Source organism: Rhipicephalus microplus, unplaced genomic scaffold, assembly GCF_043290135.1.
Source record: "Rhipicephalus microplus isolate Deutch F79 unplaced genomic scaffold, USDA_Rmic scaffold_17, whole genome shotgun sequence".
NCBI classification, from domain to species: Eukaryota; Metazoa; Arthropoda; class Arachnida; order Ixodida; family Ixodidae; genus Rhipicephalus; species Rhipicephalus microplus.
Window position 1 is genome coordinate 12,470,108 of NW_027464590.1, and position 72,089 is coordinate 12,542,196.

The following is a 72,089-nucleotide window of genomic DNA, read 5'->3' on the forward strand; positions in this document are numbered from 1 at the left end:
TTATCTCTTTCTATCGTAACTGGTTCTTGCCAGGTGTGACCAAAAATATTATGAACACATGTGTTTAATAAACACCCATTCGTTCTAATTTCGTGTGGACATTTCTTCAATGGTTCTGTGTGTGTATGTGTGTGTGTGTGTGTGTGTGTGTGCGCTGGTTAATTTTGCCACTGAACACTCCATTGCTCATTTCAATTATTCATTATAATCGAATATCTGAAAGAAAGACGTGAGGAAACGTCAACTATTTTCCTACCCTGTTTCTTGTTCGCACTAATTTCTCAATTAACATCGTTTGACAAATCATGTTTGCAAAGCGCGTACGATTTGGTGCAATGTGAAGGGAACTTGTGTTGCAAAATCATGCGTTAATTTACCACCGTATAGGACGTACACGCGTGCATGTTGAACTTAATGCAAAACAGAAAGATGTACTGCACAGATTCACAAAAGCAACTCACGACTCGTACTCGCAGGTGACGCGCCCATGCCCAGTGGTGTTGTTTTTCCGGCGCGTACCCAGGTAGCTTCGTTTAAAGGTCCGCCACTTGTTTTCAACTTGGCTACCCGCGACGGCATGACCCGGAAAGTGCGTGTTCAGTACTGTGGCAATAATTTCAAACATTTGCCGATTCGATTTCAACCGGTTTTTGCGGTTACTTTTGAAGGTCTTGTATTCTTCAAGGAACCTCAGAACTTTTGGTCGAGGCCACAGGTCACACTCGCTCAACTTGCAGGGTTCAGCAAGTTGGGGCGTCACCTCGCTGGGCAGCACCTCGCTGCTAACGTCACCTACGAGTGGAAACAAATGCGGCATTGATATAGGGTGACGTTAGGCGACGAAGAATAACAGATACTACTGCCAATTTACGTGGACACTTTCTGTTAACGTACAGCACTCCCTCGTCGAGATGTTGGCTGGAAGCACGATGGTCTCGCCGTCCTCCCAAACAAATACTTGTTCGGCCACTTAGCACGCGCAGCTGCAAAAAAATTGCCCGCAGCTTCCCTCGGGGGAACACTGAGGAGGATGCGGACCATATAATTGGTTAACGGGGTGTTAAAGTGCGACTTACTTGGGTCGATGGCTAAATTGGTTAACGTGGTTGTGAAATGGGGTGTTAAATTGCGACTTACTTGAGTCGATGGCTAAATTGGTTAACGTGGTTGTAGGAGGGGGTGTTAAATGAGTGAACACGTACACACGTATGCGAAAGGGCGGCGCTGGTCGAAGGGACGTCGATCATTGTGTTTGTGGATTCGTTGGAATTCATTTCACCGCGACCTTGGACGTCGACGTGCCGTACAAACCAACCGACGAGCGGCAACTGAGCGAGCGAGCGCCGACCTTGAGTATATATACAGCACGACGGCGCATGCACTGTCAGCTGTTGAATGTTCTCGAAGCGCGACGCCACATGCGCGTCCACTGGAGAATCAGGAGAATTGTAGAGGTCGAACGCGGTGTGTAGAGGAGGAAGGGTGCACAGATGGTGGAGGAGTGAAGCGCGCGTGGTGTGTAGAGGAGGAAGGGATGCACAGATGGTGGAAGAGTGGGTGACGGCGCGACGGCGCATGCGCGCGCGTCAGCTGTCGAATGTTCGAGAAGTGGTGCGGACGGCGCGGACGGCGCACTACAAGGCGCGAGTATAAGATGCTTCCGCATCTAAAATTGGCACACTAAAACACTCAAACGCGCACAGCTGAGTTCACGCGGCCACTTGAAAATGGTGGTCGTGACGTAATAAACGTCGCCTGCTGCTGCCCGAAGAAATTTGCGCGGGTGGTCCCGAGCCGTCCGCGGGTCGCCAGGCAAGCGAAAAACTAACATGCGCCGAGTGATCCCGGACCAGTGGGTGGAGCTTCCGGTTGATCCCCGTAAAAAACGAATACGCCGGCCGACGTCCGGGGCCGTCCGGACCTGTAAATCGATGAAGCTCAGTGTGACGCCAGGCGCGACCAGCGTCCATTGGCGTGGCCCGAGGGCAACCGGCGCGAAGTACGACATGCTGCATTTCGCGCCAATGCCTTACCGAGACAACACTGGTTCTCCCTGTTTTCATGACGGAGGGACGCCGGATACGCTGAACCGCGCATGCGTCAGAGCAACGCAGTGCGGCGTGCGCCTGCGAGTATATGGCAGGACAGGCGCCTAGCGTGGCAACGACGGCGTGACGCGACGAAATGAACGCCGGCGAGCACGCGCATCGCGTCACGTCAAAATGTATCGGCGCCTTGATTCTGTCATGTAGTCATGTTCTCACATGACACGCATCTCATGAATGGCATGTTTGCACCAGTCACATACCTTCGTCCTACATTGGCGTCACATAAAACCAAATTTTGCTAATGCGAAGCTAGCAAAATAGCCGTGAGCGCATCATCAGTGTGGCATGTAGTCATGTTGGTACATGGCCCGCATATCGTGATTATCATGTTTGGATATGTCATGTACTTACGTCGTTTGTTCGCGTCGTGTAATACCGAGTTAGGTACATGTGAAACTAGCGAAACGGCCGCGAGCACATCATGAGGATATCATGTAGTCATCTTGTAACATAACACGCATCTCATGTTTATCATGTTTGCACCATTATCATACCTTCATCATCCATTAATGTCCCATGATACCACCTTTGTTATCAGTGAAGCTTGCGAAACGGCCGCCACTACATCATGAGCGTGGCATGTAGTCAAATTGTTACATGACACGTATCTTATAATTATCATGTTAGCACCAGTTACACACCTTCGTCATCTTTTCACTTACTGTAATACCAAATCGGGAATATGTGACGCTAGCGAAATGGCTGCCAGCGCATCATGAGCGTAACATGCAGTCATGTTGTAACATGACACTCATGTCATGATTTTCATGTTAGGGTCTGTTGCTTGTGTTTGCCATGCAATCATGTTATCCTATACCAATTTTGTGACATCTCATGTGAACGAAACCACTGCAAGAGCTGCAGGACCAAGAAATGTAAATCATCAGATTCATGACACGCATATCATAATTTTCATGTTATGACAAGTCAAATATGTTCTTCATACAGTCATGGTATTCCATACCAAGTGTGGTATTGATGTCATTATGAAAACGGCCAGAAGAGCTAAATGTCGTAAGCGGCTAGATAGATAGATAGATAGATAGATAGATAGATAGATAGATAGATAGATAGATAGATAGATAGATAGATAGATAGATAGATACGCTCAAAGTCACCGAAGCCCCGCCGCGGTGGTCTAGTGGCTAAGGTACTCGGTTGCTGACCCGCAGGGCGCGGGTTCGAATCCCGGCTGCGGCGGCTGCATTTCCGATGGAGGCGGAAATGTTGTAGGCCCGTGTGCTCAGATTTGGGCGCACGTTAAAGAACCCCAGGTGGTCTAAATTTCCGGAGCCCTCCACTACGGCGTCTCTCATAATCATAGAGTGGTTTTGGGACGTTAAACCCCACATATCAATCAATCAATCAAAGTCACCGAAGTTCGCTAGAAAATGCTTCGCATTTAAAAACGAGTGGCCACTGATGACACGCATCAGTACGTGCCTTCGGGCGTTTGTTAGGCTCTTACTGAGAACGCAGCTGCATTTCTTGTTGGGCTAGACACTTTTTTTAATTAAAACTTTTGCAGTGCTCCTGAAGTAATCAAGCGGCATTCATATCTCAAGCCACCAACTATTGCGTATTCTTAGTCTACTAATAATTTAATGATAGGCCTTTCATGCGTTACTTATTTCTACATGTGGACATTTTTTTAAGGCAGACTGTAAGCGTGATAGTGTGACTGGCTTCGTTTCAAGTCCCGAGTGATAGCTGCTTGCACTCGACAAGTTAATTTTGTCCACAGCTGCCTCAGTGTGCACTAACAGCGATACCATACTAAAACCAAGAGTGACACCGTAGCAGTGATTTTAACGTGAGAGCGTGAAAGAGCTCGTTTTGCAGAAATTCCAACACCGTCATCAGTGTCATTAGCTGTGAGCAAAAAGTCATTATCTTATGCGTGGCCGAAAATTCGAGGGCGGTGCAAAAAAATAAATAGGAAAAAAATCATCGGTCAATGCGGGAGACCAAACCAGAGTCGTTTGGATCTGTGTGAGGTCCCGAACCAGGTTGTTTGCGTGGGAAACTAATGTACCACGTGGCTCCTGTAGGTTTAACACACGCCCCCTGTATAAGCTTTAAAATTCCGCATGAAATATTGCAGTTAGAATGTGTGGTACAAACACACATTGCCAGCGGGCGTCAGAACATAGGTGGTATTATAAAGGCTTAGTGGTTTGCAGCCGGCCACTCACCACAAAAGGCACACATCCTACCGCGCCTATTCCCTTAGGTCACATAGTGTGTGCATAGCAAGTTCAAAAAGGCTTCATGAACAAAGTTTCAAACGACCCTGTTCGAAGTTCGTACTAGGAATAAGATATTGCTATCGTGTTCAAATCCTAAAAGAGAAGCTCAAAGGTCTCCCAATTTTTTTCATAACGAAGCAAGAAGCAGTGAAGGGCTCCTGAATTGCTCCAGCGAAAAAAATTGTGCCAATACTGTCAAGGACTTGAGTGGTCATCTAGTGAGCGTTTGGGATTGATGTCACCACATATTTATTATTGACGATGATGCCACCAGTTGTGTGCCTCCCCCTTTATATTCATCATCACCTTTCTGCGGCACATGATTAATGATTGACTGATTGATATATGGTGTTTAACGTCCCAAAACCACTAATGATTATGAGAGACGCCGTAGTGGAGGGCTCCAGAAATTTCGACCACCTGGGGTATTTTAACGCGCACCCAAATCTGAGCAAAACATTATAATGACTTAAAATGATTGTCCAGAGTTCTTATGTGTGGTTGACAACCATTGCGTCCAGTCATTATTGTATGACAAATGAAAATAAACGGTCTTTTTATGACGTGAGATGGGGCTGCAGCAGCTATTGCCTGAAAGAGAATAAAGATAAAGGCACACATATGCACTGTGAAAATATCCGAGCAGTAAAGCCCACCAGGAACATATAATTATTTCCCGCCAATGGACATGATCACGACATAGATAGTGACCAATTTATGAAGTCTTCGAGGTTTTGTTTTAAATGAAGAAGGCGGGTCACTCGCGGAATCTTCAACAGTGCCTTGGTCCCTTTCTTGCATCTTCCTCTAACTTCCAAGCATTGCAAAATTGATTGATCAGAAAGCGGCTGGTTGTCAAGGCGTCACTGTTGCGAGGGTTGGTCTCTGGGAACTGCACTAAGGGCAACGACATAGGATGTGTGCCATTGTTTTGTGTTACAGCAGTTGTTACATGCAGTTCTTGCAGCGACGGAATGAAGATTGCTTAGCCGTAAAGAAAATTCCTTATTGAAATGCTTGAGGTATTTGGATAGGCGGATTTCTTAACAGCGTAACAACTATCTCCCGTTGTACAACTGTAATAAATTGTGCCTTTGAAGCAGTGAACTATATTAATTTTGTAATGAAAGAACGTGCATACATATGGTTTTCTCTATATCAGTAGGACTTCCTGTAGCGATATACCGTAATGATTAGTGCAGGTCTGGCTGCAGAAATACCTGCACTGTGGACACCAAAGAAATCAAAACAAACTTAGCTATCTCAAGAATATTACAAACAAGTCATTTAACATAAGCGTCTGATTTATGAATGTAAGTGCCGTATAAAAGTCAATATCCATATTCTCGCCTACATAAGACATACCTCGAGGTTTTTCTTCAAACCTTTCCGTAACCAAGCGGAATGAAGGTGGTTTGTTTCCACAGAAAAGATGTCAAAAAATAGACCCAAAGAGGCCCAATGTGTACTAAATGAATTGCCGGTGAGCAAAGATCTTGGTAAAACCACGCACAAAAACACAATCACGCACACTTAACGATGCCGTAAGGGCAAGCACCAGTGTTTGTGTTTATATACGTGTGCGTGCGTCTGCGTGAATGTTTCAGTTGTGCGCTGCTTATTGGACAAAATAAGTGACGTAACATTGAACTGCTCCCTCAACTACTCATGTATATTGAACTAATGATTCCTGAAAAATCTTTACGCATTTCTAGCCCTAGAGCTAAGGTAAATGCAATACAAAACCAAGAACACTGTTTTCTGCAGTGCATACACAAACTCCAGTAGTGCAGAACTTTGAAGATTCTGCAACCTCCCACCTACCCTTTTCTCTTTTCTATTCTTTTTTTCTAGTCTCGGTTGTGAGCTACATCGAAAAAAAGGGGAGTAGTACGGAAAAGGGCACACACAAAAAATATTAGGAGAAACGATTGGTGGTTCCGTAGTTCGCTTCCGTTTTACCGGAACTTGGAAGGACGCACTTCCCAAGTAATGGGAGTTTCGTCTGTTGCTTCCCAAAGTTGAAATTTTGTGTAGCTTCGAAAGGAACAAAAATAGGAAGACGCTTCCGGAGAAGTTTCTTTGTAGGTTGTCACGCCAATATAAAGTGTTTTCCTGCTGTGCAACGTAGCTAGGCACTTGATAGCGAACTAGAAAGTTTATGTTTTCACACAAGAATCTGTAGTACCTCCCATTCATTGAAACAGCTAATAAACGTCAATATTACAAACAAAAACGAAAATTCTCCTGAGAGTTCATTCGTTGTCTTTCATTTTACGTATTCACACGTAAAGAATCTTCCGTAAAAAGTTAAGCATAGGATTATTTCTGACACATGTATCGGACAAGAGTACTGACTGAATGAGCGCATTGATTTATTGATATGTGGGGTTTAACGTCCTAAAACGACCATATGACTATGAGAGACGCCGTAGTGTAGGGCTCCGGAAATCTGAGCTCATGGGCCGACAAGATTTACGCCTCCATCGGAAATGCAGCCGCCGCAGCCGGGATTCGATGCCGCGGCCTGTGGATAAGCAGCCGAGATTGAATGAGCGCAGACGAGCATCATTTATAGTAGTATGTCGATTTCGCTGACCCGTGCATTTATAAGCTGTGCCATCAATAAATATCGTCATTACTCTTGCACTGACAACGACACTGCAAGCGTAATCCCTTTCAACTAGTCATAAAAAACTGATGGGGAACACCACCATCAAACTAAAAAGGTCAATCAATGCTCGTATTTTCAAAAAACATCAGTCTGATATTTTCATTGGGGATTATTTCCGCCATACAAGCTGTGACAAATATGCGACAAATATTCTTCCAAGGGATGGCAAAATGGCCGGAGAAGAGAGTAGTTTTGTGAACTAGGTTTCTGGATAACATCTGCTCTGAAATTCTGGGGCTAGTTTAAAGAATCAACAACAATTATTTTGCACGAAAACACCCATTGGGATGAACGGATAGAAACAAAGCAATAGTGGCAAATACAAATCCGCATATATCGTCTACGTCTATTCATGTTTCATTTGGTCATGGAATAGCTCTAAAAATGAAATTATTTTTTTTACCAAACAGTCACAACGAAAGCAATACGAAAGGCCTTTCTAGAGCCCGTTTTAGGCTCTCTTGAGGCAACTAATAAAAGGGCAATGGTGGAGTCTTGACTACGTCATAAATCACTCTCTTATTTGGAAGCGCACACCGTGATATTTCTTTATTTTTGGACGATGTCCTCATGAAGTGTTTAGAGACAACTAATCCTTTATATGTACATGTCATTTTCATCTTTGCACGGGGTTCCCGATACACTGTGCTCAGGTATGTCTTGAAATATTCAGTTACAACAACAGTTAAATTATAACCATAAGCGTCAGTCGCCACGATCAGGGGACGCCATTGGGCGTTAGCGTGAATGTATCAACATCACACGGTGCTACAGGTGTCAAATACAAATATGTATTGTGCAAGCTTTGATATATTACCACACAATTGCCTCAAATTTCCTGAAGACACCTTCCATTTTCATGTTATACCGATCCCTATTGCAGAGCGATCTGCATTGTTTATTTTTTATAATACTTCTTTTAATTTGTTGTTTGCGTAGTGCCCATATTTAATTGTAATTACAATATGCGTGTTGTGCAAATTGTATAAAGCAATTCTAAGGCCCACTTTTTGCTTAAGATTTCCCATATCTTATCGTGAGTTGCTAATGCTTTCTTTGATGGGTTGATGGTGTTCTGCTTCGGCTTCAGTTATGTTACTCTTTCGAGATGGTGGAGTGCTTTGACACTTTCGGTATACACTACTATACTCTGCCTGAAAAAGAGGTGACTATTAGGGAAAAATAAATTCAGCATGGAAACTGAAAATACTCTCACAAAAAAAAGAGTTCCCAGCACCCTCTTTGCTCTTGAAGTGCAGAGCTACCTTTATATCGGCCGCAACTCCGGTATTATCCGTCCTTCAACTTTTCTGTAGCGTTCATCAACGTGTGGAATGGCCCCACTGAAGGCGCTATTCTTGATGACCGAAACAATTACCTTTTCATAGAGAAGAACTTTTCTGATTCACACAATCCTCCACGTTGCCATTACCTCTTGCCCATAAGGACTACTGACTACAATGACAATAAGAAATAGATATTGGGTCTCTCGATTACGCTTGTGTGTGTCCTTGCACACTCTGAATAAGACTGGTAAAGATGTCTGAAATGTGACAAATTTAAAAATAAAATGTGCCGGTTATGATGGATTCAAAAAACTGTAGACATTGGCTTTGAAGCCGAATGTTTCAGCCACCTCGCTACACATCCGCCTTTTAGGAGCGAAGCTTGTTAGGATCGACGTTGTTCGTTGAAGCTGCCCTTGTTAAAGCTTCCAGTCGATCGAAACACAGGTGTTACATATACCGTACCTAGAGCATTCATGCCGAGCATACGGTTTAAAAATAGACTGTACCTTGTCCATCCTATCATGCGTCCGTCCATCTGTGCATTTATCCGTACGTACATCTCTGCGTCATTTGTTATATAGTCGGCGACTTCAACGTGAAAACTATGGACGTTACAACCACAGAGCATTATTTAGGACCTTGCTTCACTTCATTATCAACATTCACAAGGAGCATAAGTTGCCCATTTTGGTGTTTGCAGTCCTCTTTATTTATGTGTTCAGATAAAGTGTTCAACGATCTAGAGCAGTTGGTATTCGACTATAGCAGAACAAAAAGCCGTCCCAGCCCTTCTAAAACAGGAAAACCATATAAGGATCAGATATGTACAGCATAAATTTTGAACGCATTAGAGCACTATAAGCAATTTACTACGGGAGAGCCAAAAGAAGCCTTGATACACACATAAAACGAGATGTGTGCGTTTTCTCCTTTGAAATGCGAACTTCAGCGACTTTGAGCGTATCTATCTATCTATCTATCTATCTATCTATCTATCTATCTATCTATCTATCTATCTATCTATCTATCTATCTATCTATCTATCTATCTATCTATCTATCTATCTATCTATCTATCTATCTATTTATCTATCTATCTATCTATAAATCTATCTATCTATATATCTATCTATCTATCTATCTATCTATCTATCTATCTATCTATCTATCTATCTATCTATCTATTTATCTATCTATCTATCTATCTATCTATCTATCTATCTATCTATCTATCAAGCCGCTTACAACTTTTAGCTCTCCTGGCCGTTTCAATAATGGTATCCATACCAATCGTGGTATGACATAACTTGACTGTACGAAAAACATATCTGACTAGTCATAACATGAAAATCATGACATAAATGCCACAAATATTGCTATTTACATTTCATGGTCCTGCAGCTCTTGCGGGGATTTCGTTCACATGGCATGTTGCAGAACGGCTATGGTATGACATGATCGCATGGCGAACACAAGCGACAGACCGTAACAACAAAATTATCACATGCGTATCATGTAGCGACATGACCAGATGCCAAGCTCACGATGCGCTCCCGGCTGTTTCGCTACCGCCACATATACCAAACTTTGTATTAAGGTAGGTGAATGGATGACGAAGGTATGCGACTTATGCGAACATGATAATCATGACATGCGTGTCATGTAACAACATGATTACATCCCACACTGATGATGGGCTCGTGGCCGTTTCGCTAGATATACACATGCCAAATTGGGTATTACGTGACATCAATGGATGACGAAGGTATGGGACTGGTGCAAACACGATATTCATAAGATGTTTGACTGGTGCAAACACAATAATCATAAGATAATCATAAGACTACACGCCACAGTGAAGTCACCAATACATTTCGACGTGACGCGGTGCGCGTGCTCGCCAGAGTTCATTTCGGGGCGTCACACCGGCATTGCGACGCCAGGCTCCGGTCCTGCCGTATACTCGCAGGCGCGTGCCGCGTTGCTTTCTTTGACAAATGCGTGTTTCAGCGCGCCCAGCGTCCCTTCATCACGAAAACAGGGAGACGCAGTGTTGTCTGACTAACACATCGGCACGTTATGCAGCATGTCACATTTCACACCGGTTGCCATCGGCCTGCGCTGACGGACGCTGGTTGCGCCGGTCGCACTTGGTGTCGGTCTCTGGTGTGCTCACGTTTTGCTAACGTAGTGTCGCTGTGCCCAGCGAGCGCGCGTCAACGCTGCATTGGAGTTTATTGGTCCCTTCATGAGGCGCTCGAAGCCGTTTTGCTAGCCTTACATTTATCAAATTTGTTGTTAAGTCACTTCAATGAATGACGAAAGTATATGACTGGCGGAAACATGATAATCGTGACACACGTGTCATGTAAGCAAATGACAATATACCACGCTCCTAGTGTGCTCTCGGTCGTTTTGCTATGATCACATATGCTAAATTTGGTATCACGTGACGTGAATAGATGACGAAGGTAAACGACACATCTAAACATAATAATCGTGGCACGGAAGTCACGTACGGCATCATTTGCCTCTACCTTGTAACGTTGTGCTGATTTTAAAATGACATACGAACCTTTCTCATTCGTACTTCGCATTTCTTCGATTCCCACTGTACGTGGGATCTGCCAATTTGTTTTTACTTTTTACCTCTAATCGCAGTGATACGTGAAACTAATCTGCTTGTGATTCAAATACGTTCGTATTCTTGCACTTTGCACATGGTACAGACATCACGCGAGTTCCACCGCTCATAAAGCTCATTTATCCGCCCCTTTTCAGGAAGTACGCCACAGCTATGCAGTGTGGCTGCAGAACTTGAGCGCAAAACCTAGCGAAAAAAAAGCGCCCTCATCTCCCCGAAGAGACTCGAGAGGAAATGTGACTGCTTTGCGTAGTGTCCTTAATGGCATTGCGCAAGATAGAACCCAGCGGTAAAAAACAATTGGCAGCATATCCATGGAGTGAATGATGGAAAGTGAGCGAAGCATTCGTCCGTTCATTCGTTCTTGCTTCCATCCGTCCATGGTTCCGTCTGTGTGACCGTCCATGCGTCCATACAGCCGCCCGTCCGTGCGTGCGTCTGTTCGTGCGTCCGTCCCTGAGTTCGTCCATGCATCCACCCCTGCATCCGTTCATGTGTCCATTCGTGCACCTGTCTGTGTGTCCGTTCGTCCATCTATTCAACACTCCAAGTACCACCATCTCGCATCTTTTCATCATATATTCCCCCTATAGAAGCACCGCCATCGAGCGGATATTCCAAGGATTAAACGAGAGGTGGCACACGCACACTTTCTTACGGCTTGCGCTTCGGGTCTACTTCCCACCTTTAACCACCTCGAGTTCATGTTATATACTAGTTCATTGTCTTCACGGCACTGCGGCTCAACGCTCGCTATACCTTTCTAAAACTAATAAGGTTTCACCTAGCGAGGATAACGTAGCAAACCTTTCTTGTCAGGTAGTGTTTAATGTTAATGCCGATGGCTGCTAATGGCGATCACAGCATGCGCGTTAACTAAAAGCTGAATGCTCCTGTCTCTCATTCCCCTTTAGCAGCTGTTGGCATGTACATGAAGGACTATTATTGTTCAACAACGCACAGAAGAAATCTTTCACCGGCACCACCTTGCAGGTCAAAATGTTATACTCGTTACACGCTACAACGGCTACGAGGGACGAACGGGTGCCGCTATAAGCTTTGCCCTGTGCTCGTGTTCTCTTGTTGTCGTCGTTAGCGTCTCAGGACGTCCCTGGGATTGCAGACGCCCGTAATGGCAAGCCAGCCCCCGAAGAAGACGCTAGCCTTCGACGTAGTCGTCCCCGAGGGGACTAGTTCTGAAGACGTCGTTGACGTGACGTCTTCAATAGTAGGAATCGAAGAGGTCTACTGTGTACAGCACTTTGGAGGCCGGAATTACCAAGTCACCGTTAACAGTGAGGCCGCTCTGGCTCAAATCGTCGACGCGTCCCAGCTCATCATCAGAGGAGAGCGCGTTGCTGTCGTACCCTTGCGACCCCAAGTCACTCAAGTCACCGTTCTGTTCCTGCCATGCCGCGTCACCAGCGAGGTTCTCGCGCAAGCATTGTCTCCTGATGGGAAGGTGCTGCACATCAGCAGAGGACTCATGGGGTCGCGCCCAACCGTGACCACTGGGACGTGATTCGTCCGGATGGAAATGAAGACATCGTCGCCGGTGCCCAACTACCTCAAGGTCACTGGCCATCGAGTGACCTGTGGCTATACAGGGATCCAGCGAGTGTACCGCTGATGTGGAGACAGCGGGCACTTCCGCATGGATTGCACAGCTCCGTTTTGTGGAAGGTGCGGCGTTTACGGCTACGACGGGAAGGGCTGCTCGCTGCCGTGTCGCCGTTGTGGTGAGCCGCATGCCACCGTCACCTGCACCATCAGGCCGTCGTATTCCGAGGCGGCCTCCAAGAATCACTCGCCACTTCAATCAGGCAAGAATAAGGATGTCGTATCATTGACGCCAGGCCCGGATATTTGCCAGGACGAAGTTGGGTGCATCACAATGCCACACCAGACGCCACACCAAACGCCCACATTGTCTCCAGCCAGCCCCGACCAGGCAGCCCCCCAAAGCTGTGGATGACTCATCCAGTGGTCCGCCACCAGTGGCGGTTCCCACAGAACCACAGGTCGAGCCATTACCAGAGGAGGCGCCACTCTGCGAGCGCGTCGCAGATGCTGACGTGATATCTGTTGCTCACCCCAAGGCTGCCCAGTTCTCTGTTAGTCCTCCTATCATTGAAGAGACTTTGTCCAAAGGTGACGAGGTTTCCATCAACGAGGACACGAGCAGTACTAAGAGTGACACAGCCCTGCAGATAGACACCGACAGCACTCCAAGCGAGATCAGCCGGGACAGTTTTGACGAATTTTTGCCATCTTCACTCAAGAGCCTCGGCACCAAGTGCCACCGAATATCCAGCAGTGACTCGGAGGCCCCCAGCAGAGACAGAAGTCCCCTGCGGACTTCGATGCGGCCCCGGAAGCCCCGCGCTTCCGGTGGGTTGCCTGGTCGTAAGACGTGATTGAGCTGCTTGCGGGGCACCCGCTCCCGCGTCTGTCAGAACTGTGAGTCTAGTATCCAAGTTTGTCTTTATTGTTTACGATCGCTACCGCATTGAATATTATTTCCTTCAACGTAAAAGGTTTTCGCAGCCCGGTAAAGCAGGCGGAGGTGATTAGTGTAGCCCGTGCTGCAAATTGTGATGTTTTATGCCTGCAGGAAACTAATTTCTGTTCACTGTCCGACGTTAGGGCTTTTAAACAAAAGTTTAACTTAGATTGCTAATTTTCTTTCGCTACAACTTGTTTTACAAGAGTAGCCATCATTATATTTAATCGGGCTTTAGTGAGAGGTCACCACGTTGTTTATGACGGAGTCGGTAGAATTATTGCTCTAGATTGTACCTACTTTTCTTTTCGAATGAGGATACCATGTGTGAATGCGCCTGCACAAACCGGACAGTCTAATGATTTCTTTCGAAATTTGGATGTTTTTTTCCTAGACGGTCATCATGTAATTCTAATTGGAGACTTTAACTGTGTGCTAAATATGCAATGCGATGTACAAGGTCCTGGCTGGGGTCAGTCTGCTTGGAATTCACGTGAGCTGTGACGCCTTGTCCAGCATTTTTCATTGCTGGATGCGCATAATGTCATACGCGGGAATACTTTTGTTTGCATATGGCGCCGCGGACATTCCTCCAGTAGACTCCACCTGGCTTATATTCCACATGATTTAGAGACGTTTGTGTCCGACTTACGTGTTCCGCCCAACCCACCTTCGCCTGTGTACATCTCTGACCATCGTTCAATTCTCTTAGAACTAAAAATTCCATTTTCTTTTTCGGAGAAACCATGGCGTCTTGATGTTCGCATCCTCCAGGACACATGCTCTCGTTCAAATTTGTCGCGTGGAATACGCGTGTCACTCGCTCCGTCTGATTTATTTGATTGGGATGCGCTTAAAACGCAGTGGCGCCTGCACTGCTCAGTTGAAGGGAGTTCCCTTCGTCGTCGCGTTTATGAGGAGCTGGCCGATACTGCAGCGAAGTTACGCGTAGCATTGCGTGCTGAAACGCAGTCTCCCTTGATGCGAGCTTGGCAACATTAATTACGTGAACGCTTCCAGCGTTTGATTGCCGCCTCGTCTCTGGCGGCCGCTGCATGGCGTTGTAGGCACAACCCTTGTGCCACCCCGATGTACTACACTATGCGAGGCAATCGTGTTTTGGGCAGTCACAATCACCTGTTTTTACGACCACGCAGACACCACCTACACAGCCGCTTCCTAAGTGTGATCGATCTCTCTTTCTGGCGCATTTCGAAGAGATGTCGTGTTCAGCCATGCGGAAAAATTGTGATATAATACCACCTATGATTAGAGGTTTGCCTCGCGTTCCTCGACAAGCTGCTGATTCTCTGCACGTCCCTCCATCAGTTGAAGACGTGAAGGCAGCACTACAAACTATGAAATGGGGGACAGCCCCTGAGCCAGACAGTTTTCCAGTTGAATTCTACTTATCATTTTGGAATGAGCTTGGTACTGCATCAACCGCGGTTATCCGGCGATGTTTCGAGGATGGTGTCTTTCGATCAAGTTTTTGAGATGGACGCATTGTGCTTATTTCAAAAGGTGATGCATCTTCTGTTAATCCTGACGATTGGAGACCTATCACGCTTCTCAACGTTGACTATAAGATATTCACGACAGTGATCGTTCAACGTTTGAAGGCTCTGTCGAACACCCTGGTGGGTCATCACCAGCCTTCAGCTATGCTTGGACGGGAAATACACAGTTTACCCTTTACCACCCGGGATATCATAGCCTATAATCTGTCGCGATCTACGCGTGGTCTCCTTGTGTCTTTAGACCAAGAGAAAGCATTTGACCGACTAGAGCACACGTATATCTTTAAAGTGCTCACAGCCCTTGGCTTTCCTAGTACTTTTTTTGAATTAATTAGACATACATACTCCGGTGTAATGAAAATATATTCTTTATTGGGATTAAGGCTCGTCAACGCTTGTTTTGCGTGTCGTGCGAAGAGAAACGGACTTTGAGAAAAAGCGGTAACAACACACACGACGTTTATGACAGAACACGAAAGAAAAAACAAAGAACAGAGAACCAGGAAAACCGTGAAGCCGAATAATTAAGAAAACTGTATGATCGAATGATAAAAGAAATGAACGCGAGTGCAAGGCGCAGAGTTCCAAAACCTCACGATGAGATAGGGGGCCCGACGAACGCCGAGGTGCAGGGCAGGAGGCGGCGACAGGCGATCGGAAGCGGGGTGCATCTCGATGTGTGACGCCATGGTGACGATGACGCTTGGCGGAGTGGTGGCGTGGGTACAACTTCGGAGCAGTCAACCCGCATCGGAGACGCGATGCTCCATGCGTATGAATAGGCAGCACGTCCAGCGAACAGCTTGCGTCGAGACGCGATGCTCGGCGCAACCGTGACCATTAGCCAGGCCGCGTACGTTGTGGTGCCGAACGGCTGACCGTGGAGACGCCTCGCCGAGATCCGCGATGCCCTCGGCAAGGAAGAAAACAGCAGGCCAGGCCGCGCCCCGAGATGCAGTACTCGTGCCGGCAACGTCACCCCAGCTGGTAGTTCGATGGCAGCAGCGTGGATGGCCGCGTTCCCTGGCCGGAACCTGGATCGCCTGCGTCCGACGCTTCGGCCCACTGTCTCCCGTCTGCCGCTGCTTCGGCTCGTCCCCAGCCACAAAGCTTACCGCCACGTAATGGTCACACGTGGCCCAATAGTGGAAAGCCACCTTTATGGGCCACCACAGGTCATCAGCTGATTGGCTGACCTCACGCACACAGTTGGCTCAAAATCCCACGCGCCTTGCCCCACACTTCCGTCGTTGTCATCGTTTTCTTCACTCATCACATCTGGTATAAAAAGCACACTAGTTCTAGATGGTTAGGAGAGTGCTGCCTTTCTATTACACGTGGGGTCCGTCAAGGATGCCCCTTGTCTTCTGTTCAATTTGTTCTCAGCCTTGAGCCATTTTTGTGTGCTCTAGAAGTGGATTCGCATGTCCGGGGTCTTGCACTTCCCGACAGCAGTACCGTAAAAGTCACAGCTTTTGCTAACGACATAACCCTGTACCTTTCAGATGAAGGTAGGCTTTCTCATAGCCTGCGTTTATTCTTCCCGTATGGCGACATTTCAGTTCCATTCGTACTCGTCCCCGAAGGTCGACAGTACGGACCCCGGCACCAGTGCCATATTGTTCTCTCACATCCTCGGGTCTTCCTTTTTGCGTTCCAGCCCGTTGTCGTCTTCCTCTCCTCCGTCTTCGTGCTAGCTTCCATTGGTTTTTGTCTGATTTCCCTCGTCTGCTCACCACGTGTCGTGCCCCTCCAACATCGTCCTTCTTTTCGTTGTGCACGTGTCTCTTATGTGGTGCCGCCGTCGTGTTACACAACCGCTTTTGCATCACTCGCGACACCACATCATCACATGCACGAGACCGCACTGCTGCCCTACACTCATCACAACTACCTAATACTTCTTACTGGCGCTTCGATCACTTCCTGGAAATATTATAAATATGCACCACGTTTCTATAGCATACATTCACCTAATTTAATGTACTTGAAATATGGGCTGCTGCTCTTCAACTGAATTGGAATACCTCTGCATACCTCAATGATTTTCCTGTTTTGCAGCTTCTCAATAAGGCGCATTTGGAGCAGAATAAGTTTGATAAAGCACTTCTTTAAATAATTTTTTCATGTGCTTGAGCTTGACTTCAAGCCGGAATGCTTGAGAATGACTACCACGCACACCGATCTATGAACATGCACAAGAGAACAAAAAAATTAGGAAAGCAAACTGCAGAAGCATAGCAAAAAATAGGAAAACTTATGTGCATCTTCTGAAGTGTGTGTGTTAATCAAAATTATTCAAAAAGATGTACCTTATTCATTTTGCGTCTTTGTTCGGTCACCGAACTTTGCTCTCATGGATCAGTCGCGTATTCGGTAGCGAACAATATATTCTTACGTCCGGGTAGAATAATGGAAGCTTACAAATGAATCACCAAAGTAACTAAAGCACAATAAAATTGTTGAAACAACGTCAAATACCCAAAGGGTTGGTTGTATAGGTGTTAAACCCGCAGCGAATGTTTTATTTTTTCACGGAAGGCAATGGTGGCAGTAGCTTTACAGCCCCCGTGCGCTCTCACTCAGTGAAGGTACGTGACGTCACGATAGTAGTGGGCAGGTGTAATATCTGCGGATGAGGTCGGCCGTTTAAGGTATCGCTTGGTGCCGTTCACAGTATTGTTAAGGGCAGACAAACAGACAAATCTACAGAAAGGCAAACAAACAGACGAAAAGTTTTGCGTCGAAGGTTCCCAAGAAAGACCATCGTCTTAAAGACCATACTAGAGGCGGGCAATACGGCACAGTGGCTTGGAAGGCATCTGCTTCGTCTCGCTGGCACCCCAAGATGCCTTCGGGGCCCACGCTAGTTTTTGATTTTTGGGCCTTGGGTCACCCCAAACGCAAGAGCTCAAGATTGCTTTGGGCTCTGCGCATATGCCATGGCCCGTCTCAAGCTTTTTGAATCCCCAACTCCTTGCGGCCTAATTCTCAAACTCTCTAATTTTGTTTAGAGAAATTTATTCTCACAGACAGTGAACATCAATTACAATTCAACAGAACATTGCGACAGAACAACGACATCCACAGACACACCAAAAGTTGTTACAAAAAGATATGTGTACATATGTAAACGGAACACAACATACACAACTACACAGGAATTGTTACAAAAACAATGTCTACATATGCACAATACATGGTAAACCAAGAACACAGAAATAAAACGTAGAGATCTATATGTCGAATATTTACATAGTATTTACAAGGTATTTGTATGAGTACTAAACAAAGATTGACCTACCAATACCAGGCAGGCCTGAAAACAAGCCTTACACGTCTCTCACAGACGAACACAAAACGGCAGGACCAGTGTCGAAGCAATTCCTCCTCACCCAGAAACAAGAGTTCCTCCGACAACACAGATATTATTTCTTTGTACAGTCGCTCCAAAATCGGGAAGAGAGCACGGCGGCGACGACCTGCTGCAACAGCTTTTCCTATTTTTTGCTATGCTTCTGCTGTTTGCTTTCCTGATTTTTTGTGTTCTCTTGTGCATGTTGTTGATCGGTGTGCGTGGTAGTCGTCCTCAAGTATTCCGGCTTGAATTGAAGCTCACGCCCATGAAAAAAAAATATTTAAAAAAGTGCTTTATGAAACGCATTCTGCTCCAAGTGCGCCCTATTGAGAAGCTGATTTGATTTGATTTGTGGGGTTTAACGTCCCAAAACCACCATATATTTATGAGAGACGTCGTAGTGGAGGGCTCCGGAAAGTTCGACCACCTGGGGTTCTTTAACGTGCACCCAAATCTTAGCACACGGGCCTACAACATTTCCGCCTCCATCGGAAATGCAGCCGCCGCAGCCGCGATTCGATCCCACGACCTGCGGGTCAGCGGCCGAGTACCTTAGCCACTAGACCACCCTTATTGAGAAGCTGCAAAACAGCAAAATCATTGAGGTATGCAGAGGTATTCCAACTCAGTTTAAGAGCAGCAGCCCATATTTCAAGTACATTAAATTAGGTGAATGTATGCTGGAGAAACGTGGTGAATATTTATAATATTTCCAGGAAGTGATCGAAGCGCCAGTAAGAAATACTAGGTAGTTGTGATTAGTGTAGTGTAGCAGTGCGGTGTTGTGATGTGGTGTCGCGAGTGATGCAAAAGCGGTTGTGTAACATGACGGCGGCACCACACCAGAGACGCGTGCACAACGAAAAGAAGGACGATGATGGCGGGGCACGACTCCTGGTGAGCGGACGAGGGAAATCGGACAAAAACCAGTGGAAGCTGGCATGAAGACGGAGGAGAGGAAGACAACAATGGGCTGGAACGCGAAAAGGGAGACCCGAGGATGTGAGTGAACAATATGCCACTGGTGCCAGGGTCCGTACTGTCGACCTTCGAGGACGAGTACGAATGACCCGACAGCGTCGAAGGGTCTTCGCGACCAGTCGCTTACGGTTCCTGCTGCCGCCTGCTTCGCCCGTCCCAAGTAAGGGCCTGCAGCCTTCCTGCGTACGACGACCGTGGACGAGGGGATCGCCGGCCTTCCGTGCCAAGACAATGACTCGGCAACGTCTCAGCGTACCTGCCTCTTCGTCCACCCCACGAGTGCCCATACAACCGTTTCACTATGAGCGCATTGGCTACGCTGTCCCAGCCACTGCAAGCATCGAAACTGGTGACGGTTTTTTGTTTCCTTTGGACGTTCGACAAAATTTTCTTTAGTCTCGTGATGCTAGCGTTGTCGTGAACAGGGCCTTATGAATTCCCACAGTTGGTTGTATATTTTTCCATCTTTCTTTTTTTTCTGTGTGCTATAAAATAAACATTTGTGTACCACTTGAAAATGGATTCTTTCCCTCTCGGTCCGAGACCTTGCCTCAAATGAAAACATTGATAACAGAAAAACCTACTTAAGAGTGGTACGGATAACAAATGCGCGACTCCACGCACTAGCCCCCTTCCCTCATCTAAACAAAGGGAGCGAAGGTAATAAAATAAGCCCGAGCTGCTATACGCAAATAGCGAAGTGTTTACCAACCCCGAAAGAATAAAGCTTGTTCTGAGAACGTCGCGATTAACGTTTATTTATATGTGGTTGCGGGGTGTGCAGCGGAACCCAAAACGCAGCTGGTTGAGCGGTGCGCGCAGCTGTGTCTACTTCATTTCGCCGTCAATTTCAGCCAAGCAGACTGCGACTTGGCAAATGCACTAATCAATAACACGAAGTCTATTCAATTCATAGCACTATCTAGGGACGATTACGTTTCGCGGGGGTGGGCGCCAGCGCCGCTCAGCTAACAATGTCCAAAGTCAAGGCTTCCGTTAACAGTTCAGAAGCGTACACGACATCATTTAACCGAAACAACGAAACGTTGTTTCTGTTAAATAATGGTAAATGATGGCTTAAAACTAACTCAACATAAGCAGTATCCTTTCGAATCAAGGACAGGACACTGATGGAAACACTGAAACTTTACATACATTGTGAATATTCGTGGCAGCTGGATCCGCAGCACTGCACCATTGCGAGAACTTGCAGACGTTCACTACGGGAACATTCAGTGAACGGAGCACATCACATCACCCTGCTGCACTTCACTGACGCAAAAAAACATGTTCGTCTTCATGCAGTCGTCAAAAGAAACACCAGCCCTGCACGATAGGCTTCGTAAGGCTTAGCTATCCTGCTATTTCAAACAGTGGAATTTTGTCTGCGCGCGTCCACTCGGCAGGAGAGGAGTGTCAATACTGAGTGATGTCAGAGGCCATTCTCGGGGTAGCGAGCAGGCCTGAATAATTTTTCCAGGTGGCATTGCCCAGGGAGCTAACATCGCGCTTTTTAGGCATGCCCATTTGGTTTTGATTTTGGTTGTCAAGCACGCATGAATAATTGACAGTTTTTACCTAGTTTTACCCACCACGGTAGTCTTGTGGCTAAGGTACCCGGCTGGTGACCTGCAGGACGTCGGATTGAACCATAGCCACGGTATCGCATTTTTTGTCGGAAGTGAGAATGCCTGTTGCCCATGTGCCTATACGTAGGCGCAGGTTATTACAACTCAGGCGGTTCACATTTCTGAAGCCCGCCTCAGAACCCAATAGTAATTTTGGATCGTTCAAGTTGAATAATTATTAGTATCATTTGGTTCTCCCGCAGTAACCGGTGACTAGAAGAGGGTGCTCTCGTGATCACTCTCGCTTGCTGTTGATATCAACTTCGACACAGGGGTAGGAAGTCGAAATATTTACTTGATTGTGAATGCTCTGAAATGAGCTTCCTGTTAATATCAGGGCAATTTTTATATTTATGTCAAATGAACCAAAATCTAGGCAACGGTACGTTTCGACAAAGTATATTTCACACTTTGTTTATGATTTTGACGTGGGCGTAGTAATTCTGAGAAGTTTCGTACCTGTAATTTTTAGCGCTGTATGGCACTATAACTTGAAATAGTGTGAACGAAATCATTCATCGTGCCTGATTTAGTCGCAGGTTTGTTAACGTTCTTGCAACATTTCATTGAAGACAAATTCTACCGCATTTTTTGCAATAATTCGGGAGACGAAAGCTGAAGGCAAAAGTGGTTCGAACAATATTTTTCCATAGACCTCCTGTGAGGCACAGGTAGGCTTCTCGACATAACACACTCCTTTCATCCAATTGTTTGCCCAATTGTTGAGAGATGTATGATATTCTGAACAGATCAAGTAGGCTGTACAGAACAAGAAAGTGTTCCCGCAATAAACTACCTTGGGGAAAAACTAGTTGGGAAATAAATGTTGGTGCATCTCCATGAGTGTTTTCCTGAAAAGGTTTTTCTGTAAAGCAGCCCCTTAGGCTTTCTACATTTTCGTAAGATTAACTGATTGACTTAAGACCCTGGCTTCCCTCTTTTTACTGCTGACTTTTTTTTCCACAACCTAAAACAAGTGAAAATTATGGGGTGCATGCGGGTACATGAACGATGAGCAATCATTATGACGAACGCTGCAGTAACGAAAGCTGCCTACGCATCCGGGTATCCTGAATTGTTACGAACAACATCGCGTCGTCTTTGCCTGACATGTCACGCGCACTTTCCAGAAAGCACAACTAATGAGGACACACGCTCTCACTGCTTACCTTGGCATACTATAAAACCTTTTTACCTTTACAAAAGCAGCTGCTCTACAATTATCGTGACGCCCATCCTAATGACAGTTCGCTTCACTATGCTATCACGCTGAAAAAAGATGTGGGGGCAGACCTCCTTGTTCCCATAACTGTGTCAAAAACTCAGAAACTCCGAGACAATTTATAGTGCTGTCAGCGTATTGGCTTGACGTGAGGTGGCAGATGCAGTGTCTAATGTAATTATTATACTGAAGAGAAAGTGTGTGCTCGTGTGGTGTCATTGACAGCTATCTTGCAATTGGCGTTGGAGTGGGTGTTGAAAAGCTGTATTAAAAAAAAATGTAGGAGGGGCTGTGTGAACGTGACGAAGCTGCGAGTCAGCTGCGCGGTAATGGTTTCTTTTTGTTTTACATTAAATTGTTACCTGTGTTCGAAGTTTGTGAATAAATAAGCGGCCAGAAAATAAAGCTTTGAAAGAAATGTAACACGCAAGAGCTAACGCAGTGTTTAACGTGTTAGATGTGTCCCACTATACCTCAGTGCCTCGTGATCATGCTTCTGTTGTGTTTAGCTATCGGACACATTACCAAGTGTATTGTTCTATCGGGGCGAAAATATAATTTCCCAGTAAAAGGCAGTGAGGCATACGAATTGAAGGAGATAACGAAATACTAGATGGTATTCACCTAACCACGCAGCGACAGCTTCTTGAAGTGGTTGGTCTGTATGCATCAACGAGACGGTGAGTGAACAATCAGCCAGCAGAACGTCACGTGGGCGATGTAGTTTCAATTCTAATGCCCGAACACGCACCATACGCTGTACACTCTAAAGTGATAGATGCTTTTAGGAATGACATTATTGTTTAAATACCGTTGGTACGTCCTCATTTATGGACAATGTTTCAAAAGCTGCAAAAATTTATAGAACACTCTGAAAGACCTTGTTCAATAAAGGGTGCTTCTAGTTCATATTTTGAAATTTTCACCAAAATTTCACAAGGCAAGGGAGTTCCCATTTCGTGGTGCAGCAATGTTCCCTATTTCCTGTTGTCTTCATTTCCTGACATGTTGCTTCATTATCGTTGTGATAATGTTCAGCCTATATTCATACTCGTTACCAGCCGAAGACCTCGATCGATGACCTTTTTTTGTTCCTGTCTTGTGCAAGTTGCTTGCAGTGAATCAATGCAAACGTCTTCTTCTCACTGTTCTAAATAAATTGTTTTTTGCCTCTATACTTCAATCTACGCTTCGCAAAGCTACAACCAATAAATCAAGCGAACAATAAACAAATGGAAGATGGGATGAAAAGAGTATGACACATGGTATGCGGGCCCGAGTAAGAACAAATACACTTGAAGACAGAAGCTACCGCAAAAGAAATACAGACACAATTTATAATACAGCGTTGTCGCTGCCCAATCACACCGAGGAAATTCGGGATGTAACATCTACCTCCGTATTTGGCCAGATCAGGGTGATACAGTGGTATGTCTTCCTCCACGCTCGTTCACTAGCTGTCGGCCATATTTCGTCCAAACAATGGAAACAATCTCTCCCGAAGATGTTGGTATAATATGCGTGGAGCCTATCACTATACCATAGCCTTCTTGCTGAGCTGCAGGGGATGCTGCAACCTGACACACATTAGCAATTGAGATGGGGAGCAGGACCGAAGTTGTATACGCTTTCATGCACCAAGCTACGTCGGTAGGCTTCGACACTGTCCAATGTCCCGAATTCCGCGGGATGCAGTTTGGGCGCCGGTGGTCATTTCGATTGTCAAAACTAAGTAGCTTTGTCTGAACTATGTTCAGACAAAGCTACTTTGTAAACTAAACTTTGTTTACTTTCTTCAAGATGCTGTAGGGTTTAACCCAAATTTGTTTTTTTTTCTGCCTTGTACACCTTAGGTTGGAACCTTGCGAAGAGAGTGCAGGTGCGTTGGTGCAGCTTAAACTAAGGCCGACTCTTTTTGAAAGAAAAAGCAGAAGTTGAAAGAAATAGAATTGGTTTAACATGACGAAAAAAAAGCGAGAGCAGATCATTCTAGTAAGAAATAGTTGCTAATCTCATTTGTACACGGAACCACGAATAAATGCTCATTGGCAGAGCATATCCATACAGAGGATGACAATTTCTTGCTGAAAGTAACAGACGAGATTCCAAGACAACGACAACCGTGCGAGAACAAGAGAGTTTGTTAGGTGGGAAGATGCGGTGAAGAAGTTTGCTGCGATAATTTTGACTCAGCATGCACACAACTGGGTTAGTTTTTAAGGCGTGAAAGAGGCATTTGCACTACAGTGGGCCCAATGATACTGCTGCCGCTGCTGAATACGATTTTGATAACAACTTCTTCTATGCTAACCGAGAAGCAGTATTACACGGTGATCTATGCATATTACTGGGTATCACAAAAACAAACTCGTCCTTATCTCTGGATTGCACGAAGAAAACGTACAATACAAAAGCTGTTTGCTTTTCCAGTCCTCTCGGGCTAGTTACAAATGACTCGTATGAGATACAGTGTTGTTGGGTAGTTGGCTTTTGAATAGGCGTCTCTTATGAAAGCCATGAAGTCGTGACAGCTGGTTGTACATATTTAGTAGGCACTTCCGCATGATTTACCTTGGAAAACAGTTTTTGGCTGCGAAACTTAAGCGGCACACTTTATTTGTAGAATAATAAAGCTAACTTCGAGACTCAGGCTGATTCCTAAGCATTATATAATAAAAATATAGTTTGCGTACTGTCGGAACATACCTTTGTCTGTAAAGTGTCTATGAATGGTTCATTCACCCTTTGTATGCCGAAGAACGCAAGTGCTCACGGCGTAGTTGCATATCGTGTCGTGCTGCAGAGCGAAGGTTCTATAAACCATCACGGCAGCGACAAAAAGTGGGCCTCGACTTTGCATATAGCTGCCGTGGCTATTGAATATTTCCAAAACGAAAGTATTCTCTACATCAAAGGGTAAGTCCAGCTTTGTCATTGACCCTAAATGGCGAAGTAGTAAAGGGCTACTCATTAGGGTGTCAAAATATGAAAAAAGAGCGAATTATGTTCTTATATTAGTTCTTGACCTTCTTGCGCACTTTTGTGACGCAAACAGTTGTTCCCATGAAGTCTGCAGCGGACATGCTCTCGTGTGGTTCATATACGCGAAAACCTAGGGTGATTTGTCTCCCTCACTGCTTTGCATTGCAGCAGCCCGTTCGTTCTTCCTTGCTTCACATGAATATTGTGCACGGTCAATCTAACACACTTCATTTTGTGAGTTTACAACTGCGCCAGTGGCGCTAATAGCGTATACATGGCCGAGAAGCGCGAACTCCTGACAGGCTCTAACGCTTAGTGCTGACATTGTGCACGCGCTTTTAAAAACTAGAGGTGAAGAGGATTCATTGCGTGTGCGAAAAGCAGCGAAGGAGAAGAGAAAATTGCCCGCTTGCCTTTGAACGCAGGGTGATGAGGGTTCTTTAAGGCGAAAATCTGTCTGAAGATGTAGTCAATATTTAATGGTGCGCTATAAAGTGCGAGACACACGAAAGGTCGGGGCTGTCGTAACTTGGCATAACGCAGGTGGATCTACGAATCGAATAATAAAAAAAGCAAGCAAGAGTAAAGTAGGAAAAAAATGAAAGAGGTGAAAGGAAAATTAGGAATAAAATATAATGAAAAAGAAATTATTTCAAAATAGAAAAAAAGATGAAATCAGGACGAAGCAACACAGAACTACAGAGAAACAAGAAAAAATCCTAGGCCCGCATTTCCTTGAGGCCTGGCTCAACTGCCACGTGATTGCCTTAATTACTTTCTTATGTTTGTTACTTGCTCAACTGCTTTGTTATTTCTACGACTTTTTGATTTTGTTCTATTTGTTGTTAGTACAGATATTTTTCTGCTCTTTATAAATTTGCTACTTCTGCAGTGCAAAGTGCTTTACAGGCAACTATAAATTTATTGTTTTTTCTCTTACTTTTTTGTTTAGGTATTGCTTAAATCATTTATTTCATTTTTGCTGTGCCGAGGTTCTAGGGTAATATAGATGGCCTTTAAAGAAGCGCATCGGTAGTTCGAGGCCCAAACGAGCAGTGGTTTCTGCTGTGCTCGTTGGCTAAATTGCTCCGAGAGACGACGCCAAATCAGTTGACTGGCAGCTGAAATCTGGTATGTCAAATATGAGCACTACAAATGAACACACGCAGTTGCGCCGCACACAACTGCTCCACACAAATTTCTATCCAATAGTATGTGAGTGCCAACAGCAGCCAAAAGCATGTTTCTAAGAGCGTGTACAAAAGTTAACACCGATTGTCGATGATAAAGATTATAGCCGCCCAAAATTAATAAGCACCACATCTTCAAAGCATTGCCAACATGTTTTGCTGGTTTCTCCTTGCCCACCACTTCGTTTCATGTTATGCGTTCGTGACACCACATTCAGCGTCTAGCGCAAAGAATCCCACCAACAAGTAATCGTGATCACATATATATGCCCTCCCCCCGACTGTTGTTTTGGTTCAGAAATATTGCGATGGAGGGGTGAAACAGTAAACCTCTCTTTGTAACCTATGGGCTTGGCATGTACTTCTTATGTTCGTCATGCCATGTTCTAAAAGAGATCTCCCAAATTTCGCGATGTTCCGTGTGTACAAACGCAACGCAAAAAAATATTCCACTCAAAAATACCTGTGAAGCCACTAGAGTGTCATGTCTGTTTCGGTCAATTTAGTCCTTTTCTGGATTGCGCCGTCATTGGACATGACAGGGCCGGTCAGACAATATTTCTTTGGCAAGGTTGAGATAGAGTTTATCAAATTTGTACAGTCCTTTTGGTACATGTGCGTCGCATGCACTTTTGCTTCAGCAAAGTAATTACACCTCCTACCCTTTCCGGCTCAGAGAAGCGGCAAAGCAGAGAGATTAGTCATTGCCACTCTATAACAAATGGCCCCATCGAGCCATCCTGCTACCACGTGACGTTATTTGAAGAGAACCAGCGTCTTTCTGTACACGACACTAAACAGCAAGCCAATGCCGAATACGCACAGTAAAAGAACGCCTGGCATTTCTTGTGAAGAGTTATACGCTGTGACAAGGCACATAATGGTAAAAATGGGAAAAATTTCCACTTGTTCGTTAGCTTCAGTGTTTTATACCTCAATGGAAGCTTCTGAGCACGATTCCTAGCTGACTAATAGCGAAACCTTCACGAATCTTCGTGTAAACCCTTACACCCTAAACTTCGAAAACATGTCGCAACTACAAACAAACCTAGTTCATACGCACGCACGCGCAGCTGTTGAAACAGGACCTTATAGCTCCTAGATAAATCCTGAGTGCGTTGCACTGCCGATAATGGTGAGTAACACTGCGCTCTAACGTTGTGGTTTTCAACCGTACCTTTAATGACCATTATGACACTTTCAAGCTTTAAAAAAACAGATATGCGAATAACATATTTGTTGAAAGATGGTACTCTGACAGCCTAATTCACTGCTGCAATTACTGAATTAGCTATACATATTTATTTGATAATTCAAATCTAGAGCCCATAAAGTACGATGACACAACGAAAGAGAGAAGCGAGTGCTCGTTATTATCTTGCTCTGTTTGCTTTTGTTTTGTGAGCAATTCAATATTGCAATAAATAGCAAATAAAAGGCGCACTATCAGTCTTACTACCGTTCAAAGAGAGTGCGAACTAATGGTACTACTTCAAGGGCATCTGGATGGAAAGTATTATCAATTCGTTTACGCGAGCTAACCGTGTTTATTATGGATAAAAACGTGAATCCACAACTTTAATGAACAGTATGCAAATACTATAGAAACATGACTTCACGAGATTTCGACGTAAATAGACTTTGTAGGCACTGAATATAAGCTTTTGCAGTGCGAACTTAACAGCAAGCATATTAAGATATTGCAAAATATTTAGGAACTATAATGTAGCAATTATAAATCTCCCAATTCGCTGACAGGAAAACGAGAAAGTTTCTATAATCATGCCTAAAACAACCAACAGGGAGCAGTTCCTGACAGATTGATTCTATATGGAGTGGCTGTCAAGCATGAGAAGGATTGTAAATGATTTAATTCAATCTCGCTTGGTGCATGCAACGTAACACTTATTGCATATACTACCTTACCATAACTTTTTTTCATCCCCCGTTTTCAGATTGAAAGAAGTCTACAAAGTAACTAGCGAATCGCGAAAAGGAGAGAGTTAGAACAACCGTCAAGGTTTCGCCATTTCGATGGGTCTGCGTACTCTGGGAGTTCTGTGAGCGCAGCTCCTACGTTTTTTTTTATTGGCATAATCATCATCATCATAATTTATTTTTACTCAAAGACCGCTGTTGAGGTGTCACATAGGGAAAGCGAGGGTAATATAGAAAGTTAGGCATGTAACTTTTCAAGTCACAAATTTGCAACGTACTTGTAGAAGAAATGGAACACACTCTCAAATTCAGAACAGAAAGAACAGTATAAAATCACAAACAATTTGACATTGCAAGGCAATCAGTGAGCAACGTCCCAAAACACAATGAGATTATGCTCACTGACAACACTCTCTGGCAGTACATTCAACTCTGCAGTTACAATCGGTAAAAATATTGATCAAAATATGGCGTTGAGCCATGCAACCACAAGATGCTGTAAGACTTAAACAGGAGGAGAGATTAACGGTGTTGGAAATCGAAAAGTTTACCACGATGTTGCGGGAAGTTGTAATAAAATCTATAGAACACGCACAGCCCTGTAATCCTATGACGGAACGTTAATGGAACGTTAATGACCTCGGTCCCAAGCATGACTTTATGGCACTAATTATTTCGCCACGACTGTACCTGGAAGAGGTGAATCTCGCCGCATGGTTTTGTACGCATTCTAAAACGTTAATGAGGTATGCTTGGTGAGGGCACCAAATACCTAAAGCATATTAAAGCCTACTTTGTATAAATTTTTATTCGCCACCCGTTGCTGAGGAACACAAAGAAATGGAACGTCTAATATAACTGAGTGATTTAGTAGTACCGACAGCGAATCTTGTTTTGTAATCAGACCATGTCAACTATTTATTTATTGTGAGACATACACAACAATGTGATTCGATGGAGGACAACACCATTGAGTTCAAGGAGCGCATGTAATCACTGTTAGATAACTTACGGGATACGTGCATCATTTTGCATTTAGAGATGTTGAGTTTCAATATTAAATTGGAATATCTGGCCTCTATTAGATGCTAATGGTTTTGGAAGATATCACGGTCTCTATGGTGTGTGATGCGACAATAAAGAGCTCAGCCACCTGCAAAAACTGGAACGACAGATGAAATGCTGTTTAAAAGATCGTTTATGAAGATGAGAAAGAGCAGAGGACCAAGGATGGAGACCTGTGGTACACCAGAAATCCCGTCGGTATTGGTTAAACAACGATTGCCGACTACGGTGTATTAGAGGCGATTTGTCAGAAAGCAGCAGACCCATGATAGCACGAAAGGCCCCAGTCGTAGACATGAAAGCTTCGCCAGAAGCTGCTGGCGAAGAACACAACCAAATCTTTGGCAAAATCGAGATAGGTAAAATAAGTTTGAAAATATCAGTCTAGGTTCAAGTAAGGTACAGTATGAATTCGAAAAGCTGAGTATCACACGATCAGCCAGGCCAAAAACCATATTGATTGTGAAAAAAGAAAGAATGATTACCTAGATGACATGCTGTTTGTGAGTATATTATATGTTCTAAATGTTTGCAAACAGTCTTTGTAAGCGAAATGGGTCGATAGTTGGAAGGATCCACGCGACTGACATATTTGTATACCGGTACACTTTTCCTAACTTTCCAATAATTCGGTAGCAAACTCTCTGTGACGAACTGCAAGAAAGTTACTTGTAATGTAGAACTAGAGCGTACTTTTGTGCCTTTTAGTATTTTGGCTTTCATACCATCATCTCAGGGGTCAAAAAAGATCTGAATTATTTTGACAAGCTTTAGGATTCCTTCAGAATTGATGGTTATGGGAGGAATTTCAGACTGAATTTGGTGGAGTGGATCAAAGCCATTTAGCGTAGGTTCATTTATGAAAACAGATAAAAAGTACGAGTTGATTACATTTGCTCGCTCATCATTTGGCACAATCGAGCCACCAGAGTAATTTAAAAATATTAATCGACCCTTTACAAAGTGTGAGGTCTTCCAAATATTGGTGGTATTTGCTTTTCCAAATACCGCCAATATACCACCAAACCACCAAATACTACCAAGACAGCCAGGGGTATTTGGTTTTCCAAATACCCCTGACTGTCTTGTAACAGCTCGTGGTCTGCAATGTGTGGCTGAAACCAAGTTTTCGTAACTATTGCGGCGTCAGTGTTGTGATTATTCATGAGGCATTCAATGGCAGATGAATTATCTTTTTAGGCAGATAACTACGCACAATGGCGATTCTTGCGGGAACATTCACATGGGCGAGGCAGGGTTGGAGAGGGGGTAGTGAGTGACGTTATTGCCTAAATTAGAGCAGTGACTGCTACGACTGTTTTTACACAACGCCGCCAGATTCTGCATTGTAAGAAAATTCATTGTTATCGCACAGCAACCTCTCAAAGCGAATTTTGATTGGTCTGCCGCTGTGTATGCCATGGTCGTAAAGTTTTCTTCGTGCATTCCGAACCTTAGCTGAGCAGTCTTCCCGAGTTGAAACACTTGTGCGTTTGAGCTTTGATGACACTGCGAAAATTCTAGATTTCTCTTATCTGGAATATTTTACAAAGATTGATGTAGTTTTGTCGTGTTGGTAACGACCAAGCCGGTGTGTATGCTCCAACTTAACCTCGGGTATAGATATAACAAATTTTTCAGACCAAAATTTATCACTTTTGCCTGGAACTAAAGACTGGTCTCTCCTTTTTCGCTGGAGATACCACAGAAAAGTAGGTTCGAACGACGTAGGCAATTTGCAGCTTTATTGCACTTTTTAGCACGACTCATCATTTACAGAAGCTTACGCACCTGCATCAAAGCCATTACTTCCTCCTTGGGCAATGTCGGCTGCGAGTTTATCTAATGATCCCAGGAATGCGGAGAAAATCAGACCTACCGTTTTATCCCCTTAACAAATCCTACTGCACCAGAAATACAGTAACCACGTGCGCATCTACGCGGATGGCTTGACTACGTCGTCCAGTTCAGGTGGAGCAAACCACAAGTGATGATACCTATTGCAGCAGAACTCGAAGCTCTGTGTGGTGCACTGGAACTCATTGATTCTGAAGGAAGGATGAGTATATGGGCCGCATTAAAGTGCCTGTGGTCCAATCTTTGACGTGGGTGTCACGAGCAGTTAACAAATCAAACCGTAAAACTTCACCACCTCCTAATACAAAAAAGCACGACATCATACGTGGGTATTGTGATATCAGCGCAAATCATTCTGCAGATCAAGCTGCTCGCACGTCACATCAGAAAGCAAGCAGTGTTGCGGTTCCGCTTTCGAGAGCGGACCCTGTAGGGCAGATTCGTCAACTGGCCTGCAGTCTCACACTGACTGAGTGGAACACCCCAAGCATACGACGTACCAGACTACATGAACTTGACCCTTCACTACAACGCTGGCATCCATATGGACTATATTCATGTGAAGCTTCACTTCCCTATCGCCTTTGTCTAGGAGTCGCTTCCACGAAAGCTTATACCACGTTAATCAGAATTATTGACAGTGCGCCCTTCGTTGATTGCGGCACCGATCAAAATATAGAACACCCGCTGTGCCACTCTCCTCGATTTGCTTCCGAGAGATTCAACAACACATTGCGGCGACTGAATGATCACCCTCTTTCTGTGCAGGTGCTATCACAGCACCATCCACGTTAACTCGACAGCCCACATGGCAGCGAAAGCCCTCATAATTTTTTTTGAGGACGACGGGTCTGTGAAAACCTCTGACTTGCAGTGAACTTCTAAATGCAGCAGTGAAATTACTGTCTGTCTTTTCTGTTTGTTTTCTGTCTCTTCCCTCTCCCTTATCATTCTTAACTCCTTCCATATTCCCCTTGTGTAGGGTAGCCAACCAGATGTCTTTCTGGTTAACCTACCTGCCTTCTCCTTTTTGTTTCTTCCTTCCTTCCTTCCTTCCTTCCTTCCTTTGTTTCTTCTTTCCTTCCTTCCTCCCTCCCTCCCTTCCATCCTTCCTTCCTTCCTTCGCACTTATCTGTAAGAACCTTGATTTTCGAAGAAAGTTAGGCAATGCTATTATTAACGTCTGCCTTTACACCTTTTTCGTTAGACAGAGACTATTGCACACTTTTTGTAAGGTATCAATACGAGTCGTAAGACTGGTATCGAGCACTTCAGTGGTAATCTGGGATGTTGGGATCAGTGTGTGTTCTGTCAGAATCGAAGTTTGGAATTCTCCTATGCGGCATGTGGCATTCGCGATGGTTTCAATGAACTGAGGTGAAACAGGCCGCGGGTTTCATTCTACGTAACTGTGATGCAAGGTTCTTGTTGCTGATTTGTTTTTCTCCCGGGCTGAGCCTCAGAGAGTTTTGTTAATAAGGACAAAGCCGTTCGGTTTCCAAGAAACACACAAAAAGTTTAATTGAAAAGAAAAAAAGGCAAAGATTCCTCACAAAACAAAACACTTAATAAACAGTTGACTGGACATGACGAAACACATCTGTAAACACCCAACAAAAACGTTCAAAGTCAGTAACCAAACCTAACGTTCGAAAGGGGCTGAGTGATGGGAGTAGCGCAAGATATCTGTTCGGTCTCACCCACACGCTGAATTCCGCCGACGATGAGCAAACCGGAACGCGGTGATTCCGGCTTCAGGACGCGGGCAGGACGGGGATGAAGGAACGCTGGCTGCTGACGACACGTCGAGAAACCAGGCCGGAACGTGGTGGCTCTGGCTTTAGGAGTGTGGACCCGTCTGTGACGAGAGAACGCAGGCTGGTGGTGACGCGTCAGAGAACCAGGGTCGACCTAGTCAAGCAGCTGGGCGCACAGCTCGGGCCCGGAGCCCGACGGCTGTAGCTCGCCTGCCGGAACCGAAGTCCGCAGGCTCTGGAAAGGAGTTCAGGACCGGATGGCCACGGTCCTTTGGAGCGGGAACACGACGGCAGGAGGCCCCGGCCGGTTGAAGACCTGCAGGCTCGGGTCCTACGCCCGACGGCCCATCTTCAGCGCCCGGTCCGGTGACGACCTTCCGCTTGCCCCGTCTTCTTCGAACTCCCCTTGCTCTGGTCTGCTCAGGCTCCTGCTTCAGCTCTGGCCCACTTGTCTCGTTCTCATTGGAGATACTGCTGTCTCGTGGTGTCAAGCCATTGGGCCTTGAAATCTCCGTGTTCGCTGCCCATTGGATGTTTTACCTTTTGTTTACTTCACGTCCTGCCACGCATCCTCGTGCTCGACGCTCTTTAACGTCGTCATTCTTGTTTAAGCAGCCCCGCACGTGCACTCTGGTATTTCTCCTTTTGTTTTTTTTTTTTTTCCGTGACGCGCACTTTTCGAAGGCGCGCACTTTGAACGCGCACCACACATCACATACGCCCCCCTTTCATTCAAGTTTTTTTTTTTTAGAAAAAAAAACTGCCGATGAGTGCGCGTTCGGCACTACGTCACAATTACACCACATATTTGCACCACGCAGTCCAACACATCACACCGATGGCACCACACTGCTTCTTCGTTGACATGTCTCACGTCGAAACACCGAGTCCACAGAACGTAACATTCAACCAACAACAATAAGAAAAGTTTTTTTTTTTTTTTCGAGAAGAAAAAAAAACTGCCGTTGAGTGCACGTTTCGCACTGCACCACAATTTACCCACATATGTCCGCCACACAGTTCACTGCATTGCCCAAAGGTCCACATTCACTCACCTCAAAATACGCAAGAAGTGAGAAAAAGTATGGACACATCTAGCGGATTGTGAAAATCCCCAAATTAGTAGTACACCACCCCTTTTTTTTTTTATCATATATACCCTGTCATCTCAAAAACTATACATCATGTTAATGTTACATTGCATGTAACTTCTTCAAATATTTACAAGCAACACCCTTCCATGGTCCGCAAGCAAGATCCAAAAGAAACCAGCGGGAAATCGAATTTGACGCTTAAGTTATAGCGTCCCGTACAAGACGTTTAACTGCTCTAACCATTTGACAAGAGTAAGGAATCGGAAGCCAGTGGAAGAATTCTCGACCGTAAGCTCGTATGAACCTAAAGCTGTGTATCACCAGGTTCCCAACCTCGAAATCACAAGCATACACGCTGGAATGTCTGTATGCCAGTCGGAGGCGTTGCCTCCAGGCGCACCAGTACAACCACGCCTGAATCATTTCATCCTTCCCACGAATGCCTTGCTTGAGCTCGTAAGCCGCTAATCGTTGAGACATCTTAACAGAAGCGACCTCTTCAACCGAAGATGCCAAAGAGCACCAGTCGGCGTCCTTCCTCGTACAATAACCTGCTGGACCATTACTGCCTTCTGGTTCACTTTCCATCCCTTCAGCTTTCTGTATTGCTTGTTCATCAATACTTTCAACCCTTCTGCCTGGGTCATCGTGATTACCCTCATTGTCACATATAGCTGACCTACATTGCAACTCTACTCTCTGTTCTTCAACAAGTGCTTTTGCATTTTGCTCCAATATTCTTCTAAAAGCATCATCTACAATTTCCCGAGAACACAAGCCATCTCTCTGTATGGGCAAGTTATAATCATGGTGAAAAACCATGTCCGTAGCGTCTGTTGCTATCTCCAGTGGCCCAAAACAATAGGTAGCTGCTACATCAGAGCTTTCATTATGGCATTCGCCGGCATTACCTAGGAGACCTTTTATTGCTCCTTCAGCGGAGCTATTCAGAGGCAATCCTACCTCTGAATAAAGTGCGCTTGACCTCTCACAGGTTTCAAAATACCCTTTACTCTGAATGGAACGTTCTTGTTCCATGCTCACGAAGCATTCCTGCGCTTCAATAAGCTTATCGAGTCTCCTAGTCTTTTGACTGTTTACCTCCCTGTCATACTCTTTCAGAGTTTCTTTCTCTAGCGAAAGGTCATGACGAGGTACAGGGTCAGTCTCACGTAAATCCAAATCGCTCCCGATGTAACTGCTTTCAGAGCACACCTCATCCACTGGTTGACTACTCTGGCTCTCAGACCACGTATATTCAGCGTTTTCCCTCTCAAGCCACTGCTGCAAATCCTCATATTCTAGTTCCAACAGTCTCTTCTTTTCGCGCATCTCTATCTCGAGCAGCCTTTTCTTTTCACGCATTTCTAGCTCAAGCTGCTCCTTCTTAGCGCGTGTCTCTCGCTCGAGCTTCTCTCTCCTAGCCCGTGTTTCTCGCTCGAACTCCTCTCTCTTAGCGTGTGTTTGCAATGCAATCTGCTGCTTTTTAGCGTCACATATCGCAGCCCGTTCCTCACGCTCCCTCTCCATCCGCTCCGCGTACCATACTCTAAACTCCGCTCCCGTCAGTCCCATTTTATCCGCCAACTCAATTAACTCCCACGTGTTCGTCATCGTGTTAACCGCGTCAAAAAAAATCTACTGGAAAAACAAACGACTTTGTCCTGTCGCTGCGGACGCCAATTTGTGATGCAAGGTTCTTGTTGCTGATTTGTTTTTCTCCCGGGCTGAGCCTCAGAGAGTTTTGTTAATAAGGACAAAGCCGTTCGGTTTCCAAGAAACACACAAAAAGTTTAATTGAAAAGAAAAAAAGGCAAAGATTCCTCACAAAACAAAACACTTAATAAACAGTTGACTGGACATGACGAAACACATCTGTAAACACCCAACAAAAACGTTCAAAGTCAGTAACCAAACCTAACGTTCGAAAGGGGCTGAGTGATGGGAGTAGCGCAAGATATCTGTTCGGTCTCACCCACACGCTGAATTCCGCCGACGATGAGCAAACCGGAACGCGGTGATTCCGGCTTCAGGACGCGGGCAGGACGGGGATGAAGGAACGCTGGCTGCTGACGACACGTCGAGAAACCAGGCCGGAACGTGGTGGCTCTGGCTTTAGGAGTGTGGACCCGTCTGTGACGAGAGAACGCAGGCTGGTGGTGACGCGTCAGAGAACCAGGGTCGACCTAGTCAAGCAGCTGGGCGCACAGCTCGGGCCCGGAGCCCGACGGCTGTAGCTCGCCTGCCGGAACCGAAGTCCGCAGGCTCTGGAAAGGAGTTCAGGACCGGATGGCCACGGTCCTTTGGAGCGGGAACACGACGGCAGGAGGCCCCGGCCGGTTGAAGACCTGCAGGCTCGGGTCCTACGCCCGACGGCCCATCTTCAGCGCCCGGTCCGGTGACGACCTTCCGCTTGCACTGCCTGCCTCGAATTCCCCTTGCTCTGGTCTGCTCAGGCTCCTGCTTCAGCTCTGGCCCACTTGTCTCGTTCTCATTGGAGATACTGCTGTCTCGTGGTGTCAAGCCATTGGGCCTTGAAATCTCCGTGTTCGCTGCCCATTGGATGTTTTACCTTTTGTTTACTTCACGTCCTGCCACGCATCCTCGTGCTCGACGCTCTTTAACGTCGTCATTCTTGTTTAAGCAGCCCCGCACGTGCACTCTGGTATTTCTCCTTGTGTTTTTTTTTTTTTTCCGTGACGCGCACTTTTCGAAGGCGCGCACTTTGAACGCGCACCACACATCACAGTAACCCGACATTAACAGGAGCAAGTTTATCGCCTGATCAATGTTACAAAGAGACCGCAGCATCATACGTAGCAAACCACAACAGATATCAATGTCACAATTGGGGCACGAAGCCAAAATAAGATACAAATTCCCGGGCACACGCAGGACGTGTTTGGAAGATAATTGACCTACCTTAAGGAGGGCATTTTCGTGACTACTGTCGTTGCAGTGACTTGTGTTGTTCTGAATTGACGCCAGAAAGCATCGCATGTCAGCTCCATTCAGATAAAGCAGGCGTTCTCTCTCGGCAGCAGCCGTGTTGACGGCTATTATAAACGGGTCGTCATAAGAAAGTTGTCAACAGCCAATTGATAAATATTTTTAAATACCCATCAACGCAAGCACACTCCAATTCTTCAGCCCTTACGCCACAGCGTCTGCTTCCCGGACCAATGTCACAACCTATTGTGCTTCTCCTTGTCTACCCTAGATTGTTACGACACGTTACAGTCTTTCTTATTATTGATTTTACAAACAGAAAGAAAACGTACGCAGGTTGTGAACTTCACTGACTTCTGGTGAAACTTTGGCGTCCAGGAAAGAAGCTAACGCCAACTCACTGTTGCAGTGTAAACTCCCTTGCGAGCTCTGAGATACAAAGAACAAGAACTTCTGTCAAAAGAAGTGAGACAGTCAGCATTGTTCTGAAGACAGGTAAATCTTGAAAGCATTAGTCCCAGCAATAAAATTGGTGTATTTAGTACACAGCACGCGTGACAGTGATTTTTCTGCTGTGTCCCAATAACGTTTAATCATTATAAACTGTGGCGTAGGTCTATACGCGTAATGAAACACGCCCCAAACGTATACGAAAATGCGCTTCAGCGCAGATGCTTCTCTTCTGGTGTTATCGGAGTAGGCATAACTTTTGCGCATGCAAAATGAAATCAATTTCTCAAGAGCTGTACATTCGCTAAAGTGAATTTGACGAAAAAACACTGCATTCTTTAGCACAGTATTTTTTGAGCGAACAAAAGAGTCAGTTTTTTCGTTTAGTTTTGATAACAGATTTTGAAATACTTTTATCGTTTTTGTTTAGCAGAAAGCCGCTGCGTTAGCAAAGGTTTTGTTGATTTCAGCGTCGATTGTGGTTTGTTTCCTTTTTCTGGTCGCTTACCTACCACATGTTGTCACTTGCAAAGATATAGAGCACTCTTGTTCCGCCTACTTGGCAAGTGTATGTGGTTTTTAAAGGTAAGTGGCGGCAGGAAAATTCCAATATTGTACATTCACTTGCTTTCTCAAGTCAGTTAAAGAAAGAAAGGCATACTTGAAAGCTAAACACTACATTCTGCATTTTTTAAACGGCACTGGCGCCTGTTTTCGTTAACACGTATGATTGGTACAAATATATATATACCTATTCTATATATACACTTTTTAAATAGATACAAAAATATTTACGCTTTTTTGATTGCGAAAATACTCATACGAACACTCTCTGCAGGCTTGCATCGTGCCTGTCAAGCTGCGTAAAATAACTAAATAAATACCTTTCGAACTCAACCACTACGATGTTCCCGCGGAGATAAATCTCGTGAGCGCTAGCGAGGAACAATGCTGAATCATAGATGAAACAAGCTACTCGTCTCCATCGCCCGGAGGGCGCATGCGATAACATCACTTCGCGTGCGATACGTACCGTCGATTGCTCTTCGACTGCAGAGGAAGCCCTGTCTGTCTTTTGCTGGACAAAATAGTATGAAGAGATGCCGAGGCAGGAGGTTGTGTGACACAATCTGCAAATGTGAACTTTGACTATAAGGGCACAGTTGCGAGTGCTAGCGTGCAGGCATTGCATCAGCAGGCATCAGCGAACGGCTCGCGTACCCTTCAACGAGCTCTTGTATCACTGCAGAAACACCGCTCTTTTCCCGGGAGCGGTCGTATTCCCACGTGCAAGCGTTTAGCAGTTTGCGAAATCAGATGAAAAAGGTTTAGCCTTTGATCTCTATGGGACTGCGTGCTCCTGTAACACGGTGCAAAATGTGAAGTCGTCGAAGGGGTTCGATTATGGATCTGTTGAAGTTTCATCAAACCTAGTGCGTTTCTCGTCCGAGACCGGAGATAGAAACTGTTTTAAAGTTTGCTAAAGCTGGTGACACTTCTGTACTGGACACTTTAGCCTCAAGGTTTGAGGAACTTGAATGTTGTGGCGAATTCGGCAATGTAGAGGCACTCCTTCTTAATTTTAGGGACATTTTGCGTGAATGCTAGTCAAAGTGTGTGCCCGAAGAATATATTAGACAGAACTCAAGACAGTCTGGTACGTGATTGCTTATGAAAGTATGTGCTCTAAGAATATATTAGATTAAACACGAGGTAGTCTTGGTACCATATATATAAATAATCCCACTCGTCGCATGAATTGCTCAAGTGAGAATTGTCATTGATAATGCTTCTTCATTTAAGGCATTCAAAATAAGTTAGAAGCTAAAATAAAGAGGCTAAGAACGACTTATTTAACAACCTGTTTGCTACGTTTACAAAAAAAAATATCCAGGGTCTACAGGTCAATTAGTCTTGCATCGTCTATAGCCTAATCTTTTATTCTTGATGTCCAATCCTCCTCAAATCCTGAATCTGCAGAGAATTGCGTTATAGCTACTTCAAATCAGTTTTTTGTACCGATAACGGCATCGATTCTTCATTTTCCGTGTGCAGCAAACTACCTTTTCTTTCTAATATTGAATTGGGCTTCCACGGAGTACGTAACCTCATACTAAATCTTGAAGTTTGGAAATTGTCTGACCCAGATGGTAATTCTAGAATGTTTTCTCAAGTGTTATTCAAATTGGTTAAATTTAATATTTAAAAAATGAATAATCTCTCCAGCAGTTCCGCGGCTGTGGACTAGAGAATATCGTACACGTATTTAAGCCCGAAAAAAGGAAATACTGGATTATAGTTCAATATTTTTGCCTTCTACCGGCTATGAACTTTTAGAGTCTATCATTAAGAAGTGCACTGTGGAATACCTAAATACACGCAATATACTTTCGCGATCACAGCAAGGCTTTCATGCTTGCTTTAGTACTGTTATACGGATGTCTGAATTTAAGCACGACATTCTTCTTACTTTATGAACCGATAACAGGATGGTGTCATATTCATTGACTATTCGTAGGTCTTTGACATCGTTTGCCATGCTAGATTTTCAGCTTTATTACAATTTTTTGGTGACAACAAGCAGCTTGATTGGACAACACAGTTCTCAGTGCAGCGCTCAAAATTTCTTACGGCACCATGAAGTCATTTGGCGTACGAATCATATTAGGAAGGTGCCTTAAAGCTGGGAGCTTCTTCCGCTTTTGAATATTTCTATAAATGACAGAGAAGAAATTATCGGGAATACTAAAAACTAAAAATAGAATGTATGCAGACGACTGTGTAAACTGTAGAACCATATTTATTATTTAAAATCAGAATGCGTTGAATAGTGTTTTTTTATCGTTTTGCAGGGAGAGGAAAACATGGCAAATTTCAAAAGGACTGTAGTCACGACCTTTTTAAATAAAGAACACCCTCTTCTTCTCACATATACTAACGTTGATGTAAGTGCAGAAGGAGTCATTTTGTTTGAATACATTGGTATAACTTTTACATCAAACCTAAAATGGCACTCGCGCATCTAAACAATCTGCTACAAGCACTTGGAAATTTTATGTGTCTCCGACGCACGTTAAGCAGCACCACAAAATAATGCTGACTGACAGCACATGATACTCGAATATGCGTTGATTGTTTGGTCGCCTCACCATAAGCATGACGTAGCTATGTTAGAATCTGTTTAAAAAACAATGCAGCTTACATTTCATCGCTATAACCAGCGTTTCTTGCCTGCCTCGCATCCGCATATTGTAACGCGTCTGCCCCTCTCGAACTTTGGTGCACTTGGAATTGTGTCATCTTGATGCATGATAGCTGACGTTGATTCGAATGTTATAGCAGCCATATCATCTTCTGCACCGGGCGAATCGATGCTCTAAATATTATGACTGCTAGGTAATATCAACATTGTTTTCGTTTTCTTTCTTTTTTTTGCTTTTTTGCAGAATGTGCATTGTTGAGCTTGATGGGTTTCCGGGCATTATCGGTGCTGAGCAATCCTAATAAAACTGCTGAAAAATAATTTTTTAAATTTCAATTTTTAAAAGTACTGAACATTTGTATTTACACCTTCATTGTCTCGAAAATCGAGACCGTGGTATTTATAAATAAATAACACAAGGGCATGCTCTTATTTCATAACTTAATTCGTTCTTTTGGGGAAACATTTTTTCTTTTCAGAATTTAATATACAAATTGCTATCTCCACCAACCCTTGATTCTTCATCCGACTCCCCCTACCATCCCCCCTACAATTCCCGCGCCGCGCCATCGCCGATCTGATCAACCCCGCGCCTTCGAAGTGCTATTTCAGTACTATTTCGGTACCGGCGCACAGGTCTAGCCGGAAGGCCGCTCCACTGCTATAAGGATACATGGCAAGTGACGGAGATGTCTCTGTTCACCTTCACAAGGAAATCGAACGGCACGAAGCAACGACTTCCATGCGAAAAGGGGGCCGGGAATCCTATTCGATACTTTGGCTTCGGCAGAGCACGTTGCGAGTACAACAGATCTTGCCGAGTGTCAACAGCCTTGCAAATTCGAGAGAGTTAGCGTGCCTATTGAAAAAACAAAAAAAAAAACACCGACTGAAGTTTCTGAGTACAAGCATCTATGAAAGTGTAGGAATGGGAGAGAAAATATTCTTCTACTATACTTACTGACATAAACACTGGGACAAGGACACGGTTTAATGCTTCCGTTCTTAATTGACCTATTTTCCCCTCAAGCTCCACATATATTCCTTGTTATTGAAATATGACGAGCGAAACAGCACAGAAAGCTTAGAGACGGATACCATCGCAGGTTTCCATTTATCCAACAGTAGCCTAAATTTTCCACATCGGCAAACTGAAGGGGGTATTAGCATTCAGTCATGCATCTGCTGCCAATGCTAAGCAGTATGAGCTGTGACTAAATACACTACAGTAAGTGGAGATAGTATACAAATAATTAGGTTAGACTTACAAACACGCCAATGCTCATCACTCAGCGCTACCTCAATGAGCGTGACGTGACACATTACGCAATAACCAACTTACAGAATTGCTGAGGCAAGGCTAGTAGACTAAGCTGCGTCTGCATTGGAAGGGCATCCACTCTGACCAAATATTTGCTGTATCGCTTATACGATGTTGTAGTGGGCGTAAGAGTACTGTTGTAGAACAAGAAAAGTAACTTAAAACAAAAAAGGCACACGAGAGTAACATATTATGTGTACTCTACATAAGCGAGCACTTTAGGTTTGGCTTGTAGAGTGGCTTCGAGGTCGTCCTCTGACCTCAGATACTGTTATTGGCACAGAATTGGTATTGAAAACGCGAAATTCGCTCTTGAGGGCTACATTCTCTGAGGCGAGGAACCATACATATATGCAGTTTTGCAATTGTTAAGTTTGATAGTTAGCGTTTTACGCTATCATGGTTAGCGTTGATAGTTAGCTTTAGTAAGGTTCCCGTCCAGGTCACTGTCTATGTGTCTTGTCATTGGGACAATCGAGCAACAAATATAATGCACAACCTCGTCTTCAGAATCACGCGAACTTGTTGGTAATGACGCACGCTGCAATGCCTTAAATACAGTGACGCTGCAAAGCGTGCTTACAACGACAGTCTTAATTGATGTAGATATGAAAACTTCACTAGCTCAACAAAAAAAAAACATACACCATTTTACTTAGAGGAGTTTGGCAACCAAGGAGCCTGGTGGGCGTAGGAATTTTTTGGGAGTTGTGTAAGAGATGCACAAGCGCAGAATTTCGCGCTAATAGAAGACCTCTTTTATAATACTGTTATCAGAATTCCTTGTGGCTGCTTCTTCTTTCCAGCGATCGCCAGTGTTTCCTGGAGAGCGCGTAGTGTTTTTGCAAGGGGCCACTTATGTTCTTGACATGTCTTGTTGACTTTTCCCAGTCAACATATTGTCCCTTAATGACCTATATAATGAAGTAAGCGGGTTTCAAGGTAAGCGTGCGATGGGTATTTATACGCACAATTGAATTGTACGTAAGCCTTCTTTTTAACCGCAATGAATGATCACTCACAAGAAAGCCTGCGACCTTGGAACGTAGAAACAGACTATAATACTACAGAAACAAAAGATCGCAGCTTCGAGAACATAAATTTTCGTCTTGTGTTTTTAGTCCCGCCACGGTGGTCTAGTGCCTAAGGTACTCGGCTGCTGACCCGCAGGTCAACCCTACAAACGAAACAACCTTAAATACAATGTTATAGCCAAGTAACAGACAGTGATGTCAATTATGCTTTCTGTTCATTTGTTTGTAATATTTACATTAAAATTACTGCTACTAACATCCTCTATAGTTTCTGGGTGGGTTCCCCGGATTTGCATCTCATGCCTACACTAAACCTAACTGACAAAGGAAGAGAGCCGACAATGGTTTCATCAAACGACACAGCCGTAAGAGGCAATATTATTGCGAAGTAACCGAAAACGATGCCAACGATTCTTTCAGTCCACATTTTTCTCGTAACATTTATATTACAGTTACTACTACCAACATTCTCTATAGTTTGCTTGAACTAATTGTCTATTACTTTTTGTTATTATAGTATGTAACAAAGAAAAACAAGCCTTTACATTTCTTCTTCCTTCTTTACAAGCTGAACATGAACATTCAGTGACATAGGTATGTGTGGGTTTTGTTCAGTGACACGACTTCTACTCCTCGACTACAATTAAACAAATATCCTGGAGAAGGGCAAAAAACGCACAGTGGAACTCGTGCACAGATTCCTCAGTGACAGCGGGTGCAGCTTCGAAAGTGCTCCTTGTGGTCATTATGATATCGCGAGCCTGCTCATCCTCTCCGGTTTTAATATTTCTATTTTAGAACCCTTCGCATGACGTCCTACGCCACAGCAACAACTATTTTTTTTGCTTTGTATTTACTGCCATAGGCCGTACACCTGACGGGCACGTAAGAGACCAGTAAAAAATCCCTGCTTCGTAGGGCAGCCAAGCAAGCAGCGATGGAATTGCCGCATTCTTTGCTACCCCCCTTACTTGGATCTCAAGGGATTGCACCCCGCGGGCTCCTCCATTCTTTAGCGAGAAACCACTTTCACCTCGGCCTCTTCTTCCCACTTTTATTCTTCCGTTGGCCTCAACTCTTTTCTCAGTACACAACTACAAGTAGCTTCAACACAACCTCTATCGACCTCGACATCTCGAGATTGCTGTTTTTGTCATTCTACACTATTACTGCTTGAAATCTCGCACTCTCCCTGCAAGTTGCACATAGTGCATGTTTTAAGGTGTATGCCCGCCATGGTTCTCTAGATGTGATGGTGCTCGACTGTGAACACGAAAACCACGGGATTGAATCCTGGCCGCGGATGCCGCATTTTGGTGAAGGCTAAGTTATTGAGGACTTTTTACTGAACGAGGGCTCCTTTAAAATACTAGAGGGTCAAAACTTTCGAAGACCCCAACTACGGCGTTTTTAATGGCAATGTGGTGGCGTCGAAGTTTAAAACCATAACAATTATAACTAAACGCAAAGCATTTCTTAGTGAAATTTGGCAAATTGAGCGTATCTATCTATCTATCTATCTATCTATCTATCTATCTATCTATCTATCTATCTATCTATCTATCTATCTATCTATCTATCTCTCTATCTATCTATCTATCTATCTATCTATCTATCTATCTATCTATCTATCTATCTATCTATCTATCTCTCTATCTATCTATCTATATCCACTTACGTTTGTGTGCTCTCGTGGTCACCCCCTTAACTTGGCGTGAATAAAAATAGCAGGGGAAGGTGAGATGGTTTGAAGAACATGATGCGCTGGTCAAGACATGCATAACGTCACCATCCAGTCGCGTACGTCGTCAAACCCTTCCCGCCAGACAGTGGCACATACCCACGGGCAGATATGCGCCGCTGGTACGTGGGCATATGCCACAAATGATTAGCACTTAGAATCTACCCAGGAACGATGAGAACACACATGGGCAATTCCAACACGTGATGGCAAAGACATACCCGACATCGGTTGTGTTGACCCGAAAAAAGCAAAGAATAAATGTCAGGTTCCCAGCTTCAATCAAACTGAAGCATTCTGCGTGACAATGAACCGTTTTACCACAAAGCTACACCAATTTTTTTTCATGGTATTTATTACACTGTGTGTTAGAAAAAACATAAACTGGCACTTATAGTATGGAACATAAGTGCAATCACACAGTGATTGATTTATAGATATGTGGGGTTTAACGTCCCAAAACCACCATATGGTTATGAGAGACGCCGTAGTGGAGGGCTCCCGAAATTTCAACAACCTGGGGTTCTTTATCCTAGGTGCACCCAAGTCTGAGCACATTGACCTACAACATTTCCGCCTCTATCGAAAATGCAGCCGCCGCAGCCGGGATTTCAATCCTGCGACCTGCGGGTCAGCAGCCGAGTACCTTAGCCACTAGACCACCACGGTGGGGCTACAATCACACAGTGACAATAAGCGCTTTTACGTTACTAAGGAAACACTCGACAAGTAACAAAGTTCACTAAAGCAGCGAGAGTACTTCAAGTTACGTTATACACAAAAGGTGACAACGGCAAGTACCTCCCCACGATGGGGTACCAGTCAAGTTTGGAGTCCGTTTCATCATAAATGTCTTTACTGGGAACAGCCATTTCAAATAATGTGAGTTCGAAGAATTGTTGGGTTTCACGTTGTGGTCTTGCATACACGTCTTCCATAGAGTGCGCATACATATGAGGAAAAACATATCGAAAGGTTCATCATCAAGTTAAGTTGGCAAAATATAGCGTGGTGTAAAAATTAATATGAATGGTCTTTCTCTGAGTCCGCTGAAGGACATCCTAAAACAAGATAGCATCTTTGCAACTAACAAAGCAGTGTTTTATTGTCTCTGACATATCACATAGGCGGCAGTAACACAAAAAACAAAAATACATTTTATTTTCAACGATGTCTTGACAGGCAGCGTTTCAGTATGTAGTTTAGAGAAGATTGTTTTTATGTTTTGAGAGACTTGCATTTTGCGTCCCCTTTTCAACACATCTTAACCTGGCAGATTAGAGGCACAATGAACGGTACAATTGAGACGAAAAACAGCATAGATAATAAATCTTTGTATAGTACTTTGCGAGACACTGTGTTGAAGTATTGTAGAGAAGAACGAGCTTTAATTAACCTAACCGCCGAATAAACTTCCTGCGTGAATCCCCAGAAACTTGGGCATTTAAAAAAGTTTGACTGAATGACTAGGTGAGGGAAGCAATTAACAAAACAACCTGCAAGAATGAGCGAAATACAAAATGGCAATTGTCACGGAAAAAGTGGGAAACTCTTTGCCATAAATATAGTTGTTTTCATCCTAACCCACTTAATAGCCTAAAAATGATGTCGCGACTTGTGGCATCAAACGTTAAATACCACATGAAAGTTAAAAAAATTCGATGAAATTTTTGTACACTGAATCTTGCACAATGATTATGATGGAATACGTAGTAGGGCTTTTTTGCTAAGAAAATATTAGAAGCTTCAGCTCTCCGAAATGTGGATAGACGATGGGGAACAAACGTCTGAGCTTCTGATTCAAGCTATAGGGACGCGGCCCTTTCAGTAATGCACACTGAATCTATACGCATCTAGCAGTACACCGAGGAACGTTGGTAGAGTTCTTGTCGAATTCATTCGTGCATATCGACCAGGTGTACTACCCTATGAGCCGAACTATAACACAAAGTCTTCGAGGCGCTCAAATGAGCTGCTGATAGTATACAAAATTTGTCTATTACGCCAGGTCTTGGAACTACTTTTGAAATAGACACTAATCTTAGTGAAATGTCAATAGTGGTCGGAGTGCTGCCAACCCAATTTTATAAATACTTCATATGTTTTGCTTTGATACAGCCGTCTCGTCGGGTTAACGTCGATTGTGGTTAGTTGCCAGGCGCTGAAGTTGATTTATGTAGCAGTGCCCAGGGCAAGCATCCTCGCGAGCATCAGCGCTTCACTTCAGCATCTGGTGTTGCAAATATGCATGTTCCAGGTGGCATCGTTCCGAAAGTGCAAACTTGCTATGTAAACATCTGCAACTCTTTCACATATAGCTGTTTGAGCAACATTTTTACATATATTTAGTGATATTTCATTACGTGTAACTGAATATTATTGCAACACGGTCGCCTTCCCGCGGTATGCTTCGCGTACCGTCGATTCCCGGGTATGTAGGATCTGCCGGATTTTATTGTTGTCAATTCTTGATCTTATTAATAATGATAATAATATGATTATTATTGTTTTTTCAGGTGCTTGGGTTCTCGCCATGAATTCATTTTTTCAATGCATGAAGTACGAAGCGTAAAAGGAATAATTCCCGTGAACAATGTTGCTGGAGAAACCTACAACAACAAATGAAGTGAAAGGTGATTGCAGAGTATTTAACGGGCACAAAAGCTGCTCGCATTGGTTCGAGATAGTAAGATGGTGGAGTTGGGGAAAGCAATTGTGGCAGTTGGGACAGTTGCCACGTGAATTTTTTCCGCTTATTGATGGATTGATGTGCGTGTACTTCCGAGGTGCTACGCCCTCTGTAGTGAATGAAAGATCGAAATACATAATACAGTCGCTCTAAAAGTACTATTTTACCATTTGTGCTGACTGCTTGATATTTGAACAGGGCTACCATAATGAACCCGAAAACAATAGCCTTGGTATACGTTCAAACGTATATATTGCCCTCATCATAAACTCGGTTAATGAGGATCTTTGTGTGTGTTGAAACGTATCCCACGTAAGCAAACTTCTGCAGGTTGCCGCATGACAAAAAAATGCACTGTGAAAATTAGGTCACTTCATATTCGCCAAGTGCCTCCCGCCCCATTCCTTTCTGTTTACGCAATTCGTGATGCGATCGTTCTTGCAACCACCTTTGAGGCGCGTAGCTCTGAAAAACACACAAATCATCATCATCATCATCATCATCATCATCATCATCATCATTTATTTTCTTCTTAAAGGCCCCTGTGGGGGTTTTACATAAGGGGTAGAGGCGACGTGTGCAAGACATGCACCTGAAGAAAGTGGGAACGTAAAACCAAAAGTGTATTCATTTCTTGAGGCTGACGCGCCATTCGCCACATCATAAGAAAAGTATCGGATGGACGGGTAGTGGAGGGTCTAGTAAAAGTGTGTCCTTAGCGCAACTTTTCTTTGTGTTCTTGCTAGCGAAAATATTAAAACAGAAATCAATGTGACTTCGTTGTAGAGCAAATATATTATAATGAGGCACGCAGACAGCAAACGATGCTTCGGAACTTTCGACATTCCTAGACCAAATCTACGACAGCCAGCCCAAAAGTTGCGGGAGCGTCAATTGTTACCGTAGCTTCTTCAAAGTTTTTTTTTATACTTCCCAAACTTTGTGACCTCAAAGCGTTTATAGCTCAAGTTGGTCCATTCCGTTTCGGCGTGGTCACTGGATTTCATTCTTTATCCATCAACGCCATTACCAACGCCCGCGGCAATAAAAACTTTTGTGGTCTTTGCGAATGCTTGTCCCAGACTGCTTCTATTTTTGTTTAAAGTTTACCCTGTGGAGGTTTTTCTCGAACTCAGTGGCACTTACTTGTTTTGTTCTTTGCTCTGCTGAATTATTTCGCACCAAAACTTATCTTGTGCGCTAGCCCAAGCTTTTCTTTCGCTCTGCAATTGTTTCTTGACAAAATTACACGTTTACTTTTTAACCACCGTGAGCTTTAGCGAAGTATAACATACATTGTTCATTATAAGTTTACAAACACAAGAAAAATAATTACCGGAGCATACTGAATGTCATAAAGCCAAACTTTGTTCTTTTAAGTCGAATGGAGTGCAACTGCAAAAAAAAAAAAACGGTTTTTCTGCAGAAGTTCATTTTGCTAGCTACATCGCTTTTGTGCAGTTTTCTGTGTGGCAAACGTTTTATACCTCAGGCCCCATTAAACAGGGTGAAGCTTTGCTTTTGTTATTGTGTTCGTTGAATAGTTTGTTCTCGCTCTTAGCTCTATACTTACGTCCGGATTAAATCTGAACACGTAGAACGACAGCTACAAGATGGTGGTGCGGAATACAACATCTGACGAGAGTAAAATTTTGTTTTCAACATGTCAGTTACTTCTGACAAACACGCACAAACTGCCTTCTTTGACTTATTATATTCATTTTCAACTAAAACACGGCTTGCATGCTTGGCAAACTGCTGCAGCTTGTATCGCAACAACCCAGCAACTCTCGACGAAGTTGACTGCAGTGATGCTTCATTTGTTGATCAATACATCAAGAGTGCAATTTTCTTTCCGTGTGCGATATACTACGAGACTTTTGAACAATTTTTTCACTTCCCAATAAATACAAGAGCAGATTTCGCCTTGACGTTTTAGCTTTACCACTCTAACTGGATGCTGTAGAACTGAAGCAGAACCATGTGCGCGATCAGAGGTAGTTAGAAGTCCCGCACAGTGCGCGGAAAGCTGCAAGCTTCCACGTCTCTGCTCTTTCGAAGCAATATGTTTCAGCGCCAAATCTCTAGAATACTGAATAAAAAAGACGCGAAGGAAAAATTGAAGCCGTCCGGGTTCTTGATCTGTATCATTTTTTTTTATTGATAGCTCTAAAATATACTGAAAAGATTTTCTGGAAAAATTTAAAATTTTTCAATAATGAAAAGCGTGAAGACTGTACACCGTGTTTCACGAGTTCGTTATGTGAAGTGGAATCGGAGAAGTTGGAACTGTTCTAGCACACTGCAGAAACAAGGACCAAATAGCATGAGCTAAACAAAGCTTCCATTCGACCCGACTAAAAAGCAAAAAGCCACGTCAATTGCGAGCAGGAAAGCAGCAAGGACCAACGATGACAACAAGGACTCTGCATGTTTTGCTCGACAGCGCAACGCAACAAATGTACACCAGACCACCGGATGACGCCTTAATAAATGGCTCTTAATATCCAAGCTGCAGCACCACACGTTGTATAGGTTTACTCCGGCTCCTTCGTCAGCTTTGACCCTACGTTTAAAGGGGCCCTGGAACAAATAAAGATGGGTGTACAAGAATACTGGCTGTGCATTCCGATATAAAACCTTGTAATGTTATGCGCAAAACTTTATTTATTTCTTTCATAGCTGAAACTACTGTTCTTTAATGTACACTGTCGTTCTTTGTGGAAGGGAACTCGCGAACGCCTGGCCTGAGCTCTGTGGTGGCTGCCTACAGCACCACCAGCCGGCATCAAAAGAAAACACGTTGGCTTTCTATGTCATCTGTTGCCCCCCCCCCCCCTCCCAAAAAAAAATAAGCACAGTTCCCCGAGAGAGAATACTGGTTAGAATGCGGAGCATATATGTTGAACTACGATAAATGTGGTTTGTAATTTGCGGCATGCATGTGTGTTATGAGTGAACACGCACGCACGTATGCTGCAAAAGAAAATGTTTATTGATGAGACGCTTTTGGTATTTCGAGCAAGATGGCTTTATGGTCCATAAAGTGATGGGTGAGTGGGTTTGGTTGCAGTGGTCAAAGGTCGAAATTTGCAAATACGTGGTCGATGCACGACCCGCGAACGGTGGTAAGTTGATGTTTGCTGTCGTGCGTTGCTCTTTTCAGTGAGTGCCGCTACTCCATGTAGTCGACCACCAATTAGTCCTTGATGGCGTCGACGTTGAAGTCGCCAACTATAACGAAGGGTCGTCGTCGTGGTCGTTGTTTCAGGTATTCTTTCACGGCTTCGTCGACGTACTTCTCCTAGGCGGCACGCGATAGGTTGGGCGCCAGGTACATCGTCATGACGTCGACTCCGCCGATGCTAGCGACTGGTAGATTAAACCTGGTAGTCCCTATGGGTGCTTCTACTGCACTGGCGGTTCTTCGATCGGTATATTTGGTAGTGGTTCCTGATATCCTATCATCAAGTAGAGCTCACACACCATATGAAAAAGCGCTTAACCGTAAGGTTACCGTAAGTGCTTCACCTGTAACACGCAAATCTCAATTTCAAGGAAGCTTGTTAGGCTAAGGTGCTGGCAAGACTGGAGAAAAAATACAACACCGCAATAAAGTGTATGGAATATCAGCAAGAAGGTACTATGCACAAATCCGATGCCCTAAGCATTGCAACAGCGTTTTTTTTTTTCATTTTTCTCAACCAACTAAGCACAGTTAATGCAAGAAGCCCTCTCTGCTAATGGCCAATAGCAAAATGTTTACCGACCCTGAAAGAAAAACGCTTGTTTTGAAAACATACTGCTACGCGCATATGAGCAAGGACAGACATGGTGGAAACGGGGCCAATTGAACGACCTAAATATTCAGTACGGGCACACGTACTACCTTCGGGTCACGAAGAAAGGGAATGTTGACGTCCGCTTGACAAACGACACGCTCTCGTTTTGTTCTTCGGTAGTGCTTAGGAAACGAGAAAACTAGAAACTTCGCTCCCTGTGCCGTGACGACTCACCACACAGCATCACCCCAACCAATGAGAACTGCAGCTACAGATTGGAAATATCCAGTGCACAAAGTGCATCACGTATTCATGCTGCACTTCACCGGCAGAAGTGTTCGCTGTTTGCTTGCCCTAGGGCTGCCGCAGAATGAAGCCAGTGCGGAGCGCGTGTTAACAGCTTTGATAAATCTGGCTACAAGAACGCGCGTGGCGCTGGAAATGCGCTTGCACATTCGCGGCATGCAGTGATCAAAAATACTACACGTGCGAACACGTCAGCGCTGCCACTAAGTCAACATTTTTGCAGTGCAGTGATGTGAGCGTGAATGCCGCGCTATACTTTGGTCAACTCAAACACGCGCCTCCCACAGGCGTGTTCTTGGGCGTTTGTTCTCTGTCGGAATGTTATTTCGTTCCACAACCAGAATGAAAAATTACACCTCTAAGGCAATAAGGGTGCACACGCAGCACTCTCATGCTACGCGTTTCGCTTCTATAAAATATTGCAGATAAGTACAAGGAAAAATAACCCCCAGGGGCGCTCCCATCATGGCGGCAACGAGGCTGTGAGTCTGGTTGATTTGTGGGGTTTAACGTCCCAAAACAACCATATGATTATGAGAGACGCCGTAGTGAAGGGCTCCGGAATTTTCGACCACCTGGGGTTCTTTAACGTGCACCAAAATCTGAGTACACGGGCCTACAACATTTCCGCCTCCATCGGAAACGCAGCCACCACAGCCGGGATTTGATCCCGCGACCTGCGGGTCAGCAGCCGAGTAACTTAGCCACTAGACCTTCGTGGCGGGGCAAAAGGCTGTGAGTGTGTACGTCTTGAGTGCGGTGCAGTTGAATGTGGCACATTGTATCCGCGTGACCATATCACTTCTGCGTGCTTGCGTGCGCAATCTGCGCGATAAAGCTGATAGAATTATCGGGCTGCTGGACGTGCGCATTACTCCTCGTCATGAGCAAAAGGGGTGACATGCCGCGGGCATCTGCTAATCAAACTGATTTAAGCGTGAACTCGGATAGGAACTCGTTGTTCTGAGAAGGCCCCAGTTCAACTCGTGCCTGCCATTATGCCGGTGTGACTGTCAAGCGTTTGATCCGGCGAACGCCAAGCGGCAGCTTCTTTCCATATCAATTAATTTCGTCTGTTTACCCTACATGTGCAAGGCTAATGCCATAGAGGAGCTTGTGGTAGAGCAGATTCCGGCTTTCAAGCCATAAAGGAGCAATCAGCTTTTTATGTTTGTCGTCTATTCATTTTTATGGTGGGCTTCTAAATGACGACCACGTCAGGTCTGTCTCAATTTGGAAATACATTACTTGATGACAGCTTAGTGTCCATTTTCTCTTCATTGTTTTGTTCTTAGAAATAAAAGGCAATCATGTCGTGTACAATTAGCAACGCAATGATTAGTATGGTGCCATGAAATGTCCTGGCCTAACTAGCCAAGTACACTACCCAGCCAAATAGCTAATAAGCCGGTTGAAAGGTGCTTGTGTGCTAGCCGACGATGAAGACGACCAAGAGGGCGTGTACTGGCTGATGATGATGAAGAGTTGTTTTAATGATGCAAGGGCCAATGGATGGCCAAAGAGCACCATTTCGAAAGACTAGATAAGTGAAGAATGATAGGATGCGTGGCTGCAAATGGGCCTTAAAAGTCCTCGCGGTAACGCGGGTAAAAAAATGGAAGTAATAAAATCATGACAAAGGCGTGAGATATGTGTACTGAAAGTGAATAGAAAAAAGACATGATAATAAAACCATGATAGAGATGTAGTCATCGCGGCCACAGCCACGGTACAGAGTTCGTGCTACGGATAACCTCGAAATATGGGGTGAAAGCTATGAACATCTTTTAAAAACGTGAAAAGTGATTGCAGTTTAAAAAGCGGATCCCTACCGATAAGCATCCCAGGTTGTAGTGGGAGCTGCTGCCGGTAGAGCAGTAAAAAGTGCTGTTTTCTTAGAGCACCTAGCTCATTGCACCAGACGAGAATGTGGAGAACTGTAAGTGGTTCTCCACATCTCTCAAAATATGGTGGATTGCAGGTACATAGAAGAAATAAATTTGTAGAGTTTGTATGTTCCGTTCTAAGCCCTGTAGGTGTTACTTCTGTGTGTCGTGATTATGATAGTGGAGGGCGATAGCCTAGTTGCGGCTTAATAGCATAGAGTTTATTATCTGTGTTTTTATAAAACTAACACGTGCTCTGCCAATACCACCTGAGCTTTCGTTTTAAAGAAGTTTTAAGTCAAGTGCAGGGATTGATATTGATGCATTGGAAGTAGTGTAGTTGGCGGAAGCAGCCAGCTTGTCAGCCAAAACATTCCCTTGTATTTCAGGTGTACTGGAACCCAGCAGACAACGATATGTTGTTTTCATGTGTACAGTGTGCACAGAAGTGAGTAAAGTGACACCAGCACGGGGCTCTTGTGTTTTTCAGGAGTTTTCAGGGCTTTGACCACGCTTAGGACATCTGTGTATATTACCACCTTTTCTAATTTTATCTTTTTGATGTGTTTTACGACCGCCAGCATTGAGTAAGCTTCTTCTATGAAAATGCTTGCATAAAAATGAAGAACGCCAGCCTCAGGAAAGGATTAGCGTACCGCTGCATATGACACAGAAGTGCTGGACTTTGATGCATTGGTAAAGAACTCAGCTGCATGTGTATTTATGTTGTAGTTCTAGGAAGTATGTATGTATGTGTGCAAGTGGGGCATGTTTTGTGACTTCAATAAAAGAGACATCACAGTCTATAAGCTGCCACTGCCACGGTGGCAGATATGATGCAGGAGCAATCAAACTGTGTTCGAGAAGATGCATACCTGTTTCTTCGGCAAGGCCCCTTACACGGAGTGAGTAGGGCGGCCGCAACGAAGGACGAATCTCGAACAAGCCAGAACAAGATAAATCATTACTTGTGAAATGAAAGGGGTGTTTCTTGTCTGCCTTCACCTTCGAAAAGTACAAAAAGGACCGGAAAAATTTTTGTAGGTGGAGCGACCATTCATTCGAATGCACGTAAAGGCTCTACACAGAGCTAGTTAGGAGAGCACTCGTAGAGATGCGAATTCTAGATGGTGGATACGGTTGAGAATCTTCAAGGCTGATGATGTTGCCGACTGATAGATTATAGCACTGCAATCCAGGCATGTGCGTACGAGGCTTTCATATAAATTCATTAGAAATTTCAGGTCACTACTCCGTGTAGTGTGTGACAACACTTTCAAATTGTTCATTAGTTTTAGGCATCTGTCTTTTAAATACTCGATGTGTGGAATGAAGGTCAGTTTAATGTCTAATATCAGACCAAAAAACTTGTGCTCGGTCTTCCCTTGCAGAGGTTGACCATGGATGTCAATGTCGGGATCAGGATGGAGGCCTCTCTTTCGGCTGAACAAGACACAAGTACTCTTTTGCGCGTTGAGTATAAAGCCATTCTCAACTGCATATTGAGATACCTTGTTCAACCCGAGTTGAACTAGAAGTTTGCACACTGAGGTTTTGCATCATCTGAAACAAATCTGTACATAATCGACATATATGCAATAAAAATATTACGTGGCAGGTGCAAGGAATTCATTTTAACAATGAAAAGTGTGCAGCTCAATACACCTCCTTGTGGCATTCCTGTTTCTTGAACAAATATTAGAGATAAGACAGTGCCGATTCGGACACGGAATGTTCGGTTGGACAAGTAGCTTTCGATGAGTGACAGCATTCTACCCGCACATCTAAACATGACAGGTCTCGCAATATGCCAAAGCGCCATGTAGTGTCATATGCCTTTTCCACATTGAAGAACACAGAAAGAAAAAAATTGCTTATGAAAAAAAGCATCGCGAATTTGTGCCTCGATACAGACAAGGTGGTCATAAGTGGACCGAGCCTTTTGAAACATACACTGGTATGGGTCAAGTAGGCCATTAATTTCAAGGAAGTGCATCAGGCACCTGTTAATTGTTTTTTCAAAGACCTTGCAGAGACAGCTGGTTAACGCCATCGGCCTGTAGCTGGAAACTGAGGCCGGGTCCTTGCCTTGTATTAGAATTGAGATAACGATAGTTTCCTTCCAGGCTGAGGGTAGCTCACCGGAAGACCATATCGCAATATACAGGAAGTGGAGAGCTTTTTGGGTTTCAGTGGGCAGGTGTTTTAACATTTCATATGCCACACGGTCGGGGCCTGGGGTAGATTTATTGCAGCAGGTAAGTGAGGCTTGTAGTTCAGCCAAACAGAAATGCTCATTGTATGCCTCATGTATTGTGGGTTTGCGCTCTAATCTCTGTTTTTCTATTGTGGTTTTGTATCTTCGGAACGCTTCACTACAGTGTGATGAGCTGGAGACCTGTTCGAAGTGCGCTTCGAGAGTGTTTGTCTGGTCGTCAAAACTCTCCCCTTGTGTGTTCACTAGAGGAAGTGAATGTGCTTTTCGTCCTGCCACCTTGCTAACCATGTTCCAGACTCCCGGCTCATCTGTGTATGAATTAATGCCTGATAAAACTTCGTGCCAACTTTCCCTTTTCGCCTGTCGGCGCGTCAACCTTGCTTGCGACTTCACGTTCTTAATATTTTACAAACTTCCCTGCTGTGGACGAGTCTCTCACCAAGTTTCATGCCTTACTTGTTTATTTGCGAGCATCATGGCACCCATTATTCCACCATGGGACTTTTCGTTTGCTTGACGATCCACATGTTTGGTGAATACATGTCAGTGCTGCATCAACCACGAAAGCTGTATAGTTGCACACAGCATTCTCTATGCTCAACGCCGCCATGTCAGTCCAAGTTATTAGAGTCAATTTTTTAAACTTTTTCCAATCGGATTTGTCAGTGAGCCATTTGGGAACTTGTGCAGGACATGTATTTGTTATTGATGTGCTGATAACAATAGGAAAATGGTCACTACCATATGGTATATTATTGACTTCCCATTTAAGTAGAGGTAGGAGTGATGTGGATCGTATGGTGAGGTCTATTGTTGAGTATGTATTGTTAGCAATGTTGTAATAGGTTGGCTCTTTCCGACTCAGCAGGCACGCACTGGAAAAAAAAGGAACTGTTCAATCACGCGAGCTCGAGAGTCACAGCGAGAGTCACCCCATAGATTGCTATGTGCATTGAAATCTCCAAGGAGAATATAAGGTTCTGGAAGTTCGTCTATGAGGAACTCGAATTCATGCTTTTCAAGACTGTATTGTGGAGGTATGTAGAGAGAGCAGATGGTGACGAGCTTGCTCAAAAGAACTGCTAGAACAGCCAGCGCCTCAAGGAATGTTTGTAGTGGTAGGTGTGTGCATGGAATTCCTTGATTGACTATAATGGCAACACCACCAGATGGCACAATGACATCAATCCGTTCCTTCCAAAAAGTAGCGTAATGACGTAAAAGTTTGGTGTGTTTAGGTTTCAGGTGTGTGTTTTGTACCCACCGCACCTTAGGTGTGTGTTCGTGTGAAAGTTCCTGGATATATTGTCGAGGTTTCTCAGCAGTCCTGCGACATTCCACTGTAGTATTGGTGTCATTTTAATGTTGTGTAGTGCTGTGTGTACAGAAGTGTTGCGTTAGGTTACAGGGCCTTCTGGGGGCCCTTTGATTTGAAATTTCTTTTTTGGCGCGCTCCAAGGAGTTGCGCCTATCCTTCGGCGTCTGAGGCGCCGGAGAAGTGGGACTTGTATCCATCATCTCTTGTAAGGTGGTGGATGGTGCCTGCTCGGCAGGCACATTCACAGAACCTTCGGACCTAATGGCGCTTGCAATGGTCCGAGGTCCAGCAGACACGGGGGCCTGCCGACCCTGTTTAACAGATGGCGGAACAGTACAGGCTGCTCCAGGCCCCGCCGCGGTGGTCTAGTGGCTAAGGTACTCGGCTGCTGACCCGCAGGGCGCGGGTTCGAATCCCGGCTGCGGCGGCTGCATTTCCGATGGAGGCGGAAATGTTGTAGGCCCGTGTGCTCAGATTTGGGTGCACGTTAAAGAACCCCAGGTGGTCTAAATTTCCGGAGCCCTCCACTACGGCGTCTCTCATAATCATAGAGTGGTTTTGGTACGTTAAACCCCACATATCAAAAAATCAGGCTGCTCCAGCCGGGGGCGCTGGTGGCACTGCCGAGGCCACATTTTGTGTGACATTCGCGAGTGCCGAAACATGTGGCGCGGCGCCCCGACGCGTTAAGCTGAAGCCTGGCGTTTGTAAGGCACTGTAGAATTTTACGCAGACGAGTGAGATGCGAAGTGAAATCGGGTGAAAAGACCACAACGTCATCAAGATAGCACAGGCAGATGTTCCATTTGAGACCGCATAAAATGCTGTCCATCATTCGCTCTAATGTGGCGGGCGCATTGCAGAGTCCGAATGGCATTACGGTGAATTCATAGAGACCATCTGGTGTGACGAACGCCGTTTTTGGACGATCAGACTCAGCCATTGGGACCTGCCAATAACCTGAGCGAAGGTCAGCGAGGAAAAGAATTCTGCACCCTAAAGACTATCGAGAGCGTCATCTATGTGGGGAAGAGGGTAAACATCTTTTCTCGTAATGTTGTTTAGGCGCCTGTAGTCTACGCAGAACCGGATCGAACCATCCAATTTTTTGACGAGTACAACTGGTGAAGACCAAGGACTACAAGAAGGCTTGATGACTCCACACTGTAGCATGTCGTCTACTTGTTCGGCAATTACGAGACGCTCCGCTGGAGACACACGATAGGGGCGCTGGCGCAAAGGAGTACTCTTTCATGTGTCAATTGTGTGCACAACGGCGTTCGTTCTTCCTAGAACCGCTTGGGGAAGTCGAACAAACGCCTGAATTCGTGCAACAGGGTAAGAAGCTGCTCTCGTTAAGCCGGGGCTAGATGGCAGTCAATAGAACGATGAAATGCATCGGACAACACACTGTTCGAGGCAAAGTGAGGAACCAACGCGTTCAGCGCCATATTCGGCTTGGTGTCGAAGAAATCGGCAGGCACGATAGTACCTTCATCGATAAGCTGAATGTGGCCGAGCGTCTCGTTGCGGCGCAAAGTGAGGGGGCACGAGTTCGGATTGGAAATAAATATTCCGGTAGTGTCTTCACAAAGCGCAAGAACGGCGAATGGCAGCGATGTGTGATGGCGGCTACCGAAGATGTGAGATGGCGTGAATAGGACGGTAGCGTCAGAAAGCGAAGTGCAGCAGGCAGGGACAAACTGGGCGCTGAAAGGAGGAAGGTCTATGTCCGTCGCGACGACAAGGTTAGATACACTAGATACGGCCGCATCAACAGAAGGCGCATCACAAACGGTAACAGCTCCACTTCGGCCCGAGCGCAGTCCACGACGGTGTGATGACGTGAGAGGAAATCCCAACCTAGGATGACATCGTGGGAACATGAAGCCAACACGTGAAATTCAATGATGCACAACACGTCTCGAATAACCACTTTTGCCGTACATGCCGCGACGGGCTCAATTTGTTGGGCTCTCGCAGTGCTCAAAGAAACTACGGGAGAAAGCATCGTCACTTTACGAAGAGAGCGCCAGGGTCTTTGACTAATCACAGATATCGCGGCACCGGTATCGATGAGTGCAAGTGTTCGTACACCTTCGACGATTACATCGATAAGATTGGCGGGCGACAGGCGAGGACTTAAACGATTAGACGATGACGCAGCTCGTGCCTCCGGAGCTGCGGCAGTTAGTTTTCCGTCTCAATGGAGGTGGGTCGTCGACGCACAGGTGACACGGAACGACGACTTGGTGAAGGGGAAGGCGAGCGGGAAGTAGAACGTCGAGAAGCGGAAGTTCGGGGGCCGGAAGCAGCTCGCGCATCGCGTTCGTGAACTTCAGGTGGCACGTGAGGCGTTTGGCATGAAGGCCGAAACGAGTAGTCAGGGTATCTTGGTGTATTAGCTGCGAAGCGCCGACGACATAGATGCGCAACGTGACCTGGAATCCCGTAAAAGTAGAATATCGGCCGGTTGTCAGCAGTGCGCCAAGGATTTCCAGCGTGCTGCTGTGTAGCTGAAAACGGCGCAGTGGAAGGTCGCGCAGGTTGTGGCGTATACAATGGCAGACGAGGCGGAGGCATTGCCGCGACGGCCGCATAGGTCAGTGGCTTCGCAAGCAACGTGCATTCGCAAGCAACGTGCATTAGTTCGGAGTTCAACTGTCGTTGAACTCCGAACTAATGCACGTTGCTTGCGAATCTTTTCTAAGTTCTGGCACAAGGTCACAAGTTCGGACACGGTACTTGGGCCCTTTGCCAGCAACATTTGAAAGGCATCATCGTCTATTCCTTTCAAGATATCCCTGATCTTGTCTTGCTCGGTCATCACAGGGTTAAAACGCCTGCATAAATCGATAGCATCTTCAATGTAGCTAGTGAAGTTTTCGCCCTGCCTTTGCGCTCGTCCGCGTAGGCGCTGTTCAGCACGCAGCTTGCGCACTGCGGGGCGATCGAACACAGCTTCAAGGGTGGTCTTGAAAGTGGCCCAAGTGGTGAATTCCGTACGGTGGTTTGTGAACCGCAGGCTGGCGACGTCTTTGAGATAAAATTGGACGTACTCCAATTTTGAGGGGTCATCCCTCTTGTTGGCGGCGCTCACCTTTTCAAACAGCTGCAACCAGTCTTCCACATCTTGGTTCTGGGTGCAACTGAAGAAGGGGGGATCCCGTTGGCGCAAGGTGGTAGGTACGACCACCAGTTGAGACTGGGCCGTGCTCTGCAGGGAGTGCCTTGCTCGGTCGTCTGATCAGACATTGCTGATGCAGTGGGCAGCTTCCGGCTTCGAAGTTCCAGGTTTGCGTACCCAGCACACTTCCACCAGTTTGCAAGGGAGTTTAATAGCGACGCCAGGTAGTAGGCAGGCAGCCGGTATGGACAGAAATGCTCGAGCAGTCCAGCGTCTACAGCTCGTGCACACACTCGCGCTACGCACACCGAGAGAGATGGTCCCACTAGTCAGTGCCTTGCGTATTCCCCACTACAATTTATTTATTATGGCGAATAGGCAGCCCCAATTGAACCGTGTCAAGCAATTTTGCACGAGAGTTGCCGGGAATATTATGAACGAGAGCATTGACGCCGTGATCGTTCCCGAGACGCGATTACCAGAAATGAACATTCCATTCACCTTGGAAGAACTGGAAGATGCGTTGGTCGCTTCTAAGCGCATGTCATCGCCAGGTCCTGATGGTATTACTTATAGTGCGTTGGGACACCTTGGACAAAAAGCCAGAAAAGAACTTTTAACATGCTTCAACAACTCCTGGCTCAGCAGCAGTGTTCCGCGAAAATGGAAAATAAGTCGATTAATACGACTTTTGAAATCGGGAAAATCACCATTGGACTTGACAGCGTATCGCCCTATTGCCCTCGCAAGCTGCCTCGGAAAAGTGATGGAAAGAATGGTTCTATTTCGTCTCGAGTGGTACTTGGAACGATACACCAAATACCCTTCTTGCATGGCGGGCTTTCGTCGGGGCCGCTCCTCCATCGACTGTGTCCTTGACTTATCGACATTTGTGCACCAAGAAAAAAGTCGCAAACGCATATCAGTGGCACTCTTTCTTGACGTGAAAGGTGCATATGATAATGTAGCTCACGATGTCATCCTCACTTCTCTCGCAGCAATGGGCATTGGTGGACGAATGTTTCAATAGATAAAAGATTATATAACTGGCAGGGGTTTCTTTGTGCAAACATATGAGGGTACAATTGCTGAACATTACACCTACTGCGGAGTACCTCAGGGAGGTGTTTTAAGCCCCACATTGTTCAATGTGGCCCTCAATGGTCTGGTGAAAATTCTGCCAAAGTTGGTGTGCTTATCCATATACGCCGATGGTATTTGCCTCTGGAGTGTTGCAGTTACTTGCTCTCAGTTGCGTGCACGAATACAGCGGGCAGCAACCCTCACAACAGCCTACCTTCAGAAACAAGGCCTAACTATATCAACGGTGAAGTGCGCGTTGATGGCGTTTACACGCAAACCATAACGCCATACCCTGTTTACATCAATGGGCAGAGTGTCAAATATGCACGGACGCATCGTTTCCTGGGCATAATAATCGACAGAAGTCTTTCATGGAGCCCACATTGTGCGTACTTGAAGAAGAGACTGCTATCTATTGTGCATATAATGAAATTCATGTGCGGGAAAGAATGGGGAACTTCTGTGGCCTCCATGCTGCAGCTCTACAGGGCCCTATTTCTGGGTCTATTGCACTACAGCTTGCCGGTACTTACTAACACTTGCAAATCCAATACTCATTCGTTGGAGAGTTTGCAGGGTCAGGCACTGCGCATCTGCCTCGGACTGCCCCGATGCGCTTCTACTTATGCCACAATCATGCTTGCCAAAGACCATCCGGTCAGGACATATAGAGTTGTGGATTGCCTCAGAGCGCACATTCGACATGCTAGCCGTGTCCCCGACCACCACTTGGCCCTTCTACCCTCCGGAAGACCACGTGCTACGTTTTCAGACGTCATAGCCAAGCTATGGCGTCTGAACGTATGACGTCTGATGGAACAGCATTCCATCAGGTTATACGCCAGCTGCGAGAATGGCATGTCCTTTTTGGTGCCTCGACCAGCCGCAAGTACGTCTAGAAATTCCCGGAATCAAAAAGAAAAGCAATCACTCCAAAGTAGCATTGAAGCAAGCAACACTGCTATTGTTACATGAGTTGTACTTACACCGAACGCAGATATACACTGATGGGTCCGTCTCGTCCAGCAGCTCATCAGGTGCCGCTGTAATTCCGGCTGCAGCAATAACAATCAAGTTTAAGTTGTCGCATATGACTACATCTACGGCATCAGAGCTTGCTGCTATAGGGGCTGCTTTACAATATCTCGTTCAAGAACGTCCAGGAAAATGGGTCATATTCTGTGATTTGAAGGCAGCGCTTCAGAGTTTGCAGTCTGCCATGCGTAGGAGGAGTCATGACCAATTGGTACAAGAAATAAGACATTGCCATCATGAAGCTCTAGCACGAGGGCATGATATTATATATCAATGGCTGCCTGGACATATAAGTATTACCGGAAATTAATTAGCCGATGATGCAGCCCGCTCAGCCCATGAAGGAACCCATGTGGTCCCGATTCCTCTATCAAGGAATGATGCAGCAAGACAACTTTACCTGCTGGCTCGAGATCTCACACGTACGTTCTTGTCGTCTACCAGCTTCCAAAGGTGTGAATTTTATGAACTGGATCCTTCGCTCAAGCTAAAGCTACCATCACAGCTTTCCCGCTTCGATGCGACACTGTTATGCCGCCTTTGGTTGGGTGTTGCATTTACAAAGGTGTACTCCTTTCGCATTGGTATGGCAGACACCTCTACATGCGACTTCTGCGGAGCTGAAGAGACCATCGAACATGTCCTGTGCAGCTGCGCTTGCTACGACACACAGCGATGCCAGCTCCGGATGGTTTTGAATAAACTTGACCCCGGACCATTTTGTGTGCAGAAGATACTAGGACCTTGGGCATCTGCCTCAGTTGCGCAGAAAGCAACTAAAGCACTGCTACTTTACCTAAAGTCAACAAACTTGAGCGACCGCCTGTAGACTATGTGTGCTCCCCGAGTGTGCTCGTGATTGTGTGTACCTTCTCATCTCTCTGCAACCTCTTTTCTCCCCTTTATCCCTTCCCCAGTTCAGGATAGCAAACCGGATTCGCGTCTGGTTAACCTCCCTGCTTTTCCTTGCATCTTTATCTCTCTCTCTCTCTCATTTTGCGCTGAGTACCAAGCGCCTGCCAGTGCTGGCATTCGGTCTATACTCAGGCATGGCACTGGAGGCTGGTACCCAGTGGCTCTGGTTTTTGTAATAGGGCCTGTTTTTCCCTCTGTCCAATCATCTGTCCGTCCATCTGTCTGTCTGTATGCCGGTCTGTCTGTTTGTATATCCGTTCGTTCGTTCGTCCGTCCCTCCAGCTGTCTGTCTGTCTGTCTTTCCGTTCGTCCGTTTACCCGTATGTATGTCTTTATGTCCATCTGTCCGTCTGCCCATCTAGTGAATACTCCAAGCACTGCCATCTCGCATTATGTTATCGTTTCTTCCGTGCTTCTGACTGTCTGTCTTTGCGTCAGTATGTCCCTCTCTTTGTATGTTCATTCTTCCGTCCACCCATATAGTGAACACTCTAAGTAACGCCATCTCGCATCATTTCATCATTTCCTTCATGCGTCTGTCTGACTGTTTGTCTGTCAATACATCTGTCCATCTGTCCGTCCGCCCATGTAGTCAACACTCCAAATACCGCCATATCACATCTTTTCATCATATATTTATTATGTGCAAGTACCACCATCCTGTGGACTTTCCAAGGACTAAATGAGAAGTGGTTTCCTACTGCTACTACATACATCGAACACCACGGCCCGCTGCTTAAAAAGCCCCACATCAAAAATGTACAGGCATTGGCTACCGTCCTCTGCGGTGAACCCAAAAGCCCCGGAACGGATCCAATAGAGGTTTTATGGCGATTAAATTCAAGAGGCTTACGTAGTAGGCGATGCCAAGGCACGTAAAAGCACTCTTGGTGGTATAAAGATCCGCACCATCATAATCCCATTGAAGTTTAGGCATGGAAAGCTCTAGCAGTGGTAATGTTAAATGCCTACACGCAGCATAAAACTGCTGGCATTGACGTCAACGCAAAAGATGCAAAAATACTATTATCGCATAATAACTTCAGTATTTCACGTCTTACTGACGTCGCAAAAACCCAGTATTGTTCGTAACGTCACAAAAAACTGAGGTCACATTATGACTTAATACCCTGGCATCGTCACTGGTGAATCTCCCGAGCATGGAGGCAGGACAAACTTAAGCGCAGAAAAATTTCACTTGCATCCGGTTGAGGAAGATTACATCGCCAGAGAATAAAAACAGGATATGGTTCTGGCCTTGCAGGTGTTTTAGGGGAATTCATGAAGAGTTCATTAAAGAATTGCGAGCAATTTTATAAAACTTTCCTATAGTGTGATAGTGAAGGCCTATTCAGCTTTACTAGTAGTATGCTGTGGAAATTTCTGCTATCTGCCATGTCGGCGACAGCCTCTCCCTCCATTTGCTCTGCATTCTCAGTTACGTATGTATCATATTCAGGCCCCATACTGCTCTGATCGGGCTTCTGGCGCAGTATCTTTCATATTCAATTTCACCTGGAGGAGGTTACAAAGTAAATGACCTTTTGAGGTACTCTGAAGCTCCTTCAAATTTGTTATCGGCCTTCCCTGGCTAAGTCTGAGGTTCATTTAAATGTTCACAGGTTTCCACCAAAAATAGCTATTAGCCAGCGTTCGCAGTGTGACTGCCGACGCCAAGCAAAAAAGTTCTACCATATCTCTATAATGATACTGGGCATTTTATTGGCAGCAAATATCGGTAGTGTACAATACTTGAAGAAGTCACGTCTGTTTTCATGAATTGTCAAAAGTGCCGTTTCCACGTCTTTGTGGTTTTCAAGTGTTCTGAGGTATCGCGTGCAGTCTACTGTTGAATAGCAATGAGCAATGTTGATTATACAAAAAAGTTGCGTTAGGTCAACGTGTCAGATAAACAAAGTGATCACCTAGCCTCTACTTAAATTCTTAGTACTCCAGCTGTTACTAAATTGATGTTTTGTATGACTACGAAAAGTTTGACTTTTCGTAGTCATGACTACGAACAGGGAAGAATTTTGCAATTATTTGGAAATACATTGTTAAATTCTATTTCCATTGATTGAACAGGTGTTCTTTGTGACCGTACTTCACGAAGGTTAACTTGTAGTGTTTCCAAGAGCTTCTGTACGATGACGACCTGTGGACGCTTTAATCTAGACCACTGTTGGTTAAAGAAGGACGTTGGCTCAATAATTAAAACATATTGCAACCTCTTCTGTGTGAATGTATATATTTTTAGGATTGTACGAACTGCTAGTATTTAAAACCTAGCATGAAGAGAAGGCAGGCGTGCTTCCTTATATAAAATATTATTTGCGACAAATTTAGGGAGCCAAGGACATATACGTCACGCTTCGCGTTCTAGTAGTACCAGTGGTGTAATTTTGTAGATGGGTGCTCCAGAAAACAATACACAGCCAAACTTTAATATTGGGCACATATAAAGACAATACATCCTGACCAGCGCATCACGACGTATACCAGAACGTTTATTGCTGAGTTTATGAAGCATCCCAAGCGACCGTGATCCTTTAGCTGCCTTGTTTTCTATTTGCGGACTCCAATTTAAGTTTTCAGTATAAGTCACTCCTAAGAATTCAAGCGATTTCACCTGCGGGATAATGTCTTGTCTGTAAAGAACGGAAATCTGCACTGAAACACTTAAAGGAAAAACTACGATATCGCTTTTTTTTTCATACATCGTAGAATAGATTGCTTTTTCTGAGCATGCACGATCTAACAACGGCCTGAACTCGAGCTTTTGGATAACAAAAATACCGATAGGCCTCGTGACGCGAACACATTATGAGTACCCTTTATACACAGAAAACTAATTAAGTTTATGGTATGCTATTGCTCTTTTTTTAAACGCGGTGGGCGTTTCGTCTATCTATCACCATCAAAACAGCACATTTAGGCAGAGGCTTATCTTTGTGAAAAATATGTGGAGAGAACTCTAAACGCTGCTTGCATAGTGAGACTGAAATCATTTAACCCTGGCGTGTAGCGTGGAGTGTGACGAGTGTGTGTATACCATGCGGCGCGAGTGTAGCCCAGCATAAATGTGGCTTTCTTAGGCTCCATTCTGTGTATACTTAAGGTGGCACGCAGACCGACCACGACGAGATAAAGTTTCTTCATTTTAGCTCGCAATATTGTACAGAGAATGATTATTTGTGCTTTTAGCATATTCAACTTTCTGAGTAACAGCGTTGCTTGTTCGGCTGCGTACTGCAACAATGTCAATCGTCACTGAACTGCGTTACCTTTTTCCCCTGTGCTTTCTGTGTTCCTTTCTGCGAGAATTTGGGTCATTCATTGGCATAGCACGCAGGTTAGACTGCCTTATTCAGGAATACGGCTTAAACGATGCATTACACAAAGGCCAACAACGAGGAAAGGGGCACCCACGCTCATCGGGAAACCATGTTCAAGAAAGCTGAGAAGGAGCGGTACATGAAAATCTTGACGATAACCCATACAAAATGAAGCAGGACTAAGTTGAGAGTTCCGTAAACGACATGAAAAAAACAGAAGACATTTTCATAGAGCGTAAGAAAATAGCGGTTTCGGAGAAGTTTCGCTTGTAGACGTTATCTGTGCTTCCCCTAGTTCTTGTTTCCTTATGCCGGCTACGCAGCGGCAACGCTAGAAAGTTATAGCTAGCGACCATAGTAGGTGTGAGGAGGCCGGCTTCTGTTGAAATTGGTGGGTGGCTTGCTATTTCAAAGCTGTTGCGTATTCAAAACTCCCTGTAGCGGCCACATAACCAAAATTTTGCTTTTGGCAACATGTATCGGTCAGGTATATTAAACGAGGGCACCATCGCTAATATAAATTTTGCTGCAATGCCAGTACAGTTTCTCATCTCTAATTTGTGCGTTATAAAGTATCATATATGCTTTACAACAAAAGTGCATTAGGATGTCCCACTAACGTGAAGAAGTTGCATTGGAGTGTTTAGAAATGCAAGCGCCTCATGGTGTTATTAGCGTTGAAACACGAATTAGCAATTAGCTGTCCCGGTTGAAAGAAATGTTCAGTGAATAATTGTACTTAGTACTCTAAACTTGAAGGACAAAGAGTCTTTCCACTCTCTTAGGTGACTCTAATGGTCCCGATGATGATAAAACAAAGATAATGTCTTAGGCGGCTATAAGTGGTCCCGGCGATGATAGAACGGAAGAATGTAACACGTGTTTTGTGTATACCGAAAAGTGTTTAACAATTAAGAGTACATAGTATTCTTTTATGGGAGAGGACACAGCCCTCAAAGTGTGTTTGTGTGTTTAGAAAAAATGGGTAATGGATTTGAGTACTTGGTACTTTACTATTGGAGAGCATAGAGTCGTCCCGTGGGCCTCACACCACCACTTGCAACTGGGGGATAGACAAAAATCCAACGTAACGTGAGCTCTTCGTTCTCTGTAGTGCGGCGCTAATAAAGCCAAAGATTATTGTAGGAGTTCGAGTTCGCCTTGTTACAAGACCCTCGCAAACGCTCTAGTTTCTGGAGGAAACTGTTTCTCCTCTCACTGCAAATAATATAACCATTGAGAAGGGTAACGAGCGCTGTGAAGCCAGCACTTACGCTCCTCAAAACCTTCATCAAATATAAGTTTACTGATCAACATTATCCGCTGAACTTATATTTTCAGTAGAACAAATAAGGTAGTAATAAAAGTCGGAAGTTGAGCTGAGTAGCATTTAAACGCACACGTTTGTTAGACTGGCCTAGAATTTATTTGTTTTACGCGCAAGCTTTTTAGGGCTACTTCCAGCGTTAGCGATAACGGGCTGTAGTAGCTACGGAGCTCAGCTGCTGACCCGAAGGATGTGGGTGGGTTTATCTGTCATACACAATGGGCTGCGTTATTCGAAGCTCGCAGGTTTGGTTCTCCCGGTGGCAAGTTATCTTTTAGACGCCAAGCATCTCTTGCTCAGGTATATGTACCACGGCGTCATTGCCCGCACTCACACTACGCATGCGCAACTTCTTTCCTCCGCTAAGCTCCCCCCCTCTCACCTCGCAACGCCGATGCAGGGAGCGTCTGCTAACCAACGTTCGCGGCCTTCTCTCCTCCAGGCAGTCCTCCTCGTGGCGCTTACACCACCGTTGGACATGCGCGCCCCTTTCCTCTCCCTGTCCTCTCCTACGTTGCCCCTCTCTCGCCTCGCAACGCCGACTCCGGCAGTGTTGGCTAGCAAGTTTCTGTTAGGGAAAAGTTTATTGAAACTGTCTACAGAGAACAAAGATTTCATAAATATTTAGTAATAATCTATCGACTAACACAAACGTCACTACGTTGCATTGAAGACATCATTGCCCTAATGTACATGACAATGTTGGCATACATGTACACAAGAACTCAATGTGGTATCATCACACAATGCATGGTATAACGATACAATAGATGCAATGAAACAGAATTTGTTACAAACGAAATCATACATCACTATTAGTACAACGTCGGCCAGAAAATGAGTCGTACCCTTTCGTGTTCAACGCTGACGAAAAGGTTCGACCAATGCTGCAAAAACTCCTGCTCCCCGAAGAATAAAAGTTCCTCAGAGAGTAACGCGAAGAAATATCGTCTCATTCAGCCCAGTATCGGCCACGAAACACGCAGGCGGAATTCGTAGCTACAGCCTTGCATCGGTTTCGCCAAAGGCTGAAGAGGCCTTCAACTATTAAACAAGCCGAAAAACGCCCACGCAGAAACATACCATTGAACACAAATGTTTGCGCGCCCTGTCTCCGAGCCGCCATGGACCGCTCGCCAAAACAGGCGGGACACCACACATTCAATCATTGCATGTCGATTTGTCTCAACTATGCGCAGTTGGGGCATGTGGAATTGCGTATTACCTGCCATCGCTGCAATCGATCTCGAGTGGAGAGCGAGCCGCAGCTCAGCCGCCTAAGTCTCGGAGATGCCCTCGCAACACTTACACGTAGGCGCTGCATCTTGACCTCCAAAGGAGTTCCGGTAAAACATGTCTCCTGTGCACTTTTAAAGAATGAGAGTCCACAGCGTGCGCGTTTACCAAAAGTGGGCTGCCAGTCTCTGCGTCAAATCAAGGTGGTCTGTCCCTCATTGCCCCTTAGAAGTGATTGGCATGTTCCAGTAGAAAACACCAGCTGATCACTGCGTGCTTTGAGCCTTCGCAGGTTTCTCTCCTGCGCAATGCCGCAATGACCGCTAGTGTCAACGTCGCCACCTGTGTCAGCGTTAGCGCCCGTTTCTTCGCATCTATGATGGTTCCCTAAAACGGGAGATGACGTAGTTTTTACGGGCGAGCGTAAATAAATACCCGACATCGGCAGCGTCGACCCGACGATTGCAAATAATAAACGTCAGTGTCCCAGATGGAATCGAACCCAAGCCTTCTGCGTGGCAATGAAGCGTTTTTCCACAGATCTGCGCCAGGTCTCGGAACTACTTCTCAAATAGACGCTATTCTTCGTGAGCCGTCAGTAGTGGATTCAGTGCTGCCTACCCATTTTTATAAACATTACATATATACTCTTTAGATGCAGTCGTCCCGTCGGGTTAACGTCAATTGTGGTTAGTTGCCGTGTGCTGAAGTTGAGTTATGTAGAAGTGTCTAGGGCCAGAGTTAGTATGAGATGACCACTAGCGGCGTGTTGTGTGTAGCGCAATTATTGTGGCTGATTCAAAGCGTGAAGCCAGTTCCAGACCCGTCAACTAACGAAGCTGATCGGTTCCGCGAAGGCGAACGCGGAATACCTGCGCACGGGAAATAAAGGAGACTTCTTCGTTCACGCGGTTCGTGAGAGGAGCTGTCAAGGTCGCCCCTGTTTGGGACTAGAAGGGGAAACCTCACGCAGAAGAGCGTCTTGCAAAAAGCAGGCCAAGCGCCACCGTCTGAGCTTAAAAAATTGTTGGCATACACGCGTGCCATTCAGAATGAGGCAGGAACACGGCCACTGGGCTGTCTGAGACATGAAGGCGGCACGCAGACGAGCTCATTGTTCCCCGCTATACCCTATTACCCACTGTTGTTGGGCTGGCGGGACGCCTCGCTGTCGCGTGCACACATGGTCAGCGCACAGGGCCTCAGACTCCGCGCTTAAGGAGGCTTCTATGAAGCGACATGAAATTAGAAGGCTCATGGATCTCGAGCGTTAAAACGGCTACCGAAGGTGGTCGGCCGATAAACAGTCTGGCATGGGAGATAGTTTGACACGGGGAGAGCCTATCCCCTCTCGTGTTGTATATTGTAACGTGATTTTTACCAATTCCGCGCATGTTGTGAGAGTGTTTTTGTGATCGCTTGTGGTGATGCGAGCAAACAGGTGTGATTGGATTGTGTGCAGACCCTTTGTTCAAGCGAGGGTTGAAAAGAGGATGTTTGAATCTGAAATAGGCAGCGGAGGTTCGGGCTTGTATTTGGGCAGATGCCTGAAGCTACAATAAAGCGTGTCTTCACCGGACTACGGCTCTTCCTTCGCGCTGCCACCACGCACTCGAGTCATCGAGGGGACGCATTCCGATCCTCAAACATCTTCCCTCTTTTGCTAGTGTAGAAGCTAGTCGAAGAGGAAGAAATTAACTGCCAGCATCCTCGCGAGAATCAGTGCTTCATATCAGCTTCTGGTGTTGCTATTACGCATGTTTCAGTTGGCATCGTTGCGCACGCGCAAACAAATGGTTATATCACCACCTGCAACTCTTCAGCAAATGTCTGTGCATGCAACATTTCTACATATATTCCGCTTCATTTGATGACATGTTGCTCAATAAAAAAAACTGCAATGCGGTCACCTTTCCTCCGCATGCTTTGCATAATGTCGCATTCCAGCTGCTTGGGATCTGCCGGACTTTTCACCGACTTTCATTTCGTCAAATCTACATTATGTAACATCTATTAACGTCCCCTAAACATCTCTCGCCATCTTACTTAGTTGTTCTTTATATCGTGTGTAATAAAAAAGACACGCCCTTAAAGGTATACTTCATTTGCTTCTTTCGAAAGCGGTAATTATTGAAAAAAACCCGGCATATTTACGTGAATGATGATGAGCGGGCAAAGCAGTGGGATTGTTTAGTGCTTCGTGAAACACCCGTGACATTGACCACTCATTCAAGTAATTATGTGACAAAGCGGTATATATACAACGTTTATGAGTTTAGTTTATGACGTTATATATATATATATATATATATATATATATATATATATATATATATATATATATATATATATATATATATATATATATATATATATATATATATATATATACATACATATATATATAATTTAGTATACAACGTTTACGAGTGATATATTGTATGTTGTGTTAAGAAGCAAGAGAACAGAAAAGCCACTGCCCATAACTTTTTCGCCACAAGAAGTCCTAGGTTGGATACGGATAAAATCAATAATTGTTTTTACCGACGAAACACTTTCCATGCTCGTTCTTCTTCGGCGGCGTAGGTGCTTTTAAATGCGAGGCATTTCTTAGCGAACTGCGGCGACTTTACGCGTATCTATCTATCTATCTATCTATCTATCTATCTATCTATCTATCTATCTATCTATCTATCTATCTATCTATCTATCCATCTATCTATCGCTCTACCTATATATATATATATATAATCTATCTATCTATCTATCTATCTCTCTATCTATCTATCTATCTATCTATCTACCTATCAAGCAACCTACGACTTTTAGCTTTCCTGGCTGTTTCGATAATGGTATTGATACCAAACTTTGTGTGCCATAACATGACTATATCAAGGACATATTTGACCATTCATAACAAGAAAATCTTGATATGGAGGTCATGAATGTCATAATTTACATTTCATGGTTCTGCAGCTATTGCTGTCTTTTCGGTTATATGGCATGTTGAAAAACTGGTACAAACACAAGCGACAAACTTTAACGTAAAAATCATGACATGCGTGTCATGTAACAAC

At 44.8% G+C, this 72,089-nt stretch overlaps 1 long non-coding RNA gene across 1 annotated transcript; it reads right to left on the reverse strand.

Annotated features, from left to right (window-relative positions):
- Positions 1–32,702: 32,702 nt before the first annotated feature.
- On the reverse strand, positions 32,703–36,787 carry LOC142785033 (uncharacterized). The gene is made up of 2 exons (XR_012888827.1): positions 36,631–36,787; positions 32,703–34,501 (listed from the first exon to the last, which is right to left on the reverse strand). It is a non-coding gene; the product is annotated as an uncharacterized LOC142785033 (long non-coding RNA).
- Positions 36,788–72,089: the final 35,302 nt, after the last annotated feature.